General features: G+C 34.5%; 12 protein-coding genes, 2 non-coding genes and 2 pseudogenes across 19 annotated transcripts in view; 4 read left to right on the forward strand and 12 right to left on the reverse strand.

Annotated features, from left to right (window-relative positions):
- The window catches only part of LOC107010842 (uncharacterized protein At4g18257), a 3,770-nt gene extending 2,325 nt beyond the window's left edge, over positions 1-1,445 (forward strand). Inside the window, exons 3-4 of the mRNA XM_015210110.2 lie at positions 1-135; positions 1,128-1,445. The exon at positions 1-135 is cut by the window's left edge and continues 32 nt beyond it. Coding sequence (XP_015065596.1) covers positions 1-125 — 125 coding nt within the window. The 3' untranslated portion in view covers positions 126-135; positions 1,128-1,445. The remainder of the gene's footprint in view (positions 136-1,127) is intronic.
- An 81-nt stretch (positions 1,446-1,526) lies between these two features.
- TRNAR-ACG lies at positions 1,527-1,599 on the reverse strand. Its single transcript has one exon. It is a non-coding gene; the product is annotated as a tRNA-Arg (tRNA).
- A 192-nt stretch (positions 1,600-1,791) lies between these two features.
- LOC107010708 lies at positions 1,792-2,570 on the forward strand. The gene has a single exon (XM_015209995.2). It carries the CDS (start codon positions 1,859-1,861, stop codon positions 2,447-2,449), a length of 591 nt encoding a protein of 196 aa, XP_015065481.1. The 5' UTR covers positions 1,792-1,858; the 3' UTR covers positions 2,450-2,570.
- Positions 2,571-5,110: 2,540 nt separating this feature from the next.
- Positions 5,111-6,516, forward strand: LOC107010628. Of its 2 annotated transcripts, none has more exons than XM_015209906.2 (3): positions 5,111-5,367; positions 5,650-5,705; positions 5,849-6,516. In XM_015209906.2, the coding sequence occupies exons 1-3, from the start codon at positions 5,140-5,142 to the stop codon at positions 6,450-6,452; spliced, it is 888 nt and encodes a 295-aa protein (XP_015065392.1). In that variant the 5' UTR covers positions 5,111-5,139; the 3' UTR covers positions 6,453-6,516. The 2 variants fall into 2 exon arrangements, with proteins under 2 accessions (XP_015065392.1, XP_015065393.1); XM_015209907.2 differs by having other exon boundaries at positions 5,852-6,516.
- A 2,867-nt stretch (positions 6,517-9,383) lies between these two features.
- On the forward strand, positions 9,384-9,457 carry TRNAT-AGU. The gene has a single exon. It is a non-coding gene; the product is annotated as a tRNA-Thr (tRNA).
- Positions 9,458-9,820: 363 nt separating this feature from the next.
- Positions 9,821-13,493, reverse strand: LOC107011380 (pentatricopeptide repeat-containing protein At3g20730). Of its 4 annotated transcripts, none has more exons than XM_015210861.2 (3): positions 11,888-13,493; positions 10,557-11,779; positions 9,821-10,199 (listed from the first exon to the last, which is right to left on the reverse strand). In XM_015210861.2, exons 1-2 carry the CDS (start codon positions 12,891-12,893, stop codon positions 11,049-11,051), a joined length of 1,737 nt encoding a protein of 578 aa, XP_015066347.1. In that variant the 5' UTR covers positions 12,894-13,493; the 3' UTR covers positions 9,821-10,199; positions 10,557-11,048. The 4 variants fall into 4 exon arrangements, with proteins under 4 accessions (XP_015066347.1, XP_027770364.1, XP_015066346.1 ...); XM_027914563.1 differs by having other exon boundaries at positions 10,557-10,661; positions 10,977-13,490; XM_015210860.2 differs by having other exon boundaries at positions 10,977-13,490.
- Positions 13,494-18,585: 5,092 nt separating this feature from the next.
- LOC107010041 (putative disease resistance protein At1g50180) lies at positions 18,586-21,327 on the reverse strand. The gene has a single exon (XM_015209314.1). The coding sequence runs from the start codon at positions 21,325-21,327 to the stop codon at positions 18,586-18,588; it is 2,742 nt and encodes a 913-aa protein (XP_015064800.1).
- Positions 21,328-24,286: 2,959 nt separating this feature from the next.
- Positions 24,287-27,954, reverse strand: LOC107011381 (uncharacterized protein At2g34460, chloroplastic-like). Its single transcript, XM_015210862.2, has 5 exons — positions 27,794-27,954; positions 27,497-27,697; positions 26,207-26,326; positions 24,734-25,006; positions 24,287-24,630 (listed from the first exon to the last, which is right to left on the reverse strand). The coding sequence occupies exons 2-5, from the start codon at positions 27,695-27,697 to the stop codon at positions 24,466-24,468; spliced, it is 759 nt and encodes a 252-aa protein (XP_015066348.1). The 5' UTR covers positions 27,794-27,954; the 3' UTR covers positions 24,287-24,465.
- A 646-nt stretch (positions 27,955-28,600) lies between these two features.
- LOC107008911 (uncharacterized protein At2g34460, chloroplastic-like) lies at positions 28,601-32,029 on the reverse strand. Its single transcript, XM_015208124.2, has 5 exons — positions 31,870-32,029; positions 31,537-31,737; positions 30,857-30,976; positions 29,067-29,339; positions 28,601-28,983 (listed from the first exon to the last, which is right to left on the reverse strand). The coding sequence occupies exons 1-5, from the start codon at positions 31,987-31,989 to the stop codon at positions 28,819-28,821; spliced, it is 879 nt and encodes a 292-aa protein (XP_015063610.1). The 5' UTR covers positions 31,990-32,029; the 3' UTR covers positions 28,601-28,818.
- A 1,469-nt stretch (positions 32,030-33,498) lies between these two features.
- LOC107011445 (DNA replication licensing factor MCM3 homolog 2) lies at positions 33,499-40,103 on the reverse strand. 2 transcript variants are annotated; one of them, XM_015210957.2, is made up of 16 exons: positions 39,876-40,103; positions 39,619-39,737; positions 39,131-39,339; positions 37,284-37,414; positions 36,959-37,197; positions 36,628-36,864; positions 36,265-36,419; positions 35,986-36,194; positions 35,731-35,896; positions 35,449-35,645; positions 35,196-35,255; positions 35,019-35,111; positions 34,558-34,778; positions 34,232-34,288; positions 34,002-34,143; positions 33,499-33,857 (listed from the first exon to the last, which is right to left on the reverse strand). In XM_015210957.2, the coding sequence occupies exons 1-16, from the start codon at positions 39,939-39,941 to the stop codon at positions 33,795-33,797; spliced, it is 2,364 nt and encodes a 787-aa protein (XP_015066443.1). In that variant the 5' UTR covers positions 39,942-40,103; the 3' UTR covers positions 33,499-33,794. The 2 variants fall into 2 exon arrangements, with proteins under 2 accessions (XP_015066443.1, XP_015066441.1); XM_015210955.2 differs by having other exon boundaries at positions 34,232-34,294.
- A 2,004-nt stretch (positions 40,104-42,107) lies between these two features.
- Positions 42,108-42,919, reverse strand: LOC107009155 (annotated as a pseudogene).
- Positions 42,920-43,387: 468 nt separating this feature from the next.
- Positions 43,388-45,661, reverse strand: LOC114076102 (annotated as a pseudogene).
- A 372-nt stretch (positions 45,662-46,033) lies between these two features.
- Positions 46,034-50,207, reverse strand: LOC107011406 (3-oxoacyl-[acyl-carrier-protein] synthase I, chloroplastic). The gene is made up of 7 exons (XM_015210902.1): positions 49,552-50,207; positions 48,598-49,029; positions 48,176-48,349; positions 46,845-46,958; positions 46,653-46,754; positions 46,501-46,567; positions 46,034-46,394 (listed from the first exon to the last, which is right to left on the reverse strand). The coding sequence occupies exons 1-7, from the start codon at positions 50,002-50,004 to the stop codon at positions 46,327-46,329; spliced, it is 1,410 nt and encodes a 469-aa protein (XP_015066388.1). The 5' UTR covers positions 50,005-50,207; the 3' UTR covers positions 46,034-46,326.
- Positions 50,208-53,589: 3,382 nt separating this feature from the next.
- LOC107011704 (uncharacterized protein ycf23-like) lies at positions 53,590-56,052 on the reverse strand. Its single transcript, XM_015211304.2, has 9 exons — positions 55,789-56,052; positions 55,587-55,652; positions 55,315-55,389; positions 54,855-54,917; positions 54,635-54,694; positions 54,398-54,487; positions 54,201-54,308; positions 53,897-54,019; positions 53,590-53,802 (listed from the first exon to the last, which is right to left on the reverse strand). The coding sequence occupies exons 1-9, from the start codon at positions 55,990-55,992 to the stop codon at positions 53,671-53,673; spliced, it is 921 nt and encodes a 306-aa protein (XP_015066790.1). The 5' UTR covers positions 55,993-56,052; the 3' UTR covers positions 53,590-53,670.
- A 4,485-nt stretch (positions 56,053-60,537) lies between these two features.
- On the reverse strand, positions 60,538-63,178 carry LOC107011659 (uncharacterized protein ycf23-like). Its single transcript, XM_015211242.1, has 9 exons — positions 62,888-63,178; positions 62,624-62,689; positions 62,361-62,435; positions 61,817-61,879; positions 61,597-61,656; positions 61,363-61,452; positions 61,167-61,274; positions 60,863-60,985; positions 60,538-60,751 (listed from the first exon to the last, which is right to left on the reverse strand). The coding sequence occupies exons 1-9, from the start codon at positions 63,089-63,091 to the stop codon at positions 60,620-60,622; spliced, it is 921 nt and encodes a 306-aa protein (XP_015066728.1). The 5' UTR covers positions 63,092-63,178; the 3' UTR covers positions 60,538-60,619.
- Positions 63,179-63,729: 551 nt separating this feature from the next.
- Positions 63,730-68,865, reverse strand: part of LOC107011173 (nuclear pore complex protein GP210) — an 8,564-nt gene continuing 3,428 nt past the window's right edge. The window contains exon 3 of the mRNA XM_015210560.2: positions 63,730-68,865. This exon is cut by the window's right edge and continues 859 nt beyond it. Within this exon, the coding sequence (XP_015066046.1) occupies positions 64,320-68,865 (4,546 nt within the window). The 3' untranslated portion in view covers positions 63,730-64,319.

The following is a 68,865-nucleotide window of genomic DNA, read 5'->3' on the forward strand; positions in this document are numbered from 1 at the left end:
AAAAAGCATCAGAACTCAAGCTACGTAGGCAAGAACAAGTTGCAGCACGTCGAGAAAAACTAAAGCAGGCTTATCTCCGCAAGCAGATTGAGAAATTGAAGGCTTCCAAGACAGAGCAGACATAGACCGGAGGAGGTAAACTTCTAAAGTATAAACCTTGTGAAATTGTTACAGCATTCCTTAGACTTCATTGTGATTGGTGACACCGTGGTATTTGGAAGAACTTTGTCATCTTTAGATTATGGACTATTGTGTGCACCAAATTTTCACCCGATTATAAGTTTCAGGTTTATTGTAGTCTCCAAATGACGCTGGTAGATTATTGGTTTTTTACTGATTGGCAAGCATGGGTGTTTTGGGCCTTAATGGCCGCGTATTTGTTATTAATCAAAAAAAATTGAAGTGTTATGCAGTCATATTGGCAACTAACTGAGTTTTTGGTTATTGATTTTTTGTCAATGTTAATGAACTTACATATCTTTGATCATATTTGACAATGTATTTTAATTTTCTTTTCCTATTGCATAGGGGAATATTGTAGAAATCTAACCCACCCCTACCACATGGAAAACTCTCGCTGATACTACTTGTACTAGACTATAAGCCTTGGTGTTTTTGCAATGCATTGAATTCTAGATTGTCGGAATATATGTCAAATATTTTTTAAGGCATGTTTGGGGATGAGTTTTATAAAATGAGCAAATATTTGTTATGATTACCTTTTTGTATTATTCATGTAATCAACTATTGAGGATTTGGAGTAAGGTATTACAGATTCTAGATTAAGCTGTAGAAAGCTGATTGTTTGGTAAGTCATGTTCTACCAAGAATACTCTTTTTGAGAAGGTAAAGTACTCCTGAACTATTTGGAAAAAAATACCAAGGACTTAGCATGAACTCACTGTAATCACACCCTTGTTGCTAGGGATTTGTGTTATGCTGTCTTCTGTGTTATTTAGCTGCTGATATGTGTTTAAAAGATGGAAGAATTCAGCAGCCTTATTCAACTCCCAGTTGTTCGAATTTCATTTAAAGTTGATAATCCATACCCCATTCACCTCCTGCAAAAGACTCTTTCAGTGCTTGTAGCTACAATTACATTTGGACATCTTCAATTTGGCTGACAGGTGTTTTTGATGCTGGAAGTTTGAATCTGCACTTCATTTGAACAAAGCCCTGAAGGATAGCGAATCCAAGCATCAGCTTTGGCAACTTAAAAGACGGGATGCATCTAGCACCTTGAATTTCTGGACTTTCTTAGATGAAACCAAGTCGTTTCAAGTGTTGGTGCTGCTTTATGAAGGAGTAGAGAGCTCAATCGTTTTAGCAAATGCTCCTATGTAAACCCTAATTATGACGAATTCTCTTGTTCACTTTCATGTTTATCATGTAAAAGCGATTACTTTGTATACGTGGTGGAAATGAAAATAGTGAATATCTCAAAATGAAGTTTTTCGTTATCACACAGTTAAGAGGCTAAATTCAACAGATATTACAAAAGAAGGATAAGTAAGTATTAAAAAATACGACTCCACTGGGGATCGAACCCAGAATCTCTGGTTTCGTAGACCAGCGCCTTATCCATTGGGCCATGGAGTCTTTGTTGCTACATTAATTTAACTTTTTGTTATTATAATTGCGACACATTAATTTAATTCCCTTAATTGGAAGAATTACTGTTATTAGTATAAATAAGAGTATCATCTATCTTAATCAAACAACTGATAATTTCAAATTAAAATTCTATTGCAACCGGAAACTTCCAGAAGATGAGTCGGTGTATATATATAAGTTGGACCAAAGAAATTACAGCAGCTAGCATTTCTGCAAAATCACTTCAATTTAACAATTCTCCGAAATGCCTGAATCTCATTTACGCCGGCGGAGGTCACCGCCGGAGGAGCGGCTTAGGGAGATAGAAGTTCTCATATACTCGGCAGAAGGCCTGAAGAACGTGAAGCACTTGACCAGGATGAGAACCTACGCCGAGGTCTACGTGGAGAAAGACGTCCACGTGGCAAAAACCAAAATAGCGGAGCACACCGGCGACGGGACCAATCCAGTCTGGAACCAGATGGTGAAGGTGAAATTCCACGAAAAGCTGCCGGAAAATGACATCATGGCGGCGTTAAACGTGGATATTTACGCTCACGGTCACATTCGAGAGAAACCGGTGGGGAGCGCTCGAGTTTTGCTCTCCGATGTGTTGAAGGATACTAAATCGCCGGAATCGGAGATGCTGGAGAATAATCCGATCCAGTTTATGACAGTGTTAGTTTGGAGACCTTCTGGTAGGCCACAAGGTGTGCTCAACCTGTGGGTCCCACCTACAGGGCGGTTCCTGGTTCCGTTGACTTCGTTGTCGTTTAGCTTGAGGGGAAGAGACGGCGAAGAGGATCAGGTGGTAACGGTGGAAACGCCGGCGGCGGAGAGTAGTAGTGAGGTGTAAGGCTCTTCCAGCTATGCATGGATGCCATTTGGATGTAATGAACTTGTTTGTATTTGTTACTTAAAAATTGTAATTTTGACAAAGCACATAATCCCAAAATTAAAATTGACGATCCATTCAAACTATATATATATATATATAGTTTGATATATTAAGAATAGTTTTAAATTTAACTATACTTATTCATGTATTGGTGATATCGTAATTAATATTATAACACTTGTACCTTCTATAATACTGAATAGAGCATTACCAACTAAATTAAATAAATTTTAAGTAATATTATAATTAATATATCATTATTTAATTTGTTTAGTAAATGCTCTATTCAGTATTATAGATGATATAAGTGATATAATATTAACTACGATATTGCCAATACATAATAAATATAGTTAACTTTAAAACTATTCTTAATATATCAAACTAAATAATGAATATAAAATAATTTTAGAATATTTTTATATAGTCTATGTAAGACGGTAATATTTACAGCTTATTATATATATTCTTCTTTTACCAAAACCGATGAGAAAAACAAATAAGAGAACAAATAAATAATGACGACACTTGGTCATTTGTAATTATATAATTATAAAAGAAAATAATTATATTTTAATTTAGTTTTTATTTTTAGTAATTGGAATCCCTACTGCTCATTTCTTATGTTTTTTTTTTGGGTATAATAATATGCTTATTTCGTTATATTTTTTTTAACATGCTTATAATTTTCTATGCATATTGTAACCCCTACATTTTATAATATAAATGGAAAAATATAAGAATAAAATTTTCTCAAGAGATGTAACATAAAACCCAAAAAAAAAATGTATCATAAACCAATTTCACCCCTTTTTTTGTAGTTGCTAGAGTAGCTTAAATGTCGAGAAGGTAAGTAATATTACTGATATTCTTGTCATTTTTAAATCATCACATATTTTGACCGGAAATATTTCAAGATTAATATTCAAATTCAACCCTCTACTTTTGATTGTTGCTTAAAATTCCACACGGTTAAACTTCAAGTAATTAGAGCTTATGTCAAGTAAGACTAATGATAAATAATACTCCCTCTGTTCATATTTCCTCTTTTAGTTTTCTCTATTTACTTGTCTATTTTGACAAATCAAAAAAGGGTAAATTTCTTTTTCTATTATATCCTCATTTAAACTTCTTGAAAATTTTCAAGTTTTAATTCATCATTTTTGAAATCATAATAAATAAGGGTAAAATTATAATTTCACTATATTAATTATTGCTATCTTAATATGTGTGTCATTTCTAATGTAGACAACTAAATAGGATAGAGGTAGTAATTTACTCTTACTATCCATCTTTACTTATCTACTTTATTGTTGAGATGTTCAATTTATAAAATTAATGAATAAATTATTATTGTGTGTCCATTGTGTCCTTCTATTGAATATTATTCATTATTCAATGTGTAGATGACCATTATTTAATAGGGATTATTTAGTGCTTCTTAATTTTGTCTCAAGTTGGACAATACTCTCCTGTCCCTATTTATTTGTCTATTTTTGAATTGATACATTTAAGAAATTAATAATTGACATAGCGAGTTTATCATTTTATCCCTATTAATTATGAAGTGAATGAATTAAGAGTAATTAGTTGAGGATATAATAAATAAAAAAATTAAGGGTATAATAAAAAATTTGGAGGTATCATTTTATTCTAATAATTTCAAAAAGATATATCAAAGTAATTAATTGAGGATATAATGAATAAATTTTTTTTTCTTTTCTTGATTTATCAAAATAAACAAGCAATTAAGAATAACTAAAAAAAATATAAACAAATAATTAAAAACGGAAGAAGTACTATTATTTAACAGAGTGAGTACAATAACCAAAAAAAAGAAAAATGAAAATATTGATTATAATAAATTATCAGTATTTTTGACCTTTTCCTATTGCAAAAAGAAGGCACGAGTGAACTCCAAAATTGGATAACGGAGAAAAAATGGAAATTTGATGTTTAATTTTGTTCTTCAAACTATACTCGTACCTAATTAGAAAATAAAGTCATATTTGATTATTAACTTAAAATTATTACTTTCCTAAGTTCTTATTTACTTGTCTATATTTAATCTTATAGTTATCTTTATTTACTTATCCGTTTTGATAAATCAAGAAAGAATAATTTATTTTCTATTATACCCTCATTTAAACTTCTTGAAAATTTCTAAATTTTAATTCATCCTTTTTAGAATCATAATTAATAAAAATAAAATTGTAACTTCAGTTTACTAATTATTGTTATCTTAATATATTTGTCATTTCTAAAGTGGACAACTAAATAGGTACGGAGGAAGTATTAAATTTTAATTCATTCTTTTTAGAAACATAATTAATAAGGATAAAATTGTAACTTCAGTTTACTAATTATTATTATCTTAATATATTTGTCATTTCTAAAGTGGACAACTAAATAGGTACGGAGGAAGTATGATACAAAAACATACATTTATATCCAAGAATTTTTAATTTTTAATTTTTGGACCAACACAAAATAAGGGTAGAACTGTCAATATAAAACATATAATGCTGATTGGGCCCTCGTAATTAACAAAGAAAAAAAAAACACACATATAAGACCCATTTGGATCTGTTTCCGTCGTGTCTACCCCTCAAAAAAAAAAAAAAATACACTTCTGAGTTTTTTCAGCCATGAGAATAAGGAAGCATGCCAAAATTTCACCGCTCCACTATGCTTCTTCCATATTTCTCCAACAACACGGTGTCGTTTTACAGCCTCACGTTTGTCAGCTCAATCAGTCTCCATGGGATGTAATCACATTCCCTGCTGAAGATTTACAAAACGATAATATTATTAACCACCACACACTTCATTCTCCTCCTCCTCCGGCACCGGCACCGTCTTCTTCTTCTTACAAGGTTAGTTTAATAAATCTCTTTTTTTTTTCAGATCTATTGAATAACGGTCATTTCGTTTCTTCAATGTCGCTTCGGTTGTGGTTTTTTTTAGGGTTTTTTTTAATCATCGCTAGGGTTAATGAAAACAATCTCAATCTCACCATTTCTGTTGTGTGTTTAGCTTTGTTTATTCAATTTATTTCACTGTTTCGCCCTATTTCCCAACGCACGGCTTGTATTCTTTTGAGAAATAAAGTTTTTTTTTGTTTAATTTATTTCTGATTTGCTTTGCTGCGCGCGCAGTTGGATGGATATGATAGTTACGCTGTAAATGGGACCTTTTATGATTCTGAACTGAGGTAACTTTTACATCAATTTGTTTTTACTAGCTAGCTACCAGTATCTTCAGAAAACGATAATTACAACTCGATTCAAAATTTTGGCGTAATAGTTGGGTGTATTGATTCAAAATTTCATTGAGTTAGCATTGTTTTTTTTCTAGTAGCATCACGTCAATGAAGCTGGAGGTGAGTGATAATGAGAGGAAAGATATTGATAATATCGTCGCTGATGTTCCTGCTGATTCCGGCAATTTGGAGAAAGATGGAAATGATAATATTACAACAATGTGCGTGAAGAATGATGGAAAGGGATGGCAATGCAGTAGAGAATCGAAAATAGGGCATAATTTATGTGAGCACCATTTCGCTCAGAAGCAATACAGTAGTAGCAACAACGAATCAGTTCATTCTACTACTACGGCTACTAGTACTGCTGCTGTGGCTGTGGCTGTTGCGGCAGGTGAGACGACTCAGAGTTCTCGCGGCCGCCCACATCGTTCTAAGAAATCGTCGAGTTCTGAATTTTACTATTATTCGGGTTTTGGTCCTTTATGGGGCAAAAAAAGAGGTTCATCTTCGACTGGGAAGTCTACTCAAGGAGCACAATCTTCATCTTCTCAAATAGATGATGAAGTCTTTGATTATGAGGACGATGAGGAAGACGAGTACGACGATAATGATGATGAAAGAGTTGGAAACAATAAGCTGAAGATCAAAAGAACCCGTAAGCCCATTAAAGCTAGGTCACTCAAATCTTTAATGTAAAATTGTCAACAACAACAATTTCTAGCTATAACATGTTTTGTGATATTATATTATCGTAGATTATTTTTACTTTGTAATAGGGACTTTTTAGGGTATGTTAGATTATTTGGTTTCATGTTTGTAATGTCCTACTCTAGTCTAGTCTAGGTGAGTACATATACTAGCTTTAATTTGCTTCAGTGTACCGTAGCCTTGGCATGTGTGGCAATGTTTATTATTATTTTTATTTATATATAAATGTAGACTCTGTGTTACGCTGAACAAATCTAAATAGGGATAGAACTGTAATTTCCATTGTCATTTTTGAATTGTATTCCAAGTGTACGACGTGCGGCGGTAATATGGTGAGTATGTGAGATCTTCTTCATCACGTGTATCACTGTCTAAAACAATTCAGTAAAATCATATCATAAAAAGGGAAATTTAGAGTTCAATTAATTTAAAATGATACTTTCTTCGTTTTATTTTACGTGACACAATCTTTTTTTTGATCAGTTTAAAAAGAATGTCACATTTTCTTATTATGGTAAGTATTTAAAGGTATAATTATTTTTTGCCCTTATTGATCCCACTTAATTTTAAAGATAGTATCTACCACATTTATGATGAGAGAGAAGACAATTTGATAAACATTTCAAAATCTTAATTTTTTTTTAAAACTCCATGTCCGATCAGATATTGTGGACGAAGAGAGTAATTTTTTTTAAAAAAAACACTAAAAAGAAAAGTGTGTTAAATAAAATGAAACCTGCGATTAATTAATCTTTGTTCCCACCTTATATAACTATTTTTGTTCTATTTTGTGGATCATCCTATCATTTTGAATCCGTCTTAAAAAGAATGTTGGATTACTATAATTAGAAACAATTTATCCACTCCGTTCAACGATAGTCATGCACTATACTATTTTGGGATGTTTAACAATATTTGTACACTTTATGAAATCAATGAATAATTTTATATTTAGTTCTTAATTTATACTTATCTTTTATTATAGTCGTTTCTCTATTACATTTTTTAAAATATTGTATTTATTATATTCGAAAAATGATATAGTAAAATTACCCTTATGTTTATAATTTTTTAAAAGTTGTACAAATTAACAGTGTACAAATTTTGTAGGATAAAGGAAACAACTTTAAAATTTCATAGTGAAATGATTCTCAACCACATAAATATCTAATAATTATTTTATATCATATGTTTCAAAACTTTGTATTAAATTAAAGAATGTCACGTAAAATGAGAATAAGAAAGTACAATGTACACTATTTTTTTCCCGAACAATTCTGATTATTTATTAGTTAAATGTGTGATTTTTTCTTGATTACCATGTAAGGTTTACTGGGAAAAAATAGTAAAGAATCAATAAATCACATATTTAATTACAGTAAATAACTTTACTTGACACACATGAACTGCAAATTAAATGGAGTTCACAAAAATATTTTGTAATTTTCTTTGGTTTAATTACATTGGAATATTGCTAATACTTATGTTAATGTGTAGTTGGATTGGCCTTCTCACTTCGTTGACCAAATAAAAACAAAAATAAAAATGAAATTTCAATTTTAGTAATCAATATTTATCTCAACGAATTGTTTTATATTCAACGGATAAAAATGTAATTAAAATTCTCTAGCAACTTTTACAAAAATTATTTTATAAAACCATGTTTATTATCTAGAATATGTCATCATATTGTAGCAATTAGTGGAACTACGTAGACTAGTTGATAGGTGGCAACTTAACTTTTATCAAAAAATTTATGGTGTGTGTATAAAAAATAATTATTCCACTATAAATATATTAATTTAATTTAAACATCTTCAACAAAGTTATTTAAGAAGAATGAATATGATTAGCAAGAACAATCATTCTCATAAAAAATGACCAACTCACTGTATATGATTTCACCACACCTATTCAATTAAATTTGTTGCGATAAATAAAAATATAACGAATCACCACAAATAAAAAATACTACCTACCCAAATATACAAATTAACACACTAATAGTAAGCCTTTTGTTTTGTGTTTTGAATGTATTGGTTTATTTAAGATCCAATTTCTTTTGATTATTATATATATACTTTTTAAAACATTATTATATTTTTTACTATAAAAGAGACACTACGTAATAGATAAACCTAAGGAATAATTGGTAACTAATATAAATTACGAATTGTCTACGTAGGTATCTTAATTAGAAGTTGGAGCAAAAATGAAGATTACTAAATATTAATAGTATATTTCTTAGTATTATAATTAAAATGTAAAATAAGTGGTGTATTTATTGGTTTGATGTAAATAATGAATGCGTTTTAAAATATAATGTTTAAAAATAAAAGATATATTCATTTATTTCAAATTAAGTATCTTAAACAACATAATTTTTCTAAAATAAATAATAATAAAAAATTATTGATGATACATCGTACATGAAGTTATCGTTCCTACTATATATTTGGTCTCAAATTTTTAACAAACACAAAAGTATCGAAACAAAAGCTAAATAATTAAAGACTTCTACTTACTTCCTATCTTATATACTTTCTATAAAATTATTAAGACCCTCCTCACTAAGAAACGAAACATTAGCTTGAAAATGAAAGGATGTAATGTTAATATGAATTTTTGATTTTAATCTTTTTAAATTAATAAAATGAGCATACTTGATTAATAATTTTATAAGGTAAAATATATTAAAGTTTGAATTGAAATTCAATTGAATCCGTAACTGACACTCTAGCTCCATCCCACTGTTTAACAAGACAAAATTTGAGGGTGGATGTGTGGTATGAGATTGAAAGTTAAATAGCACTATTATTAATCTGTCTAGTGATTTAAATTTTTTCGTAAAACATGTTTTTATTTCTCAAAAATGTCTAATTAATGTTTGGTTAAAAAGTTTAAAATTTATATCGCCTAGCTCTTGTAGCTCAGTTGGTTAGAGCACCCGTTTAGTAAGCGGGAGGTCTTGAGTTCGACTCTCAACAAGAGCATTTTATTTTCTTCTATTCCTTTTTCAACGAATAGTGTGGATATGTTTTTAATTACACAGTTACTATCGTTTTTAATTACACACTTATTATGTTCATGTTTTCTAGTTAGGGATGGCAACGAGGTAGGGTGCATGGTTGATTCTGTGAAGTAGTACATGTTTAAGTTTATGTAGGGCGGGTTCAACCATGATTGATTCTGTGAAGTAGTACATGTTTAAGTTTATGCAGGACGAGTTCAACTATATTCTTAAAAATTCAAAAGACAGTTTAGGATTCATTTGAAAGACATAACTGATTGTATATGAAAACTGCATGCTGAATTTGGTATCTTGTGACATTTATAGTCTATTAGTAATGGACCAATTAACTGATAATTGTACATCTGTTTATATACTTCGAACAAGTACCATTGTTAATCTTTGATCTTTCTTAGCTATGTTCTAAGCATATCAATAATTATTCCCTCCGTTCCAATTTATATGGCACTATGTGACGACACAAAATTTAGAAATAAAGAAAGTTTTTCTAAGTTTATAGTGTGTCCCCAGATTTTTTTTTTGTTCACTTCCATTTCCATCACATGATTAGGTATAATCTTGAAAAATCTCTGAATCAATTGCTAGCTGCCCTTTTCTCCTTTCTTTATACTCTTGATTGCCATGGTTCATCTTTTTGCTTCACATTAAAACCCCTCATTTGAAGCCACTTTCTCCAGCTTTGGTACAATAATAGGTTGGCTTCTCTGTAAAGATGTAATGCTATCAGATTGAAAGATACAAATTGACATGGTTACTTGTTGCACAAAGTTTAAGTACTGAAGAAGTGATATTCTTTTAGAGATATTGGGTTCATTATAGTCAACTGTTTTATGTTTTTTAACTTAATAGCTGAAATAAACAACCAAGTGTGGAGAACATTTCACTCCCAAGAAACATTGCAACTAAGTGCCTTTTACTCCAAATATAAAACAAAAAAATACACATGAAAGAGAAAAAGAAAACAGAGATATCAAAGAAACGGAACAAAATATCAAAGAATAAGAAAATTCACAACCGGGAGATTTTTGTTATTCAGAGGTTCAACTTTATTCAGGGATTACCTCCAGAGTGTTTTGATAGAAACCTGTAGTACATATTACTACATCAGAATCATCACCAATGGCATCGGCTAGTTTAGCAGATCCCTCTGTCAAATCGGCTTTCACCTAAGAAAAATGAGGAACAATATTGTAGAAGATCTATTTTAGCTTTTTTAGGCCTATATTAAAATAGCTAAACTCGGACTGATACAGTGTTCAAGTAGCACCAAGTCCTAAAAATGTTGAGAATGAAATTTAGACTCTAATTTTTTCTTTTTGTAACCGTGATGTCCAGGCTAACTTGCGCACACCTCAGCTAATTCCACAAGGTATCTACCACAATAACATTAGACTTAAAGTAGGCTGAACTTAGAAGTTTTAAGATGTAGCTATATCAAAAACTGAAATTTCATATAGAAAAGGTACAAGGTTTTCATTTACCTCCAAAGCTAAATCACAGATTTGACAGTTAGAGTGAAACATTACAAGGAAGATCTGGATCATTTTCATGTATCAGCCAGTAGGTAGAAGTGCTACCATATCATTGCCAGAATGAAAAAGGCTGTAACCAGGATCTTTTGGTAACCTTCTAGTTTGAACCACATCCCGTTCCTTCCAAGCGCTATCCCATAGGCCAGCTGCAGAATACATACTTGCTAGAACCACATAGCCAACTGCATTTGTAGGTTCGATATTGCACAAATGCCTGGCTGCTACCTTTCCAAGGTCCATATTGCCATATATGCTACATGCCCCAAGAACTGAACCCCAAAGAGAGGCACTAGGTTTTATATTCATCCTGCAAATCAAATCATATGATTCATTCAAACAGCCGCTGCGTGCGAAAATGTCCACTAGGCAAGAGTAATGCTCATCTCTTGGAACAATTTTATATTTTCTAACCATCTCACTAAAACATTCCCATCCTTCAGCAGTCAACCCATTATGGCTACAAGCAAACAGGAGAGACAAGAATGTTATATCATTTGGCTCAAAGCCTTCGCGCTCCATCTTCTTAAAATATGAAACTGCATCGACTCCTCGACCATGCACACCATATGCGGAGATCATTGACGTCCATGATATTACATTTTTCTTCGTCATGTGCTGAAAAACATTGTTGGCATCTTCAATTTCTCCTGTTTTTGCATACATATCAACCAAAGCATTACTCATCGCCACATCAAGAGTGCTTTGATATTTGATCGCAATAGCATGTAGTTGTCTCCCCAAAGACAGTGACGCTGTATTGGCACATATGTTGATCATAGAGCACAAAATTATGCTATCAATTTCCCTATGATTCCGATGTAATTGACAAAACAGTTCTAGGCACTCATTTATATTTTTACCTTCACGTGCGTATCCAGTAATTAGCGCAGTGCAGGAAATCCTATCCTTGTTCTGCATCTTCTTGTATATATAACTTGCATTGGCCAGGTTTCCACATTTCACATAGGCATCAACTAACGCCCCACTAATAATACTATACGACCCATAACCAAGTCGAATGATACATCCATGTATCATACTGATTTTTGCTAGTCCACCACACTTGCCACCTCCTACAGATGCTTTGAGAACACTTCCCAATGTGAAGCAATCGGGAAGTATACCTTGTCTGAACATCCAACGGAAAAGCAGAAATGCATCAATGTTATAGCCTCGAAAAGCATATCCAGAAATCATGACATTCCAACAAACTAAATCCCTCTCTGCCATTAACTCAAAAACACAAAAAGCATCCTCCATTTCGCCGCACTTGGAATTAAAATCAACCAACGCACTCTGTACATATAAATTATCCACAAACCTACTCTTCTGAATGCACCCTTGTATTTGTTTTCCTAAATTTATACATGACACACTAGTGCATGCCCTCAAAACACTTCCATAAGTAAACTGATTTGCCCTCACCCCTTCCCTATGCATAGCAACAAACACATTAAGGGCTTCTTGTGAATCCCCATTCTGAGAGTACCCAGATAAGAGTGCAGTCCATGAAACCACATTCCTTTCAGGCAATTTATCAAACATCTTGCGGGCGGACACCATGTCACTAGACATTGTGTAGAAAATGATCAACTTGGTTCCTAAATGAACATTTGAAGGAAACCCAGTAGTTATAATATGGGAGTGAACCAAACGACCCTGCTTATGAGCCTTCAGGTCAATGCAAAGCTGAATTATATTTGAGTAAAGAGTATAGTCTGCTTCGATAGGGTTGTCAAAAGCAAGCCTTAGGGCTTCCGTAAGCCTTTTGGCATTACAGAGCGATTCAATGGATGATTTCAGGGGAGGGAATTTAGGGATTGGGCTAAGCCAGTTCACTACATTTCTATACGTTCGATTCATCATTCTTTTGCATTTTTCCTTTCTCTTCAGAAAACCCGATATAGCAGATAAACTAAAAATGAAGAAGGAGAAGAGATACAAATAGCCTTCTTTTCAAGTTTTCTGCTACTTATTTCATTAGAGATGAACAGATAAATCTTTCACCAAATTTCAAAAAACAGTTGCTTAACCAATCGAAGAAGTTTGTTGCTTCTGGTAAACTAAGAGCTTCTACAAGCTTCGATCGACTCGGTCCGCAGCTACTAAACCTGTCGCTGCTACGAATCCAGCTGCAGCTGATAAGCCCAATTGCCCAAACAAAACTGAGAACTGACAAAGTGTAAGGGTTTCAACTTTAAGAAAAGATTTTGGTGCCAGCCACCGTAGCAATCGCCGGCGCAGCCATTTCTACCAGAATCCCGAATAGCTCGACACTTGGGCTTAGCTCTCTACCTAATTAAAGTGAGTAATTGTACAATTGTAGTGCCCTCTTTTTCTTTTATTACAAAGATTTTGATCATTCGCCGTCGTCTCTGTCTTTTAATTCCTAGATCTTGAAATCATAAAATTTATATTCAGATTTTTTTCTCCACCTGCTGCTTGATATCCACTTGGATGGCTCATTGGGGTACGATTTCATATTAAGGGGCTTAAACTCAAAATCTCGAATTAAGAATGAATGTATTTATCGGAAAGTTGAAAATTTTGTAAAAGAAAATGACACTTACTCCTTAACTTGAGAAGTCATTTTTTAACCTTTTTTTGTAAAAAAAAAACTATTTGCCATGAAAATGAAGAAGAAGATCAATCCAGAGTCCAAAAATACTCGGAATTAGTGCAAAAATTAGAAGTGGAATTAGATAATGAACCTTGCCATTCTATGGACTAAGAATATACTTATAGAAAGAAAAATGCTTCTTTTAAATGCATGTTTCTAAACTGGCAGTAGTTACATTAGTAGAAAACACTTGCGAAAAAGTTTCAAAAAAAGTGAAGACAGATTGTCATCTGTGCTCACTCCTGCCAGTCGCTTGAACAAATATGCTGCTCTTATACCTGTGCATTTGACCTGATGTTGCTAATGATACTTCCACGCTCCAGTTCTGCCATCCATTCTTCATAATCTTTACTGGGATGTCCAACCGAAATGTTGGGAATGTGTTGGAGTTTGTGCCAATCTGAAACTTGAAGTCTAGCTATAAATGCTTCAGGCATTTCTCGAATTTCCAGCTTCTCAAGGTTACTCAATGATATCAACTCTTCAGGGAGCCTCCTCAACGAGTAGCATTTGAAGATTTGCAGGCATTTGAGTCCTGCCATTGCACCTATCTCTTGTATAGACATTAGTTGATCCATCCTGAAAAACCTGAGTCCACGAAACCCATTCTCTGATATTGTTATACTGTCATCTTGCTGATCATATCGGTCAAAAGCTTTAACTAGTTTTAGAACTGACAAGTTGGTTAACTTCTCCAACACTTGAATTGACTCTGGATGGAGATTGGTGTTCACCAAAGTCAGCTCACAAAGATTAGGTGGAAATAGACAAGGATGAGCTGGTATGGATGCTAAAGTCTCCCTTCAACTTAAGCTTGACAACATGACTCAACTTAGGAAAACCAGCAACCAAAGATACTTGCAAGCTATTGGTTACTTCCAAGCATAAGGATTGAAGGCTCTCAAGCTCTGCAAGTGAATTACATAATTAATCTATGTCTAGGTTATCGGCTTTTTCAATGAGTAAACCAACTTTTTGGAGATGAGTCATTCTTGTCAGGTTTTCATGGTGCACCCAGAGATGAACAGGTATGCTGCCTAGAGCTTGGAGATAGTTAGGTAGTTCAATCTTCAATAGGCTGGAGGAATATATGTAACCAAGTAGATGCCGTAAATTCTCTAACTTCCACAAGACATTAGGAACTTCCACAGAATAACACTCAGACATGGGCATATCTATTGTTTCCAAGTTTTGCAAACAACTTATAGAATGGGGAAGCTTCTTAACGTATGTCTTCCATCCTATGCCTAAGTACTTCAAGGAACATAGTTTCCCAATACTATCTGAGATCACATTTAAACCAGGAGAGTCTATGTATAGCACTTTGAGAAGTTTGAAACTACTTGTACAAATACACTTTAGGTTAACTAGTTTAGCAGATGAATCAAAGCATAGAAGGGATCTTATATACGATTTTGAATTTCCCAAATATTCGTACCTCTCGAGTGGAGTATAAAGGACACGGTGCCAAGATTCAGAGAGGGATATAGATGGATTATCTACCTCGAGAAACATTTCTTCCTTGGCCTGCATTATATAAAAGTCTCGTAGGAGATCATAGAGCCGGCAACTTTTGACTCTGTCATCTGCTCTAACTTGGATTACTTATGACATATTTCTGCCAATGAGATCATCTAGATAATCCTCCACAATGTCCTCTAACTTTTGTTCTCCATTTTGATGAATAAGACCATGGGCAATCCATATGTGCACGAGTTGCCTCACAGGGATGTCTTTGCCTTTTTGGAGAAGGCCTAAGTAGAGAAAGCAAGATTTTAAATGGGGAGGTAAGTCTTTATAATTCAATGCCAAAATTGCTGATACACCATAACTTTGACTTCCAACGAGGTGTAAATCGAGGTTTCGTTGTACTCTCTTACCAGCCAAGAGGCCTCCAATGACAGTGATTGCCAGTGGCAAACCGTCACATTTTTCCAGAATCTCTTTCCTCACGCCCACCAAGTCATGTGGAAACTCTCTATCCTCGGCATTTGCTATCTTGAGAAAGAGTTCCCAGCTCTCCTCTTTACTCAAATACTTTATGTTCATAAAGTGTAGTGTGAGCATCTGCATGCAAGGCAACCTCCTTACTGCGGCTGGTAAGTAGCAATCTACTTGACTTATTGTTGTCAGGAAATGACCTAACAATGAGATCCCATGCTTCTGTGGTCCAGATGTCATCAAGAACAATGAGATAGCATGTATCTTTCAAACGCCTCTGGAGCATTCCATCCAAACCATCGGCTGACAATTTGTCCATCGTTTCCACTATCTTCACTTTATCTTCTTCTGGATTTGCCAGTTGTAAAATGAGTTCCTTGATGATCTTCATGGGCTTATAATCTTGGGATACATAAAGCCATGCCCGAATGTCAAACTTTTCTCTGATTTGAGTTTGGTTATAAACTTCCTTCGCGAGAGTCATCTTGCCCGACGCCCCCATACCAACAATTGAAGCAACACGAAGCCGTTTGTCCTCCTTCAGAAGGATTGACACGACAGAATTCACATGCTTCTCTAGATCAACAATATCTTTATTGGCAATCAAGGGCGAAGAGCGTCTTCGTTCACACATCTTCTCTCGTGCTTGACCCTTCCCCATCTCTGAGACCTTAAATATGCCTGATGCCATATCTTTCACGACTGTCGGATATTTCAAGTATTCTTGTCTGAATCGATTCAATGTCTTTCCCTACTTTGTAAAGACCGTATAGTTTCTTAGGATAGAAGATACACTTTATGAAGAAACTTTGACGTTTTTGGGACTCAACTTGTTGTATGAATATTTCAATGACATCCTCAGCATGGTAGGCAACTGCTCTGATATCAGATACCCAATTGCGGATTGTTGCGGCCTCATCTTCCTCTTGCTTAATATCTGCATCTTTCAGGTAACACTTCATGCGCACAAGCTCGTTTCGCACTCCTTCAACTCCTTGTTGGACGTTTTTCAGGATAACAATTTTTCTCTGGAAAAGATCTAGAAGCCGCTCTGCAACATAGGAAACTGCTGCTTCAGCCATCTCTGTTTTTTTTTTCTCTCTTTTTTCTTATTTCTTGTTGCTTGTCTGCTTAAATTTCTGAATTAATGTCTTATATAACTATGTCATTCTATGGAATAGATTGCTGCAATGACACTTTACTTGATCATCGTCGGATGATACTTTACTTCATCATGTTTCTTAAAGAAGGATGAAACTTTACTTGATCAGTAACCATAGCATCTTCTTTTTCTCTACTGTTTCTTTGTTTTCGTGTTCTACAGTTCAAACCTTAGAGCTGAACTTGTGTGAGCCCAAATTTTGGATGAAATAGATGAAGTTCAGACATTCAATTGTTTATGTGTCGAGTTTGGGAAAATATTAGAAAAATGAAAGCAACTACAATGGATTACGCAAAGTTCAGTTGTTTTACGACATCACTTGCTACAAACCTCAAGTATAGAATTTATGCCTTGTGGTAATTATATACCAACAAGACTCTTTCTTGAGAAACGCAAACATCCATTGATTCGTCTGTGTTCAACTAATTGTATATGGAGATTGGAGGCCAAGTCTTCCAGTTTTAAGATTAATGTCACCTTTTCAATTTTATGTGTAATGCTTTGCTTTTTATGAAAGTTAAAGTACTTTTTCTAATATATCTTCAGAACCCAAGGACAAGGGTATGCCGAGTAAGTAGATAAAGTGAGCGGAGAATCATGAGGTTGACATCTTCGTATAACAGAAAATTTAATTGTTAAATGATGAAAGATGCATATGCATTGGAAAAAGGAGACAATGAGTACTTTGCAGCATGCAAGGTTTTAGTTGAAGATATTGAGATACAATTAGCATAATAAAAAATCAACAATATGCATAATGCATAGTAAAATTTATCAGCAAATGTGGCAATCCTCCTTCTACGAACTAGCTTTCCAGATTGAGTCAGACCTAAGTGTCATATTTTTACCGTTACCTTTTTTCTACTAACTTAGTGTGGAAAAAGTTTTCGGGTAATCTGAAATGTATGAAAGAGCTTCTGCTGAACCTTAGTGTTTTCTCTTAAGTTTTCCAAATACCAACATGAAGAAGGGGCAAAGAAACAGAAACTTTAGAAAAAGATGGCAGACATTGAAGCAATGACAGCCACTGGAATAGGAACCAAAGAAAAATAACTCCAGCATTCTCCATGGGAGGTCTTCTCTTCTTCTTGAAGTGACTTTCATATAGAAACTTAAATTTAGTTGATTGTCCAACTATCTTATTACAGAAAATAGAAACACTTACACCATATTTGGATGATTGTTACCTATCGTATTGTATCGTTAGTTCGCATACAAAGTCTGTTTTGGTTGTTAGATTTTATTGTATCGTATCATTTAAATCCCCATTGTTAGGTAACAACAAAATGACCCATTTTGTGAAACGACTGAGTTGGTGTGATCGCGTCGTTATCTTAATTTTTTCTTTTCATTTTATCCCTTTACCTAATAATTTTATATATCCTTCACCCTGCCATTTCAAAATCGTTCTACCCTATACCCTACTTTTCTTGTAGATTTATCATTCAAATTATGGATGCATGACATTATGTAACGATGGAGAACTATACAATATGTTCAAATATTATTTTCATTAAAACAAAACAGTATAATATAGTATGATACATCATGAAAGTATAGGTTATAACTATTCAAACAAAATGTTAGAAAAGGGGTAGCAATTGGCTAAAGTAATATATTGGATAATGTTAGTCAATCCAGTCTGTACCAAACCAAAAAAGAAATGAACTTGTTCCAGACTAACATTATACTTATCCTTCTTTAAATTATGCTAAGAAATCAACCAAAATGACATAAACAGGGAAAAAGAAGAATATATATTTGTTGTCTATTAAATTTTTGACAAATAAAAATCAAGATAACGAAAAGAAAAAGAAAAAAAAATATTTTTTGAATTAAAAAACTCCCTCAGGCAAATGTTTTTTTAAAGATTCAAGGAAAATTTTCTTGGCCCTTCTTTCCGTTGTACTTGCAGCCATATTTCTACGCTCCAGTTGTTGGATCCATTCTTCATAATCTGTGCTGGGATGTCCAACCACAATGTTGGGAATGTGTTGGAGTTTGTGCAAATCCGAAACTCGAAGCCTAGCAAAAAATTCTTTAGGCATTCCTCGAATCTCAAGCTTCTTAAGGTTAGACAATGATATCAACTCTCCTGGGAGCCTCGTCAACGAGTAGCATTTGAAGATCTGCAGGCATTCGAGTCCTGCCATTGCACCTTTTCCTAGATTCATCGCTTTCATATACACTAGTTGATCCATCCTGAGGAACTTGAGACCACGAAACCCATTCTCCGATATTCTTATCCTATACTCTTGATACCAATCATAATGATAAAAGGCTTTGACTAGTTTTAGAACTGACAAGTTGGCTAACTTCTCCAATACTCGGATTGAATCTGGATGGAGGTTTGAGTTCACCAAAGTCAGCTGACAAAGCTTAGGTGGAAATACGCAAGAATTAACTGGTATTGATGCTAAGCCTCCCTTCAACTTAAGCTTGACAACATGACTCAACTTAGATAAACCAGCAACCAAAGATATTTTCCTGTTACCCTCTACTTCCAAACACAAGGATTGAAGGCTCTTAAGCTCTGCAAGTGAATTACATACTCGATTCATGTCTAGGTTATCAGCACTTCCAATGAGTAAACCAACTTTTTGGAGATGAGTCATTCTAGTCAGGCTTTCATGGTGCATCCAGTGATGAACAGGTATGCTGCCTAGAGTTTGGAGATTGTTAGGTAGGTCAATCTTCAATAGGCGGGGGTTATTGATGTAACCAAGTATATGCCGTAAATTCTCTAACTTCCATAAAACATTAGGAACTTTCACAGAATAAAACCTAGACATGGGCATATCTATTGTTTCCAAGTTCTGCAAACGACTTATCAAATGGGGAAAATTCTTAATACATGTCTTCCATCCTATGCCTAAGTACTTCAAGGAACATAGTTTCCCAATACTATCTGAGATCACCTTTAAACCAGGAGAGTCTATGTATAGCACTCTGAGAAGTTTGAAACTACTCGTACAAATACAATCAAGGTTAACTAGTTTAGAAGATGAATCAAAGGATAGAAGAGACCTTATATACGATTTTGAATTTCCAAAATATTTGTACCTCTTTACTGGAGAGTAAAGGACACGGTGCCGAGATGCAGAGAGGGATATAGATGGATTATCTACCTCCAGAAACATTTCTTCCCTGGCCTTCATTATACAAAAGTCTCGTAGGAGATCATGGAGCCGGCAACTCTTAACTCTGTCATCTGCTCTAACTAGGATTACTTGAAGCATATTTCTGCCAATTAGCTCATCAAGATAATCCTCCACAATGTCCTCTAATGTTTGTTCTCCCTTTTGATGAATAAGACCATGGGCAATCCATATGTGCATGAGTTGCTTCACAGGGATGTCTTTGCCTTTTTGGAGAAGGCCTAAGTAGAGAAAGCAAGATTTCAAATGGGGAGGTAAGTCCTGATAACTCAACGCCAAAATTGTTGATACGCCATAAGTTTGAGTTTTGACAAGGTATGAACTGAGGCCTCGCTGTACTCTCTGCCACTCACTTCTTTGCTTCTTCTTCCCAGCCAAGAGACCACCTATGACAGTGATCGCCAGTGGCAACCCATCACATTTTTCCAGAATCTCTTTTCCCACGTCCACCAAGTCCTGTGGACACTCTCTATCCTCAGCAAATACTTTCTTGAGAAAGAGTTCCCAGCTCTCCTCTTTGCTCAATACTTTATGTTCATAAAGTGTAGTATGAGCATCTGCATGCAAGGCAACCTCCTTACTGCGGCTGGTAAGTAGCAATCTACTTGACTTACCGTTGTCAGGAAATGACCTAACAATGAGATCCCATGCTTCTGTGGTCCAGATGTCATCAAGAACAATGAGATAGCATGTATCTTTCAAACACCTCTGGAGCATTTCCTCCAAACCAGCCTCTGACAATTTGTCCATCGTATCGACTATCTTCACTTTATCTTCTTCTGGACTTGCCAGTTGTAAAATGAGTTCCTTGATGATCTTCATGGGCTTATAATCTTGGGATACATAAAGCCATGCCCGAATGTCAAACTTTTCTCTGATTTGAGTTTGGTTATAAACTTCCTTCGCGAGAGTCGTCTTGCCGACGCCCCCCATACCAACAATTGAAGCAACACGAAGCCGTTTGTCCTCCTTCAGAAGGATTGACACGACAGAGTTCACATGCTTCTCTAGACCAACAACATCCTTGTTGGCAACCAAGGGCGAGGAGCGTCTTAGTTCACGCAGCTTCTTATGTGTTGTGCTTGACCCTTCCCCATCTCCGAGACCTTGAATATTCCTGATGCCGTATCTTTCACGACGGTTGGATATTTCAAGAATTCTGGTCTGAATCGATTCAATCTCCTTCCCTACTTTGTAAAGACAGTATAGTTTCTTAGGATATAAGACACACTTGATGAAGAAACACTGTAGTGTTTGGGACTCAACTTGGTGGATGAATATTTCAATGACATCCTCAGCGTGGTAGGCAACTGCTCTGATTTCAGATACCCAATTGCGGATTGTTGCGGCCTCATCTTCCTCTTGCTTCATATCTGCATCTTTCAGGAAACACTTCATACTGACAAGCTCATTTTGCATTCCTTCAACTCCTTGTTGGACGTTTTTCAGGAAAACAATTTTTTTCTGGAGAAGATCTATAAGCCGCTCTGCAACATAGGAACTGCTGCTTCAGCCATCTCTATTTCTCTTTTTTTCTTAGTTCTTGTTGCTTGTCTCCTAATATTTCTGAAATAATGTCTTATATAACTATGTGATTCTAGGGATAGATTGCTGCAATGATACTTTACTTGATTATCTTCACTAAAAAGGATGATAATTTACTTGATCAGTAATCATTGCATCTTCTTTCTCTCTACTTTTATCAGCTGGTTTCTTTGTTTTTTGCGTAACTAAATTTCAGGCATTCAATGGTTTATGTGTCAAGTTGGGAGAAAATATTAGAAAACTGAAAGCAACTACGTTGGATTACTCAAAGTTTCAATTGTTTTAAGAAATCATTTGCTACAAACCTGAAGTATAGAATTTATGCCTTGTGGTAATTATATACCAACAAGACTCTTTCTTGAGGAACTCAAACATCCATTGATTCGACTATGTTTAACTAATTGTATATGAAGGCCAAGTCTTCCTATTGAAGATTAATATTACCTTTTTTCAATTTTATATGTGTAATGCTTTTACTTTTTATGAAAATCAAAGTACTACTTCTAATATATCCACAGAACCTGAGGACAAGGGTGTGGTAAGTGAATGAAGTTAGTGATGAATCATGAAGTCGGTATATCACATAACAGAAAATTAAATTGCTAAATGATAGTACAGAACTAGTAGTATAAAACTATAGATAACAGTAAAAAAACATCATGTTCTCTCAGAATGAAATTAAATTCTTATTAGATATCAAGATCCCAACAAATAATCCCAAGATTACAATTATGGAAAAGAAACAAGAATTTAAGAAGGGGCAAAAAAATAGAAACTTTAGAAAAAGACGGCAGCCATTGAAGCAATGACAGCCATTAGAAGAGGAACAAACAATGCAACTCCAGCACTCTCCATAGAAGGTGAAGGTGCTGGTGCTTCTGCAGCTAAAACTCCAACATTTCCAAAAGCTAAAAGAACCATTAAGCAAATGGTGAAAACCATAACAAACTTCTTGGAACACTCCATTTTTTCTTCAACAACTTGAACAAAAATGAGAAAAACAAACAATGAGGACTGGTGACTTTGTGAATAATGTATTTTAAAAAAGTTAACAAGAGGAGTGGCTTTTATAGGGGAAAAAAATTTAGTTGCATTTCCAACTATCTTATTACAGAAAATTTTATATATTTTAAAGGGGCAATGTTAGTTAATCCAGTCTGTAACCAAAAAAAAGAATTGCAGAACTATTATTTTCCAGGCTAGTTTTTACTTGCTCTAAGAGAAATGAAGCTCCTACATGTGCAGTGCTACTATAAATAATTGGTGACAGATTTTATTTGATTATTTTGGATTGAGTTATCTTAATTAATTACATAATTTATCAACAAAAAAAAAACATTTGTATAAGTTGTCAGCTTGTGTATGTAATCATTGAGAATGGTTTGTTAAGCAACCAGCACATGTTAAAGCATCAATTAGCTTATTATCATTTTGCATTATTAGGTGGATTGGGTGTTTTAATCTATGTTTTTCTATCCTTAATCCTTTGTTTGTATAATTAAAAAGTTTTCTGATGTATCTTCTTACATCACCTTTACTTTCCAATCCTTTTTTTTAATCAACATTAATGTAATTCAATATTTACTATATACTATTAACTCATACATGTTCGATACTAATTTTTCATTTTTTTGAAATGTGTGTAATTCTTCCTTGTTTTTCGATTCAAGCTTCATGAATTTTGTCTCGTCCTGAATTTAAGAATACTTATCGCAAAAGATATCACGTATTACTAGTCCACAATTGTTTACCATGTAATCTGACTCAAACACCTGTGGCATATGGTGGCTCTTGACATCACCGAAAGGATGAGCTATGTTAAAATAATTTATTTTTTTGTGAATAGGACCACTAACGCAGGAATTAAGAGAAATTATTTTGATAAGTTGATGAACTGATAAATCTCTAAACAATTTAAGTGATCAGCACATGGCATTGAAGCTTTAATTAGCTTAACCAATAAAAAACTAACAAACTTACTATCTAATAACAAGTGGGGAACATCTAGTTTGTTTAGTCCAGGCTGTATCTATAAAGCTAATATTACTAGTTAAATTATTTTGACAACCCATCACTCTCAAAAATATTTTGTTCTTAATATTCTCGAATAATATAGCTTGAGAATTATTGCTTTTTCCCATAAACTTTTTCCTATAAAAGCCATGTTGTATTGTCCTTTCAATACACACTTAAAGACAGTCAGTTTAATCATTCTAGTATTCCATTTCTCAGAGTTCTCTTTTTCTTCTCTGTATTTTACTGAAAAGAAAAAAATGGAGGGTATTAAGAAGTTGGCTGTTTTCACCATTTACATAATGATGCTTGTCGCTTTCGGAAATGTTGGAGGAGCAATGGCTGCTGGAGAAGAATCACCTGCCCCTGCACCTTCAATGGAGAGTGCTGCTATTACTTTGTTTATTCCTGTTTTCATGGCTGCCTTTGCTTCTCTGGCTGCTTTCTTCTTCTAATCAATTTTTGTAATTTGTTACTTTCTACTTTGTTGGGATTTCATCATCTTATAAGACAAATTTTATTTTTGATATGTGGATGTTTTGGTGATTCACTATTGTATTTCCTTTTCAAACCTGTGTTCATATGTTTTACTTGAGCTAAGGGTCTTTTGGAAACAGTCTCTACCCTCCCAAGGTAGGGTGAAGTGTGCGTAAACATTACCCTCTCCAGACCCCACTTATGGAATTACACCGAGTATTTGGTGATCGTCATGAAAAAATAAATTAAGAAATGACATTCACAGCGATTAAACAAGACGCTAATACTATAACTCAAAATTCCTGGCAAGCCAAATAGCAAGCAAACATTAATATGTGCACTGTTGGAAAAAGGAAATTCTGGAAATAATACTAGTTGTAATTCTTTTGATTAGTGTTGTGAACTTGGTGCAAGAACCAAGTTCAGATCACAACAGTATCATCATTTACACGAGAAATGTTGAGTATCGTATGTATCAAAGTAACAATTTAGTGGATGGAATAGAAGTTGCATGCTTACAAGTCACTGTTGTTCTATTGAACCAAAGAGTTCCTCGAATGAACGTTTAGGGGCATCGGTACTAGCCACTATCTCCACGACTTTGTAATGAGATTCTGGATGGAGCAATGCCTCGACTGCAACTTCAGCTACCTGATCTCTAGATATTGAGCCTCGAAAAAGAGTATCCTAAATTGAGGGAAGAGAGAATGTGCAACATTAGATGCAAAGAAGGACTTCTGGAATATTATTGAAATGGAACACTACAGGGGTAAGCTATACATAATGTTACCTCTGGTTGCATGACTATATTTCCTTGTGGAGGATCGTTTTTTAGCCCACCAGGCCGAATTATTGTGTAGTTGATGCCAGATTTACGAATGTATCTCTCAGCTTGAAGCTTTGCTACCAATACGAGTCCCATAACATTAAGGATAATATAGACTGGATTGAACAACTGACCCATTGCAGCCCCATTGACAAGAATTGAACTTATAAGGATGAACCTATCAATACCAAGTTTTTGGCATGCATCCACAAGGTTCACTGTGCCAAAATTATCAACCTGAAAAAATAGAACAATGATAGGATACATTTCCTCATTTTAACCTAGTTAATCAGAGAAGTGAAAGCTGAATGCTCCAGAGTTGGTATCGTTTGGACCATTTCTTTTTAATAGAATTGCCCAGCACCATATTTGTTTCTACAACTGACGCTTATAGATCCCAAGTGAAAGCTAAAGAGGGTTGAGTCTAAGAGCTGATACAGTAATCTCTGCTTCAACTTAACTCCAGAGAGGAAGTTCCAAAGGTTGGTTTGTCAAATGCACCAACTTTTAGCAACTGGAACGGACTACTTACTTTTACAATAACTCGATCTCACACCCACAGTAGTTAACATATGGGGAAGGAATACATTAAGTTTCATGGTGTTCATATCTTGGTTGTCCGGGGAGTTTTTCTAAAATCTGCAGACAAGTAAACAAAGAAATAGAAAAGGAAAACAATAAATGGAAAGTAGGGAGATAGAAGGAGGCTTTCGAAATTTCACTCCACGTGCAAATATTCTTTTTTTCTTTCACCAAACGAAATGAAGAAGATAAATCTCTTGATGCCAGAAAACGTTCACTCCACGTGCTAATATTCTTTTTTTCTTTCACCAAACGAAATGAAGATGATAAATCTCTTGATGCCAGAAGACTGTTACGCATAACAGTAAAAATTGAGATTAAAGCTTTTCGAGTTTGAATTACTCTCAACTACCTTGCGCTTGGCTAAAAGATGTCAAGAGGAGGTGTAATGAAGTAAAATTAAAGGAACAAACAAACAAAACAATAAGTACTACCATCACCATAACAACTATTAGTCTATTATCTTCAAGATGATACTTGAATGCCAATTCAGTAACTAGAACGTTCTTTTAAGCGGAAAAAATTGAACTTCAATTCCTATAACGTTGGTCACTCCTTTTACATTTTCCTGTCCTGGGTATCGAGAAGCATTTTAAGATGATGAGGACTCTCCAAAAGACCATGGATTCCATATTGAATACACCAACGTGTTCTTGCAGTTGTAAACCAACAAGCAAAGTGTGATAAACAAGCTAATAAGACTAAACTTTAAGTACTGAAAAGACGTTGCATTGCATAAAATGAGACGGAAACTCCCATCAAGCCTATCACAAAATATCTCACTTTGCTGATCATCAAGATCAGGCGTGAAGGATCTGGTAAATACTACTATTTTGTGGATTGAAGTTGACTAACCTTCCAAGGTGTCAACAAGTTCCACGAAGGCTGGAAACCTGTAGCACATATTACCGCATCGGAATCATCACCAATGGCATCGGCTAGTTTAGCTGATCCCTCTGTCACATCGGCTTTCACCTGAGAACAATCAGAACAATATGGAATTCCCACCGGGAGTATTCATAAACAAGTTGGTCCTTTCCAGAGAAGGTATATGTTTCCTTCACTATCTATTTTTCCCATTTGCAGAAGAATGTATTCAGCTTTTTCTAGCCTATATCAAATAGCTAAACTTGGAGCATTGCAGTGTTCAGTCTTATCCATGTTGAAAATGAAATTTCGACTTATTGTAGGCTAAAGTTAGAAGGTTAAAGATATTGCTATATTCAAAAACTGAAATATCTGATAATAAAGTTAGAAAGTTTTCATTTCATCTACAAAACTAACTACAGATTTGACAGCTTGAGTAAAAATGACAAGGCAAGACATGTAGCACGCATAGGCGGGTAAGAATGTATATCTAAAAACACAAAGTTTGAAGTTTTCTAATTTGGAAAGCGAGACTCTCTGAGTCATAAATAGTTACTTGTTCCTAGATTCTCTAAAATGTTTTGAGAAAGCTGTCCTACTAATGAAACGAAAGTTCCAAACAAAAATCTTACGGGGGCAAAATAACAAAAATTTGTGACCTAAACTTGCAAGTTGTAATATTTATTTGGTTGGACTGAATATACCAAAGTCTCATGCACTTAAAACTCTACGACGCCGAAGTACAGCACCCTACTTATAGCTTCTTATGAAAAACTTAAGAAGAGCTTCCGGCTCGTAATCAAAACCAAAAATTGGATTATCTGAGCTCCAAGTTTTTCAGCTTCCATATGTCACAAATTAAGCAGATTTTACTGTAAAACAGGTAATATTTCAAATTACAACTCCATTCTCATTAATAAATTGGAATTTCACTTTACAATAGCTAAGTTGTGCGGACTCTTCATTCTCGTCCAAAAATACACTACTTTTGGAGAAGCAGACATTCAGTTGTTGACATTTTTGAGGAGTTCAAGCAACACAATTCATCATTATTGCTCAAACTCAAGCTTTATGTAACAAAGTCAAATTTCTCAATTAATAGTAATATTAAGAACTTATTACTGTTTCGTTTATCCATAATTAGTAAAGTTAATTCAACAACCACATTATTAAATTGACAACTTGATTCTGAAAGCCCTAAAACCCCTCAGCTTTGCTATTAACCAATTTATAGCAAACAAGAATTCCCAAATTAAAGAAAATCAAAGGAGTACTCACAATTTGAAGAAAAGGGTTTGCTTCGGGTAAAACAGATTTAGCCTTGTCAACATCACGAACCCCAGCTTTAACAGCAAAACCCTTAGCCAAAAGCTGCTCAACAATCCTCTTCCCTGTGTTCCCAGTTGCACCAGCAACAAATATTTTCTTCTTCTGACCAATACCTGCTTCTTTTTCCTCCTTGATTTCACTTCCTTCCATCTGTAATCAAAAACGACAAGTTAAAAGCACAATTATACATTACCCATAAAGAAGACTCTTGAAAATTTGAAGTGAAAACTTGTTGCAGAGACGTACGTTGTTGGTTTAAGATGAAAAAATGTGATTTTTAGTGTGGACAGAGAATGTATGGAGGTTTGAGCAAAAGGGTTCTGAGCAAGAAAAACCAGTGGTCTTGCTTTCATAACTTGCTGTTAGCATAATCCATAATTAATTTCAGTTAATTAACCGCCAAAAAATGTTCTCGAAAGTCCTTTTCTTTTTCGGTAATTATCTCTATCTATTAAAATTCGATTCATCTGAATTTACGATATATCTAAGTACGAGTATTATTTGAAATTACTAAAGAAAATGTTTGATTACTGTAATACTATAGACTTTTTTGACTCCATGAATAATGTTTGATTCTTATATAATGAACTTTTGAAAGAAAAAAAAGAACTTTGAGTTTAAACAAAAGAAAACAACAAAAAAATATCATGAAATAAAAAAGTACTGTATTATTGACTGCTAGATTGACTAAAAGGACCTGGAAAAGAAAAATAAAAGGCGAAGATCGAAGCCTACTAATAAGATAATCAACCAACTCAGCTACTAAGATTCTTCGTTATTATTGTTATAGTTATATTTTTCACCTTTTTAGCATAATATTTTCTGCCTTCCTTTTACAACATGAGATTTTACTAAAAAAAAATGTAAAAAAAAATAAATCGCCTCAAGATGGCACAGAAAAACAAAAAAGAGCAAAATCAATGTAAGATAACGAAATGTCAAATTTCTACCAATTTCGCTTTCTATCACTCCATGAAAGTAAGACTAACAACGATTATAAGTCGTTCAGTTTATCTTGATTTCCGATTGATGAACAAAAAAGAAGGAAAATGGAACAAATGAATTTTGGACTTACATCTGGCTACGTATCCTTTAGACCCTTAGCCCGCATAAAACGGGGGTCAATAAGCTCTCTTTTAATCATTCACTTCCATTGTTACAAGATTGCAGAGAAGGATGTTGCGATATAAATTTGTTGCATTGTGATCTTTAAGTAACTATATTTATAAATCATGTGCTTAAACATAGACATAAAACATCATCTTGACAAGCTACTGCTGTTTTATAGAACCAAATAATTCCTTGAATGAACGTTTAGGGGCATCAGTACGAGCTACTATCTCCACGACTTTGTAATGAGATTCTGGATGAAGTAGTGCCTCAACTGCTACTTCAGCTACCTGATCTCTAGATATCGAGCCTTCGTAAAGGGTATCCTACATTTTAAAGGAAAAGCAAGGAGAATATTAGGAAAAATCACACATACACATAATTAAACGAGTAAGCTGCATATTGCTACCTCTTGTTCCATTACGATGTTTCCTTGAGGTGGATCGTTTTTTAGCCCACCAGGCCTTATTATTGTGTAATTGATGCCAGATCTTCGAATATATTGCTCTGCTTGAAGCTTTGCTATCAATGTCAGTCCAAGAACATTGAGAAATACATATGCTGGATTGAACAACTGTCCCATTGCAGCTCCATTGACCAGAATGGAACTAACAAGGAGGAATCTTTTAACACCAAGTGTTCGGCATGCTTCAACAAGGTTTACTGTGCCAAAGTTATCAACCTGTTCAAGAATGGTACAGTAGAGATTAAACAATAGTAGTGGAAGGACAATGCTTCATAATTCATCAAAACCCCAACAAAATAATAATTAGGGAAGTGAGCCAACAACTCGAAGATCTGATAATTGCTTCATAATTTACTTAAGTAGAATAACCAAGAGAAGGTTGTGAGTTTGATGATCTGGAAGGCAAGACATCAACAGAGGCCTTTTGGCCATAATAAATGTCTAGAAGGAACATAAACAAATCTAAGGTGAAAGCAAGCCAAGGAAATAAGATGATATACGTTAGCACCCTATACATTTTAGAACATTTCCAGTCTTGCTCTCAAGTTTTTGCTTGAAAACATTCGAGAAGCATTCTCAACTTTTTGATTGTATTAAGCATTCAACCCCTAAGCAAACATCAGAACCGATATGATGTTTGCTTCATCTGTGGAACGGACAGATAAGTATACAAAATAACTTTTTCTCGAAGCTCCCACAGGTTACTTATGTCATTCTATTAAAATTTATGGCATTAGCTTATTTGGTGTGCCTCTGGAGATCCTCAATCACATATGATCTCTAATCCAGTTGAGAGCTAGGAAAGGAAATCAAGAATCGTGCTTTACTTAACAGGCAAGGAATTCTTTCATAAACCTGAAACACGACTAACGGTTCAACAATAATTGATTTTCTGACAGTAGATCCATTCTGAATTCAACCTAGTAGGCCTTCACCTGCTTAACCAAGCCATTCTTGATTCCTGTTTTCCAGGCATTATTATGAATCTAAGATCTTAACGTTTAAATTGGCGTACTAAACTGTTCAAATTTGAAATTAGCTTAAATGGCAGACCTAGGGTGGATTAATAGTAGCACAAAAAGCTGGGGAAAAAGAGAAAAAAAGAAGAAACAATTGAACCAACAACCCCATCAGAGAAACAATTGATAATAACAGCCTGCTCCCCTGGATTCTGACAAAAGAATGAAAAGTCTCCATAAACAGAAAAAAAAAAGTATTAGTAACATGAAACTATTCAGTCTTCCATTAACTTTTCTGCAGTGTAGACAAATTGTCAATGGAATGAAGTTTCTTTAACTTAAAAGATCCTATCTACAATATGAGGAGTTAGCGGCAATATCTTGTGGTATCATACTCATAAAAGTCTCCATTGTGAATCTTAAAAGAACAAAAAAGACTTTATTTTTCCAATGCCAAGAATGTGTGCATGGGTAGCAACGGTGGAAAGGGTGTCATCATGTAAAGAGGCTTCTGTAACTGAAATTAGTCATGGACTCTTGACAAACTTAATCAACACTTCTTTCTTTTGTTTTCATCTTATTAATTATTATATTTTGGCTTTTTTTTTCTTTTTCCTTTGAGCGGATTTGCATCCTGCAATTCATGTTATTATAAAGATCATCCAAATGAGTCTATCAGTATTTCATAAAGAGAAAACATAACCATAAAATTTCAGAAATGATAAGTAAACTGCTAGGTTAATCGTAAAACAGGATGGCAAGGTAGCAACTAACCTTCCATGGAGCCAAAAAATCCAGTGAACGCCGAAATCCTGTAGCACATATTACTGCATCTGAATCATTCCCAATGACATCAGCTAGTCTTGCTGATCCCTCTGTGACATCCGCTTTCACCTGAAAATAACATATTAGAATTGATTTCATCATTCCAAGTGAAATAACTCAAAGGTTAACAAAATAGAAGTGAACATTATACTTCATAGTTAGCTCTTCACTTGCATTCAAAAGCAGCTTTTCCCAGATTTTTTTAATACATTTGCTATGCCTTTTGTTTGAAAAATAAAATCCAATTACCTTTTATACGAAATGATCATACTTTAAAGGTTTTGACATAATCTCCAATTTTAATCCTTTTCTATCTAAAATACAATAAGTATCACCTGAATACACCAGCCAAAACAAACTCTTTAAGTTGATGGAGGAGTGTGAGCAAGATCAAGCAGACTAAACAAGCTACATATTTCTTCAAATTGAAAGATAAAAAAAAAAAAAAAGACAGAATTGGACAGACAGCCCAATATAAGTAGGTGAAATTTAAAGGAATTTCCTCTATTAACAAAACTTTCTTTTAGCTTAACATCCAACCCTCAAAGTAGCATACTTTGCTGCATCATCAACTACTGATAAAGCAATTAACTTCTACTTTTAATTTCTAAAAAGTTTAACAAACCCACAATTTGAAGATCAGGGTTCTGACCCGGTAAGGTAGATTTAGCCTTATCAACATCAAGAACCCCAGCCTTAACAGCAAAACCCTTTGCCAGAAGCTGCTCAACAATCCTCTTCCCAGTGTTCCCAGTCGCACCAGCAACAAATATTTTCTTCTTTTCACTGATACCCACTTCCTCTTTTCCTTCAATTTCACTTTCTTCTATCTGTAATCAAACAAAATACAAAACCAAAATGACTTACCCCACAAACAGCAGAAGCATATTTTCTTGAAATATTACGTAATCTTGAAAATTGAAAGGAAAAAATGTGATCTTTTTGTTATAAAAGAGACTTACATTTGCTGCTCTGAGCCGAAAAGAGTGAACTTTATTGACAAAAAGAGAAACAGAGGGCCGTTTAGAGGTGATAGAAAAGGCCGACGTTGTAAGGAAGAAGAGACCAGTGGCAGTAGCCATGATTTTTCTTACTCGAGCCCCTGCCAATTAAAATAAATTTTTAGTCATTATATTTCTCCAACTTGTTTGGTCGAAAAATTTTATTTTGCATGAGTCACAAGTATTATGTGGCAAACAATATTTGTGAGAGGTCCTCTCATATTTTGCCAAGTCGATTATAAGTTTCACTTTGGAAAAATAGAATAAAACATTTCTCTTTCTTTCAAATATTCAAAAAAAACCTTATCTTTTTAAATTTTATACTCCTTTCTCTATTTTAATTGACTTGTTAAGTATTTTTTAATTTAATTTTTTTTATTTATCATCTTTAACAAATTAAGAAAGAAGATTTTTTTTCTCATATTAATTAACATTGAGTTTATGTCTTTGAAAAATATGGTGAGTAAATATGTTTAGAACTCTATCAAAAATTAATAGGTGTAACATATTAAACTCAATATATCAATCATTAATTTTTAATAGATGTGTCAAGTCAAAATCTGACAACTAAAAAAAAGGGTAGAGGAGGTGTTTTTTATTTTTTCCTTTCAAATATGCCTTTGAATTATTTTAATTTTTTTTTTAAAAAAGGAAAAAATTGGAGGTAGGGAAAGGGAGTTTGTAATATGGAGAGTCGAAGATGAATACAGGTAACCAATCAACTGCACTAAAAACTTACTATAACTCTTACTAAGTATTTTCATTCGTTAAAAGCTTGAATTTAATATTTTAAGGTCTATTTGTGATTTGATTTAAAACAAATATTTTATTAATAGAAATTAAATTAATTTTTTCAAATATTGAAATTAAATCAATAAGTCAATTTTCATTCCTTTGTTTTTTTGTCATGTCTTTCATTTATTCGATTTTTGTCCCCCTTCTTAAAAAAAATTATATGATAATAAAAGAAATTGATCAAACTGTATACAACATCCTCCAAAAAATGTATGCATTGTCTAAAGAAATCTAATGAATTCTTTCAAATATTTTTCTTTATATAAAAAGTTAAAGATTTAATTGTAATTATAATGAATTCTTTCAAATTACAACGAGACACTTGCTATATGTTATTATAGAAAATTTTAAAATAAATAAAAGTGAATTTATGTAATGAAGTAACAAAATTTTAAGATTGTTTTAGTATCACTAACTTTGATTTCTTCAGTTTCATCCAATAAATTAAATTAAATTTAATTTTTTTCAATACATTACTTTATTTTTTCTTAAATATAAATGATATAGAGTTAAAATAAATATACTAGATATTTGTGAGCAAGTCCCAAAATTCCTTTAACTTAAAATTACATTAAAAGTTTTTAAGAAAATGCATTAGACTGAAAACATTACAAATGAATAAGAAAAAGTGAGGAGATGAACTGTAAATTGTCATTGAAGGGACCCACGTACACAAATGTCAGCTGAGAAGCCCCTCATATAACTGACACTACTACTTGTGCCTCTTCACAAAATAAAATTTCTCATTTCTCCTAACATTTCTTGTTTGCTCTTATAAGTGGAGTTCAGCCTAACTCAGCAAATAACGTGAATTGCAACTTTTCAATTGAAAGAGACAATCATCATAAATTGTATATTACATAATGCATTTACCATTCAGTTTTTCCCTAAAACAGAAAAAGTAAGATTCATATGCTTCATCAGATCCTGAATATCAAAGTGGGGATAAATAGATGAATACCATAATACTATCAGAAACATAAAGAGAAGCTATGGTTCAATAACAAATGGTGTATCCCCCATATAGTTAGGCCTGGACAATCCATCAGAAAGGAGACAACTGCACTTGCGAGCGCTCCAATTGGACCGATTTACATGAAGTAAACTACATTGGTATCACTGTGTACCCACAATTGGCCTTTCTCTTCCATCATCTGCATATTAGAGCACCACTTTCTCTGTTAGCTGTTTATACATTCAAAAACTATTGTATCCAACTGATACACATTCAGTGTTGAGAATTAAGAGGTAATATACACATACATTTGGAACTAGGGACAATCAAAGGACTTGCATACCTTTAATAATTTCTCTATCTCCGCCTTTGAGTAAGGTACAGTCGCCCCATTGTTGACAACATTCTCCACATCAGCAACTGGAATTTGTTCCACGTGTTGTAAGTTCCTGTGCCTACCAAGTGCTGCACTGAATGCTTGCAATCTGCAAGTTCAGCGATGTTAGATTCCATAATTGACAACCCCAGAGTAAAAGTAAATGCATTCAATGATCATTAGTTAATTACACAGACCTCTCAGGAGATGTGCTGATTTCAGCTGCTGGAGTATCATCAGTTTCCATCGCTTCACTACCACTTTCGAAAAGAACACTTTAGAAACATAAACATTACAAGGAAACATCATAATAGATAAAACAAACAAACACCATATAGATAGATCATCAAAGTAAATAAATGTGAGGACGTTGCAATCTACTTCTGTTTACTTGATGAAAGAACCTAAAAGTTATCAGAAAACCACTTACCAAAAAACGTACCTGCAGAAAAACAAGATATCCCCAAGACTAGAAAATATTGATGATAGCTGGACTATGTATATTTTATAGTTAGGAACTCACCCTACTCCCCCGGCTTCATGATCAGCTGATTCATCACCTGCATCATGCTCAGCTCTGCGTTTACGAGCTGAAGCATTGTTACCTCCATCATGGTCAGTACTGCGCTTCTTCCCCAATTCCTTTGCTCTCTCTTGCTCACGTTCCTCCATCTCAGTCAGTTCTTGATGATATATGGCAAAATGTAGAACTTGAAGAGCAGCTTCTACATCAGACTTCAAAACCTGCCAGAAAAGAAATGGAAACAAATTTTGAGCAAAATAGATCCATACAGAGCAGATAATCACGGAAAGAATGAAACCAGAAAACTCAATTTTGGTTAGTTACCAAATTCATTGATTGAAGTCAAGAACTGGTCAATTTATGTTGATGATGGTTTTTATATTCAGTGAACCTCTAATCCTAAGCATATATAGGGAACTTCAATCTTCCTATATAAGACTTGTAATCAAATAAGTCCTCACCTGTCTTCTCAACTTCAGCTTGGCATGGGCAGTTGAGAGCCGAATAATTGTTTCCAAAGTTCTGGCAGTAATTGGAAGTGTTCCTCCTCCAGTCTAATGGAAATTAAGACAAATCAATTACATCACATAAAGAACATAACAAGCTAGTTATCTGGATATCAGACATAAAATACCAACCTTTGCATTCGAACTGGCACTTCTAAGCTCGGCATAAGCAGTAGCTATGTTATCAGATGCCTACATATGATTATCATTATAAATATCAGCATGAGAGCAGTACATTGATCAAGGGGAGCTAAGATATGACAAAGGTTAATTACAGCTAATTCTTAAGGAGTATTTCAAAATTCAAATTTACAAGGCATAAAGAAATTAATCCTGCATGAAAATGCAATGATGCTATGCAACTGCAAAAGTTACACTTAATTACCTCATCAGTCAGCTCAGGATGGATCCTGTTTTTTGCGTAATGAATGTAAGTCTTGAGAAACTGGATGGTCAATGTATCCTTCTTGCTCCGAGTTGAATTTCTACCATGTAGCATCCGATTATACTTAACATAGACGGGCATTTCATCCTTGTCATTTTGCTCTTCATATCTTGAATCATTATCTAGTGTTGAGCTACCTAAAAGGTAAAATAGATTCACTTCATTCATACAAACTAGGAAAAGGCAATGCATGAAGATTTTCAAACATAACTGCCAACCTACCTCCATCTATTGGAGAACGATACCGATGCATGCGCAAAACATGCTCAGAAATTTGACGATCAACCCCAGGATCCATTTGATCCAGAACAATAAACAACAAATCAAAACGAGAGAGCAGTGAGTCTGGAAGTCCAATGTTCTTCGTTGGAGTTAATGATCGGTCGTACTGTCAAAAAAAGATGGTACAGAAAAGTTAAATGATACATATCTCAAGGCTATTACGCATTTAGATGGACCTGTTTTTGAAAAACTTACAGAACCATATATGGGATTTGCAGCTGCAACTACACTGCATCGAGCATTCAAGGATGCATGAATTCCTGCTTTAGCAATGGTTACAGTCTGCTGTTCCATAACCTCATGTATAGCAACTCGATCTTGGTCATTCATTTTATCAAACTCATCAATGCAAACAACACCTCTGTCAGCAAGTACCATGGCACCAGCTTCTAGCCTTCTTTCTCCTATTTCCAAGTACATATTTGTCAGTTTACTTTACATGCAACGTAGATTCTGCTTTTGAAAAAAAATTACCTGTTTCTTGATCAGAAGTAACTGCAGCTGTCAAACCAACTCCAGAAGAACCACGACCAGTAGTTGATATTGCTAACGGAGCAATATTCATAATTGCTCTCAGCAGCTGAGACTTGGCAACAGATGGATCACCAACCATCATCATGTTTATATCACTAAATACAGTAAAAATGGTTGTTGTGAGACCTCAAGAATCAATCTCATATAGAGGAGTTACAGTACATAAAAAATTATGATAGCCTTCTGAATGAACTGGAGAAAAAAAAACTGCGTTCACATGGTCAAGCAGTAATGTCTGCATTGGTGCTAAGTGCTAAGGACAGCAAAATGTAGCCTGACCGAAGGTAAAATAGTTTATCTTACCCTCTTAAGTGAGTCCCATTTTTCAAGTTCTTTTCAATTCCACCAAGCATGAGCAGAACAACTGCTTTCTTTATCCACAAATGCCCATAAATAGATGGTGCCAGTGAATTAGCAAGAAGATCAAAAGCATCATCTTTAACAGAAATATTCTTGATGTCTTTCAGGACTTTCTCTGTGTAGTTTGGTGCATTTGCTGACTTGTTCAGGAGAGACACATTGTTACCTATGAGGATTGTTCTGCACAACAAAATCGATGGACAGGATTACACACAGAAAACAAAATTTAAATATTCTGAGGGAGATAAAGCAGTATGTTACTTTAAACACACACCTGAATACACCATTCATGCTTCCTTGGCTTTTACTAGGAAGAGCTTTGTATACCCCAACAACTGCTACACGGTCTCCAGGCTTGCATGAATCAACAAGATCATCCTCTACGACTATATCCACTGTTCTAGGAAGTTGACCAGGAGCAGAATTTTCAGGCACCTCTTGCATTGATAAAGTTTGATGATCTTTGTATGTGCATAAACCGTACTCAGTAACTAGCAAATTGCCATTATCATCCTGCAACATAATCACTCTTGTGAAATTCTGTTTAGCTAAACAAATAGAGAAGGCCAAAACTGAAACCTATATCAGTTCATCATTACCCGTGTCGGGTACACAGAACCAGTTGGCAGACCAACATTCGATGTGATATCTCTGTATTCACGGGCCGTAAATTTCTCAGTTGTCGGACAAAAGTGGACGCTCTTTACAACCTTTGGCCTCACAAGAGAACCTATAGATATTGAAGTAGCAACTTTCATTAATAAATTTTATTAAAAGAGTCAATTACTAAGTGGAATCCAAGCTAGGGCTCAATATAAAACAAGAAAATGATTTATAACTCAAAGTGGCAGCAAGCTAAGGACTAAATATAAAACAAGAAGATGATTCATGACTCAAAAACTTCAGCTGATGACAGATGAAATCTGCCCTAGCATCAACTTATCTCATGTTTTTCTTTGACTAGAGAATGAAATTTAGACACATATTTCAGTAATAAACAACAAGAAATAACAAAGAATATGTGTTTTATATTATCAAATACTTCAGATTGCAAACATGAGCAGGAAAAATCAAGTACAAAATAGATTTTAATAATGAAACAAACAACAGAAGACAGCATAGTCAAACTAATGATGTTTGGCATATTTTATCATCTTATTGCTGATATCAATTCTCTGTATTTATTGCCCTTTGATATGCTTTAGAATTTGAATATGCCCAACTATGCTTAATCATATTATTTGGTGATGTAGGAAGCTAAAGGATAAAATTGGTTTAGTTTTGGAAAACAAATATGCACAACTGGATGAAGTTCCAATTCTTGTGCTATACTTGGCAATGGCACGAGTAAATGCATATCAGGAAGAAGGAAGCTTGCAAATTATTGACCATACAGTGCATTTAGAAGAAAAGGCACAAGTATACAGTGCAGAAGTAACAAGGATCACTCTCCAGTTGCACAATTGCACCAATATGGAACCAATCTAATAAGCACAAGTCCAGTACTTTATGCTACACTTGTGCTAACAGTACTTAAGCTAAACTTGTGCTAACAGCTTAGTATCCATGACATGCAATCTTTTCCCAATTCCACACCAGCAAACTGCACACTGGTTATTGAAACTACCAATCATCTCAAATGCTAACGTGATGCACTCGAGGAACATAATAACCACCAATAAAAATGGATATAATTGGTAATCTCATGTCCAATCCAGCTATTTAGAAATCAATAATTCTTCTTAGTTAATCAGTTGAACCATATAATACTAGTACTACAGTCCTAGAAAGTCCAGTTTTCATCATCCCTTTACTAGCAACTGGTACTGATATAGACATGGCCCACTACAAACAAGAAACTACTATATCATCATTACTTTATTCACTGGACATATACACGTCTTCCCCTGTGAAATGGACATGAATATATTTCAGAGGTCATTTCAAATGAAAAATTGCTGCTAACATACAGCTGTCAAACACATATCAGTTGTATCATATCACCCAAACCTTTGCGGCACGTGTAAAACAACTAATCCACCAAGTAAATAGTTCCCCATTTTCATTGGGTTTACCATTATAAAAGCAATAAACAACTACCCACCAGATAAATAGTTCCCCATTTTCATTGCTTTTACCATTATAAAAGCATTTTTAATAAAAGAAATATTCATCAAAGTTTTCACCATAGACCCCAAATGAGCTATACTCACAGTACAAAAATGACTCAGAAATGTATTAGGCCTTCCTACTGACTCATTAACTTTGGAGTGAATCTAAGACGCATCAATTAAAATAAATTTAGTGGCCTTACTTTGTTGGCTAAATTATCGATAATGGAGTAAATATGATTAATTTAAGATTTATATAATACACTGGCATGATACCACAGTCAAAGTAGATATGAGCTAGAAATGAGCGCTATAAGCAAATTCAAAAGACGTACACTTGGTAACAATGCCTTCAACGCAAACCATGGAACCAATGAAACGGGACAACAGCTCTCTTGGGGTTACTCTCCTCGAAACAAAAGGACCAGTAAACCCAACCAAGACTTGCTCGCCTTCTTTGAGGTACTTGGGATTATGGGTCCGGATCATATCGGTTAAAGCATCAACCAATGGTTGCATATACTCACTAGGATTCTGAAGAAGCCTACACAATTCAAGAAAAGAAGAAATTTATAAACTGGACCACCAATATCAACAACCCCAGGTAAACTTCAATACTTGGAAAATATCAAAAAACTTGTCTTTTTCAACATTTTCCCCATCAAATTTGCACCTGAAAGCAAATAAACTAGAAAAACCACACCAACAAGCCTAGGGTAGTACTTCAATTTCAAAAACACAAACCCAAAACCACTCTTGATTTTTTCCTCGAATTATACAAGCCAAAAATGACGTCACTAAAATTAATGAAAAAGATTAAAACCTGCGAGCCAAATCAGAGCCTTCTCTGTCATTGTAGAAATCAGCGAGGTCCATAATGACACGACGCCTATTGTTGTTGATCATAGATTCAAATTCCTTCTTCAGCTCCGTGTCCAGTTCCTACAAAAGTAAAAATTGAATCAAAAAAAGCAAAAAACAAACGAATAAATAAATACAACTCAGACTCCATAAAATTAACCAAATTAATCAAGTATAAAACATGCGAAGAAAGAAAAAAAAAAAGGAGAAAACACTTACAGTTTGTTCGAAGAACTTGAGGAAAGTTCGCTTATGCGTAGCCCTAACCTCGTCGCTTAGATCCATGGCTGACTGAGAAAGTGTGAATCTCTGTGTGAGAGAGAGAGAGAAATGGAGGAGAGAGTGATGAATGATGAAGGTCAAGATTGGGGATTTTCCCTCTATTTTTGGAGTTAGGGTTCGGATTTTGGCGGGAAATGAAGGGTTGAGGTTGGCGGGAAGGATAGCCTTTTGTTTAACTCCATCTTCTTCCCTTTTTTAAAAAAAAAAAAAAAAAAACTTTTAACAGTTCCAAGAGTATTTTCGTAATTTAGTGATGTCACGTCTTAAATGATGAAAAGACGGATGTATGTTATATCAGTTAGCATCGAGAGAGGAGATAAAAATTCAATTGGATAATAGTAGATATTTAAGTAACGGTGAAATTTTAAAGGAAAATTATGCGGATAGGTAAATTTATATTATTTAATTACTCATTATAGCTATAGTTTATGATAATTATCACTTAACTAACATTATACATTAATTACATGGGGTGACTTCGAATTTGTATAATTAGTCATGTTTGTATTTGTATAATTCGCTAGTATATACAAATAAATATGTATAATATACAATTTTTTAGCCTATATACATATACAATTCACCTCTTTCCCACTCTCTGCCTTCTCTCGCTTGTCTCTCACCTTCTCAATCTCGATCGCCTCTCTCCTCCCTCTCTCAATCTCGCTCACCTCTCTCCCCCGCTCTTCCAATCTCGCTTGTCATTTATACAAATGTATATATGTATAATATACAATTATATACATATAAATTCACCTCTCTCCCACTCTCTGCCCTCTCTCGCTCGCCTCTCTCCTCCCTCTCTCTATCTCGCTAGCCTCTCTCCCACTCTTGCTCGCATGTCATATATACAATTTCATATGTATAATATACAATTATCTAAACAATTTACATATACAATTCACCTTTCTCCACTCTTTTTCCCCTCTCTCTCGCCTCTCTCCTCTCTCCTCTCTCTCCTAGTCTCACTCGCCTCTCTCCTCCATATAACATGTAGCTACAAATTATAATTATCAAAATTATAGCTATGGAGGGTAATTAATTATTTTTAAGTGGCTATATGTGAAAGTTTCCCACATTTTAATATATAGCTAGATTTTTTTATTTTTTTTGACAAATTCAAAGTGAAATCTATATTAAAGAAAATCTATTTAGGAATTAAACATTTTCTTTAAGTATTTTAAGAATCAAACAAGTTTGATTCATAGTAGCTTTATACATTTCTTGGTAATATATATTTTAATTCAAAAATAAGAAAGTGGGGCTTATTCAATGATTTGAATGTTTGTCAAATACAATAAAACATCATTAAATTAATATAGATGGACCATAAATATTACTGTATTGTTTTATAGATGTATTATTTAATCGATAGATTAATATTTATTATTTTAAAGAGTGTTTTGACACAGTAAAAGTAAAATTCATTCGGATATAAATTCTCAGAGATTTTAAATAAACCTACTTGTGAAAACATCATTCATTAATTTGGTGTCATGATTAATGATCTCGGTTACCACATAAACTTGATGTTAATAACTTGTTGGATGGGTGAAAATGATACATGTTCAAAAGGTTCATGGCTTAGAAGAAATTGTGGATGTCATTGAAAAAAATAATATTGATGATAAAATTAAAAATGATACAATACCTTTGGAACCAGACACTAGTTATCTGTAAGAAAACACTTATCGAATTTAGAATTTTCACAATTTTATATTGCAGTTTGAAAAGATAATACCAAAACTTTTAGATGCAATTAAAAAAATTTAAAGATAAGTGTCAACCAGATTTAAATTTTAACCAAAAACAAGACAAAATAGAACTCAAACGCAGCATATACGATGTACCTAATCAACTTGCTTTGCACGTATATATGTGACATTTTTGTAAAGATTTTAAAGAGACTTAATTACCTACTTTGATCTACAAATTGAAGTTTAAGCTTTTAACATCTTTAATGTGGTTTTTTAACTATCATATAGTGGAAAGTGTTCGTTAGGAGTTTATTTTCTTTTCGAAAAAGAAAATTTTAGTGTTTCATTCGTGCGTGAGTTCAGAAAATGAAAATTCAGGACTAAACATTCACTGGAATATAACAAAAATTCACGTTGGAATAAATTGGAACGGAGAGAATATTTTGGTTTTCCCTTATAGGCTACACAATAATTGAAATATAAGAAAAATCCATTATATTGTCTAGTTAACTCACAATTACAACTTTACAAGGCCATCAAACAATCATTTTCTTTGAGAACGTTTAATGATATTCATTTTCCGGGAACAAAGTTTGTGGCGAAAGCTCAGGCATTGTTGTTTACGGGGTCTGCAAGGTTCTCCAATGGACCCTTTCCGGTAACAATGGCTTGAACAAAGAATCCAAACATAGAGAACATAGCAAGTCTACCGTTCTTAATCTCCTTTACCTTGAGCTCAGCAAATGCCTCTGGGTCTTCAGCAAGGCCTAATGGGTCGAAGCTGCCACCGGGGTAGAGTGGGTCGACAACCTCACCAAGAGGTCCACCAGCAATACGGTATCCCTCAACGGCTCCCATCAACACAACTTGGCAAGCCCAAATGGCCAAGATGCTCTGTGCATGGACCACACAGCCTCACCAAACTTGACACCATTACGGGCCAAGAGCTCAGGGAAGACACTTCCAAGAGCACCAAGCATAGCCCATCTGCAGTGGATCACCTCAAGTTCACGGTTCTTGGCAAAGGATTCAGGGTCTGCTGAAAGTCCAGCAGTATCCCACCCGTAGTCACCAGGGAATTCACCGGTCAAGTAGCTTGGGGACTCACCAGAGAATGGGCCCAAGTACTTAACACGGTCAGGACCATACCATGGACTGCTCGATGGGGCAGACTTGGCGACAGCCTTCCTCATAGTGATCCTTCCATTTCCAGAGATTTCTGAGGCAGAGGGTGAGAGTTTCACTGCCTGTCCAGCAAAAGAAGAGGAAGAAAGATCCCATGTGTAGCAATTAATGCAATCTGGCAAATATCCAATCCATCAATTTTCCAAGATGTTTATAAGGAACCCATTCAATATTGTCCTCCTTATGTGTGGCTGTAAGGATTAAACTCTACCCTGTGATTTGTTGAGCTTACAATACTGATATCGCTTATCATTATCCATTTGAAATTTCTCCAGATTTTATCTTTAAGCACTATAGCTCATTTAATCTAGAACTATAATATAGCCTTTCACTAAACATGTTACATGAACAAGTCGTACACCCTCAGGAAATATACAGTAGATTCACATATACCCAGAACTTCATATGATTTACATTTGGTTATCCAAAAGAAAAAATCAATTAGAATCCCAATACATTAAATCAAGAACCACTAACCAAATACTAAACACCATGTACCAAAATTTCTATCACTGAACTACTGATCAGAACAATTTTAATAATAAAAAGAATTCAGATACAGAGAAATCAGTCAAGAGAACAAGACACTTTGGAAAGGTATTTTAAGTAAAGGTTTATCACCATAACAAGTAAATGTATCTGTGAAGACATGCTAAGCCTTATAACGTTCACATGACCACTTGAGGGCTTAAGCAACCAAATCAGTAAGACATTTCAGAGAGGTTCTGCAACATCAACAGAAAAGTCACATTCAATTCAAAATAGTACTAAACACAGATATAGCTACAGAAGTTAGCTTTACATGCGACTCTTCTATGTCCAAATGAGCCAATCATGGCGAATAACTGAAATATAAACAGAGTATTGTGAGATGGGTCCGAGATAATCACCCTCCAAGCTCACAACTGCTTGGAATTCCTTCTCCGCCTCCACATACCTTGCTCCAACCACGACGATTCGCACCACAGTGTCTTTCTCAATTCTTGACATCTTCTCATTCATAAAGATTGGATTTTCTCCGGGCACATACTTATAATCCGCCATCTTCTGATGAGAGAGGTACACCTTGTCTGTGGGGCCACATCTCAAAAAGACACCATGCTTCAAGATCTTGTCAACAACCCCATCCAAGATCTCTCCACAGAATATCTTGAAGGTAACACAGTTGAATTCCACAGGAAAAAGCACATCAATTCACCAGTGTGTTCTCTAACTTTCCCTTCCCCAATCCTCTCCAATGTAGTTAGAGCCATAAAGTAACCAAGATATTTTGAGGCCTTCTTGGCAGCAAAGTCATCCATGAGGCGAATAACAATTTCCTTCTGAAGCATTAAGCCCTCAACATCAAGGTTCTCCGCAGGGATTATCACATTCCACGACAGCTGAGATTTCAAAAACATTTTAAAGGACATGTCACAAATCAAAACACAGTGGGTTTTATCAAGGGAAATATGAGGCCTTGCAAAGACACCATGCAGTCGTAGCAATTCTAATATGGAAGTTCAAGAAAAGTTTCGAATTTCATATGCCACCACCACAAGAAATACAGTGCACATCTACTGAAATTTATAAATCAGGAGAAGATTTCTAATCCCCACAAACACTGTTAAGGTGCAAAAGGTACTGGGTGTGGAACTACAAGAGACAGAATGGTACAAGGATTTGGACGTAGTGTTCTTAATTAGCAGGATCAGTCATCTTCCCTCGTATAAGTTGCAGATATTGACTTGAAACCTCACAGGCAAACATAGGAGACTACACGAGTTCACTCCTCTAAGATAAAACTTTATCAGCTCATACGAGAATACAGCAATCAGGCTGTTGCAACATCGTCATTAATAAGATAATACAACACCCCACCTCAGAAGAAAAAAACTCTAATAAGAGCATTTACACCGACTTGAAGCTCTCTCAACTCTGCTAAACCGACCATTGGAGGTAGAATGGTGAAATAGAGTTCCCACCGACAAAGAAAGAATTTTTCAAATTATCAAATGCTTTTAGAAGCCAACTGCAGGTAAGTGTCTATACCCAACATGAGTTGGTAACAACAACAACATACCCTTTGTAATCCCACAAGTGGGGTTTGAGAAGGGTAGTGTGCACCTAGAGAAGCTATTTCCGATAGACCTCGGCTCAAGTAAAAACATAACACCCAGCACAAATTGGTAACTTAATAAAAGAGGGGGGTAAAACCCTTTTAGAACCAGTCAAATTATACTTACAAATTACATTGTTAAGTAGATAAAACTTAAATTCGTAATGAATAATACACATATTCATCCTCCCCCTAGGTTTTGGGCAACATGTGAAAAGCAACCTACCAAATGCCCCATATGTCAATCAGCTTCCTTTACGAGCATTTTCCGAGAGTTAATAATGCAAAATGCATATGCATTCCACGGAGACAATTGCAGTTATATAAGAGTAAACTAGTTTGGGCAACATATGAAAATCAACCTACCAAATGCCCCATATTTCAATCAGCTTCCTTTACTAGAGATAATAATGCAAAATGCATAGGCATGTCACAGAGGCAATTACAGTTATATAAGATTAAACTTAGATAAGAAAAAGGAAACACCGAATGACCTAAGACAATACGATTAGGAAAACTTTCAATGACTAGGCTAAAATCTGCAGCGTTTCTGAAACAAAGTGACCAAAAGCTAAATTGGGACTTCACTTTTGCTTTTAAGCTTCTAAAGAGTGCGGAACAGTGAGAGAGGAAACTAAAATTTATGTTACCGTAGACACAGCATTGCATGATCGGAAAGTAACAACGGAAACAATTCGAGAAAAATCTGAACATAGAAAAAGAAAAAAAAAACATAGGAAAAAGGACCGGCTATAGCGGAGGCACTGTAGTGTGACTAACCTTTAGTGTACAACCCGGCGACGGCGACGGAGAAGGTAAGGTACGGGAAGCTTAGGAAATTGTGTTAACTCAACAGTGTAACTTGGTGATACGTTTTTAGTCCACAAAGTTGTGTTGTTTTCAATTTCAACCCTTTCTTTTCATTGAGACAAGTCTTAATTTAGTAGCGACGAGTATAGTTGTGAATATGGCTGTTTATACAGCTTACAGGTTAACTAGAAATTTTTTTCGAAAACAGTTTTTCTACCCACGCGAAGTAAGCGTATGTTGTTTAACAAATGTTCTCGAACCAATTGTCGACTCAAATGGAAAATTAAACAGGTGCCATCAGAGAGTTGTTAATCTCAAAAGATCATATCATCTTTCAAATCTCTTGCATAATTCAAAACTGATGGCATTGTTGTTTAACCAAACTATGAAGGTCCAAGCTAATTTAAGGAATGAGAAGTGAAAATGTTCATTGCTATAAAACTACAAGCTAAAGATTATTAGTACATAAAAAGAATTGACAATTGTTCCTCTCTCGCTGCGCCCAGCAAGTTTCCCACAAGGAGATGAAACAGCCAATGTGTATCACATTAATCCCCTATATTACTCCAGAAGATTGCTCTACCTAAACTGAGCTGAATTAAGGCTTGAATGCAGAAAAGGCAACGACAGAGTTGTGACCACCAAAACCAAAGGAATTGGAGATAGCTGCATATGTAAGAAATTGATGTTATGTTGGAAGTTTTTCAATTATTCATGAGAATGTTTATTTTTGAAAATATAATATGGTGCTATAATTTTAAGTGTATCTTACCAACATTCACTTCATGCTGCTGTTTTTTGTTTGGAACAGTATCAAACTCCACTGAAGGCTCAGGATTCTGCAATATTCATTACAATTAGAGATTTGTAAATGAAGAATGAGCATAGCAATTGACATTTGTTTGAAAATATAGGACAACTCACGAATTGGTTAATTGAAGGATGCACCCAGCCGGTTGTAATAGCTTTAATTGTTGCAATAGCTTCCAGACCACCAGCAGCACCGAGGCAATGCCCTATCATAGACTGGAACAATATGGGGAAACACTTAATGACGAACATACACTGATGAATTCGAATAAATGAAGAGATGCATTACAATGTAGACATAATTACCTTGGTTGCATTCATTTTGATTCCTGTCGTGGTCTTGAAAACCTTCTTAACAGCATTTATTTCGGCTAGATCACCAACAATGGTAGAAGTTGCATGAGCATTAATGTAGTTAACCTACAAAGGAAAAAGAGAAGATCAATTCAGTAATCAAATTCAACTTCAACTTTTAGCAAAATCTAGCCAATACATTTCTGTACCTCTTACCAAAGACTATACCACATTATCAAAAGCTGAATGTTTCGAGTACCCACCAAAACTAGGTTCTAAAGTTCTGGATGATCAAAATAAAGAGACAGTTTCACTTTCAGCTGTTTCGTCATCATCAACAACAAAGAAGGTCGATCCCAACTAGTGGCTACCAGCCATATGAATTCTCCATATGTCATTCTGCTTGAACATCTTAAATAGGATTACTGAAAGGACAATTCTAGGGTTCTATTGAAATGTGAATGTGACTATTAATTCATCAACAGATATCATGCTGATTCTAGACAATTGCTGTAGCTTAGGGCATAGTGGTTCAAAGTAAAGTCTGTGTTACTTCTTTCGACGCAACAAGGTGAGAAGGTTGGTATTGTTAAAATCAGATCTGAGAAGAAGACACTAAAGCTCCAGTGAGGGGGCTTAGCATCTAGGATGAATTGTACAAGCATTTTAGGTGCATTTTTATTAATGGTGAAAGAATCCAATTTTTTCTGATCACCAGCAGTTTTAACATGTGTCTTTGATGATTAAAATTGAATAGTAACCTTTCGTTTACTCTCAATAAGGGGATGTCTTTATCTAGTAAAGAGAGAGGGAGTAATCTTTACTTGGAATCTGAAATTAGAATAAAGCTAACATGGAAGGTAGCATTTTTTTCTCAAAGAGGCAATGGGACATGGATGAGAGAGTCTATGGGCATAAAATTGACATGGAAAAGACTATAATGTCACAAGTATTTTTTTTTAACTATTAAGGAATGAAGGTTCACTCGTTGCACAATATCTTCCGTTCAGCCTAAAACAAAACACACACAGAAATGTCCTACAAGGCTACAACAAGGCCAATGTGAAAAGAAATCTATTTCATGTCAATAGTTAAGTATATTCACTGTAACCTTTCCCCATTTCCCCAATTAAAGAAGAATTCTGAGAAGCAAAAGTATGAGATATGACGGATCTTGGGTGTGGTAGCCCCAAGATAACATTTTGATAAGTTTCCAATTTTTTAACGGAAAACATCTAGAGTGATTTGCTATTTCCAGTATTTCTTTTACCCCGCTCTTTGACTATTGAGTAGAGTGTAGACAATGAGTATAACCTCAACTGCTTGGAGAGGGAAGTAAATACCTCTTCTGGTGACACTCCAGCATCTTCAAGGCTGCTAAGAATACATGAAGAAACTCCAAGACCATCAGCTCGGGGATCAGTCATGTGATAAGCATCACAATTAACTGCACCACCCAAATACTCTGCAATTATTGGCGCTCCTCGTTTCATTGCATGCTCCAAACTTTCCATCACCTGCCAAGAATGTCATTCAATTTTCATAATAACTTTCCAAATGGTGAATAGATTGTATTAAAGTGACAGAAATCTCTAGTGCTTAATCTAATTATGCAGTCTACGTGCAATGAAAGAAAGACCAGCAATTCATGGATAGCAGTTTATTGCATATTTAGTTGCTTCGGGATTGGACCACACATAACTTGCTCAAAGTAGCTTAAATGTACTTCCTATGACCAAAATATGATAATCGCTAGGAAGCTTACCAAGATTCCAGCCCCCTCTCCCATAACAAATCCATCTCTTTCTTTGTCCCACGGCCTGGAAGCAGTTTGTGGATCATCATTTCTTTGAGACAAAGCTCTGCATGCCACAAAACCTCCTAAACCAATAGGTATCATGGCAGCTTCAGTTCCACCAGCAAGCATCAAATCCGCTTCACCTCTACGGATGTGATTTGCGGCAGCATAAAAACAGTAATTGGAGGTAGCACAAGCAGTTGAGATTGAGTAGTTTGGTCCCATAAAACCAAGATCAATACCAAGCAAAGCAGAACCCATGTTTGTTATGGCATATGGTATAAAAAATGGAGTAATTTTCCTGTGACCCTTTTCAATTAGGTTTTGGACACCATCTGAGAAAACTGTAAGACCACCCATTCCTGTTCCTACAAGAACACCTGCTCTCTCCTTATCAATCTGCAGGAAGAACATAAATTAACAACCTAGAGTCATGTACTGAAGAAAAAAAAAACAAATCCAGATAAACAATGAAGGCTGAACAAGTAGCTATGCTAATTATTCACATCAAAGCTTTTCAAAAGCACTAATGACAAATTTGTTTTCCGGGGAACAGTAGTTTTGATTGTTTCTGGTATTACAAAATGCACTGGCAACTGGCAAGATTCAGATTTTTACACAATTATGGTCTCTAAGACATCATGAAAGCCCAATTCCAGCATTTTGGTGATAATAGAAATGAAATACAAGCAATAAATGGCATAAACCAGCTAAATACCAAAATAAACACAATCAGCTAGCAATTTTCTCCAAATTCTCCACATCTCCAAATAAAATAAAAGAAATGACCAAATCAACACCAGCCAAAAGCACATCATGCAAGCCCCATTACAGCAAATTCATCATACCTCAAAAAAAACCCGAAAATCTTGACAGATATAACCAAATTGAAATACCAAAAGAACGAAAAAAAAGCCGAACCTTTTCTAATCTATCACCACCAAGATCTGCATTTTCCAAAGCTTTCTTGCCAGCAACAATGGCATACCTTAAACAATCATCAAGCCTCCTATCATTCTTCCCATCAATATACCCTTCAGATTTAAACCCACGAATTTGTCCCCCAAATCTCGTAGGAAACTTAGAAGCATCAAAACGATCAATAAGCGAAATCCCACTTTCACCAGCCAAAAGTCTGTCATAGTAAGTATCGACATCATTCCCAAACACAGAAACAAGACCCGTCCCAGTTATAACAACCCTTTTCTTTGGGTCTTTCTCTCTTTTGGGAGCAGAAACAGTAGATGCAGAAGCTGTTATAGTTAAAGGCACTCTTTTAGCACCCAATGACCTCACATTGGTGAACTGGGGGATGTTTTTTCGAAGAGGATCGAGTGGAGATGGACGAAATGATAGAGATTGGATTGCTTCCATTGTTAACTGAAATGGGTTTTCAGATTTGAGGTGGCGGAGCAAGAAGAAGAAGAAGCAAAAAGCAAAAAGCTTTTCGATGTAAACGATGCGAGTGTATTACTATTTTTAGAGAGAGAAAGGGAGTGTGTGTTTTGTGCTTGTACAGAAAGAGAGAAACCAAGTCACAACCAAAATGTGTATAACTAATTTAAATAGACAATGTTTTTATCTTTTACGAGCTTTCGCAATTTGGTTAAAAATCGATTTAAATTATTGAACCAACAAATTAAAATATTTTGTTTTTCCATTAATTTTCTTTATTTTGATATGTAATTGTGTTATTAGTTCTGGATAGAAGCTTGTCTAATTTGTGTACTTATTTGTATTAATTTTTTTTAAAACTTTTACACTTTGTTTGGACGGTTATTATGTATTATTTCATAATATATTGTATTATATCATACTATATTGTTTTAATTAATATAATATTTGAATAGATTGTATTGTTACATTAATAATAAACCTATTCAGAGAATAAGGTGTGGGGTATAGCCACTATGAAAAAGATAGGGTAAAAGATAATTTATATATTTAAATAGTAAGTAAAAATAAAATGAGAAGAAGATATTAAGGTAACGACACGATGACACTAAATTGGTTGTTATATAAAATGGATCTTTTCATCGTTACCTAATTAATTTAAACGATATGATGCAATAAAATTTAAGTAACAATCAAAACAAATACGATATTAAAACTAACATTACAATACAAAATGTAACAACCATTCAAACAAAGGTGTTATAAGTTTTAATTTTTGGTTTATTTTGAACTCTAAATCATTTGTAATTTTTTTAAGTAGATTGAAATTATCATGAAATTTACGAAATTTAATTATATTTATTCTGTAGTAAAAAGGACAATTTCACGAATCATTAGTTTAGTAGTATTAGCTTTATATAAAACTAGTAAAATTTCTTGCCTTGTGCGAAAATTCATATCATAAAATTTATACAATAATACTTAAAATTTATCGATCATTAAAACTAAAACACTACATTAACTTACATATAAAATTACAGAGTAACAAACATTAATAATATAAAAAAATGATAATTATAATATTTTATTATTTATCCTTCAATCAATCATTTTTAATTTAATTTAGTAATTTGTGCTTTTTACTTCTAGAAAATATTACTATGTGATACTTTTTGAAATATCATATACTGAATGCATTCACAAATCACAATGGAACCCTTCCTTTCTAATTATGAGTTAGTTTTAATGAAATGATGTTACAATTGCCTAATATTGTTTGCTTAAGGTCAAAAAACAGCAATAGAAAAATGAATAAATGACTTTATATTTATATGTGATTAAAAATTAAATAATCAAAGCAAAATCAACCACAAACAAACTAAGAAAATGTTTATTATATTTACCTTTTTGATTTTAATACTAATAACTAAGAACCAATGATTGTAAACATCCTACTCACAATGAAAATGAAGAAGTTATTATACGTCACTAATTAGGGAATTTATTATTAGAAAAAAGAAATTAAATTCAAGTATGAAATAATTTTATTACAAAATAATACTATTTATGTAATGTAATTAACTATGGTATTAGTGTTGTTTAAATTGGGTTAAATTTGTCTAAATCATATTTATCTTTTGTCACGAATATACGATAGTATTAATTGTTAGTTGTTACCATCAATATAACGTGCATACAATGACCTTTGCGGACACGTGGATATACTAATTAATTTTGATCAAAATACATGTATTAAATACCTTTATTATCATAATCATAATATTTATTTGTACGAACGTAAATTATACAATAAAATCATAATATATTATATTGTTATTATTTTCATCAATTTAAGAATAAATATGTCCTCGAAATGTCAAAGTTTCTGACTTGCAATAACATAAATATTCACATGTCAAGTCATGAATATACAGCCATGATACATCGTTGTCATCTTAGTTAACCTAAAATCAAAATAAACCATTAGAAATTATTCATCAAAAATTGAGTATAATTATATGTGTGATAGCATAATGGATACCTTTCATCTCTTTATTTTTTACTTTTCTTTTTTCTTCTACTTATTTTTTTTTTTTTAATTTTTACTACATTTAGAGGCATGGTCAAATCATATCTAAGATTTTAATAGACCAATTGAAGATGTTGGTGCACCCAATTTAGGTATCCTCATTGAAATGTCATAACTACATAATAAAGTCTGAAATGGATAGCAAACCTAACTTTCTCCCCATATATATATACCTGAATTTTGATAAATAAGGAACTTTACTTTTCTTACAATTAATACGTCGATGAACATATTAAGTATAGATAATTAAAATAAATTTACATGAAAGTCAAAAAAACTTTACCAACATATAGATGGTACAAACATAATATAAAATTTAAGGCAATCTTTTTATTTTTATAACCCAATAAATTTCTATTGCTGATCGATATGATGATCCAGCTAGGGTTGTCACAAATATATTGAGTGATTCTTTAAGTTTTATTTTAAACACCTTTTTTTTTAAAGAAAAGCATTAACCAGAGAGTAATTTTGTTTAAATTATCCTTATTTATTGATCTTCCCTATTTAATAAGTCTCTCTCTTGTTCCATAATATCTATTCATATTTATGACTAAGAGTAAAGATGGAAACAAACAAACTAATTATGTTTTAATTTTTTAAAATGACAAGTATTGTGAAATTTTATATTTATACTAGGTTTATAAGTTGAATATTCTTGAACTCGATTACTTCACAATGGAGAAAACACAGAATAAGTTTTGCTAGTTATTATCACAATATTCAAGTTTAATTACATCCTTTTTACCTCAAATATTATGGTGAAATATAGTCAACATTTGAAAGCTGGTATTTTAAATAAATATTACTATCAGTATTAATACAATATAGAGAAATTTAAAGTTAGCAATTAACATTTTATGCAGAGGCGGAGCTAGAATGATAGATTAATATAGAGCTAAACTTATTTTATGAATAAATAAGAGCAATAGTTATGAATTAAATTTGCATCCATAACATAAACTTCTTCAGAAATTTTTCTAACCAAACACCCATATGTTAATACCTAATCAAAACCAAATCAGCAAACTCTTTTATACTCAATAAAGTCTTAAAAGAGTTTATCTAATTAAAGTGTTTAATTAGTTGGCTTTTTGGATTCATATTCTTTCATATGTATGTTTGGGAACAAAATAATATTGTAGTTACTCATTTATGATAGGCATAAATATGTCCCTTTTTTGTTTGCTTCATTTTACATTTATGCTCATCAATTTTGAGTGTGCACGTGTAGACACTAAAAAGTTGAACAAATAGACACACGCGACCTATATGGCATTCGACATGGCAATCCTACATAGCGTCCTATATGTATTATTCCACGTAGGACTCATGTTTCTACTTGATCAACTTTATATAAGTTTAAGTGCCTATTTGTACACATTCAAAGTTGGAAGGCATAAATGTTAGACGAGACCAAGTTCAATAACATATTTATTTATTATGGATTTATACTAACTAATGTAAAAATGATACTGCAGGAAAATAGAAAAACTTTATTAGTTTCATAACAATTCCTAATTGCTTCTGGTCTTGAGCTACTACATTAGACTGGATTACAGTATCAAATTACTCCCTTCAAATAAATTCTGCTTCTTGGTTGACAATCCTAATGAATGAGCTATGGATTTGACTTCCGCGATCATTGCCACCTGATCGTTGAGCTTGTTGATGGCTGAGCCAACACCCTGAGTTCAACATTCACACGAGTTTCAATGATTTGGTTGAGATGCCTAAAATTTGCTATGTTGTAAGATGAAGATAGTGTAAGTAAGGCATTACCACGCCAGCAGCTCCAGCTACGATTGCCATCGGTGCTGTGACTGCACTCAATCCAGATGAACACATGACGGGGATATTGACAGCCCTTGAAATCGAATAAGCAGCTCCTAGTGTTGGTGTTGCCTATGTAAATGAACAATATCAAAATGAAGTTAATACAACAAATCATCGATAACCATGAGGATTGAAATGACTTCAAGAAGATAGCAGAACTTGATTGTTCCTTTTTCACTTTCAATTATCATACTATCAACAGATAGCTTAATCCTTATTAGTAGTATATACTACAAATGTGTTGAGTTACCTTCTCGATTAATCCAAGAACACCAGCCTTTGATGGAGTAGAGCATTTTCCTCCTTCTGTTTGGATGATGTCAACACCTTCCAGTTCTAATTGCTCGGCCAGCATGACCTGTCAATATGAGACGGAGATTAATTTAAAAAAGAGTGACTTTTCTTCCATTTGAACTTAGCATGTCATAGGAAAGTGCTTTTTCAAACCTGATCAGGTAGGCTTAGCGTGTGAGGCACAGTGACTGATATTATCACTGATGGAAGTAACTTCTTTGTCTCCTTCGTTAGGTTCAGAATCTGAAAAGCATTATCAGCACTGTGAGAAGTAATGGACATCATAGACAAAGATTCATAACCAAAATCAAACTCCTATAATTGTTGCTAGTTCTCAAATCTTTTGATCTATTTGACATTATGAAACTCTGGAGAAGTCATCTTACATACCTGCTCAGGAGAGAACACCAATCCCTTCTCATAGAACGAGTCATAGTTTCCGATCTCAACCTGCACCAGATAACTTTACTTTATGATGAGCTACGAAAAGGAACTTGCTCCCCTCAATGAAACAGAACTTGAGGTTATGCAATCATGGTGCTTAACTATTTCATGTTCCTGCTTATGGTGTTTATGAACGGAATGGAAAAATGATAAGAATAAGTCGTACCATTAAGGCTCCTGCTTCCACAGCAGCTGGAAATGCTGAAGGATCCACAGAAGAAACACAAACCTGCATGCATGTGACACCAGATTTAAGCTAATCTATGCAACTAAAAGAGATACTGGTTGAGGACATAAATGCCTAAAATGGTGAGATTTTTGAACTGACAAGCTCAAAGCACTCCTTGCAAGGAAGATGTAAATTATCATCCTCGGATAGCATATGATTTGTGGAAGTAGAAAGGACCAACAAATATACATGATTCAACCAGAATGTTCAGTAATAACAGAGAAACTGAAAATTGCAATCAGCGGCTGGAGTAGAAGATAAAGTTTAAGGCACATTTGGCATGAATAGTTTCACTTTAAAATGGTAGATCAGTTGATTATGTTACAGCTCATCCAAGATATTCTTGCATAATGCAGGCTAAAGTAAAATCGAACAAATATAGACAGAAAGGATTTACCGGAAGGGAAGTCAGGCTTATAGCAAGCTTCACCAGCTCAGGGTCACAAGCTATATCTACATGTGTTGCTCCTCCCTATAAGCAGATCAAAGAGTCAGGCTTAGTACATTTACTGAAATTTCAAAAACTCCACTACACAGAATCCTAACAATTACAATTCCTACTTAGCCCTTGATAAGAACATACAGTCATAAAGCCTATTTTTTTCTTTTGAAAAATGCGAAATTGTAAATCATTGTGAAAGAACACAGAGGCCGTGGATAAGACTAAACCTTATCTGCAGCAGTAACAACAGAAGCCACATTCTCTTTGTCCAGATTCTGCAATCCTGCGATAATCTGAAGCAGAACAATGAATCATTAGTAATTTTAACTTGTTCTCTTTTCCTACCTGAACTTCAACGTGTTAGGAGAAAGGGAACAACTGATAGATGGACTATGAAACTCGCAAAAAAAGTGATAATTAAAATGATACCTTTAGTGCTTTTTTCTCATGAAACTCTTTCAAAACAGCATCTTTGGAATGTGAAAGCAGAGCCCTTGTGGTACATTTTCTTCTAGCAAATGAAACACGTTTTGGAAGAACAGAATCACCTAGTAGAAGGGGATTCTGATTTGGTTTCAGAAATACTTGTAATTGGTTTTTGGGAGAAACTGGTGTATACAATGAGATGCTCATCTTCTTTTTCTTCTTCTTGTCTAATGGAGTGAGGGGATAAGAAAGTTATCAGCTTTGAACAAGCTATGGATATTTTATACAAGGGATAAAACCAAATGAGAATACAACAAAAAGTGTATCAAGATATTTTCGTATACTAAGGCCTCATTTGTTTGTACTTAATGAAGGTCTGAATCTTAATCATTCAGATTTAGCCTATTAAATACGTTTGGTTTTTATGTTTGAATCTGAATCATCCAGATTCAGCTCATTAAGTTCATTTATTTTATTTTTTTGAAAAACCTCTTAAGAGGTCTGAAGAGGTCTGAACGAATCAGATTTGGAGGAGACTCTTAACAACATTCAGACTCACTTAATAAGTTATCAAATAATAACATCGCTTCTCTACTTTAAGCGTGTTTTTTATCTCATAACTAAAAATTTTCTTTCTCTCTTTTCTCAATCAAACACCACTTTTTTACTCTTGAATTGGATAGTTTTCATAAATCATTTCAAGTTTTTTTATATTAATAATTTTCTTGTATTGACAGTGTCAAGAACGCTGTTTGTGTATTGGTGTTTATCAAGGTTTTTGAATGAAAAAGATTGTACTCCAAATCATGATTTTTAAAAAACTTTTTGTTATCAAAAGTGATATATTTTGTTGAAATGAAATTTTTATAATATTTTATTTATTTAATGTGCACATTCAGATATTGAAAATAAATAGCATTAATTATTTAGTGTTCAAATTTAGAGACCACATCTTAATATACAAATGTGTATTCAAAAATCAAAACACCTGAATCTTAATGCAAATCTTAATATTCAGATTCAGATCTCTTAATCTTAATGGAAACAAATGAGGCCTAAATCATAGATAACAACTAAGTAAATATTTAATTGCACTCCATATTTATATTTATACTAGTTCTCGAACACGTGCAACACACATGTATTTCGTACCATTTTAAACTACACGAACACACAGTGAATTATGAACCTGTGTGCTCCAAACATAGTCCATGTCCACATTTCAAAGTTCAAATATGCAAAGGCATTCACAGATCAACTTATATCTGAATTTGAGTTTTATTGCAACAGAATTTTTTCATAAATAGATATTACACTAAAAAAAGTGCATATGTTGCTAGCTTAGCAATAATACAAAAAGTGTTGGTCAATATTTATAGCTAAATCAATTATATTGGAATAGATTTACCTGAAGTAGACTCTTTTTGGAGGAGAAATCTAACCAAAGAAGGCAAATGAATATAATTGGACAAACCCACCTTATGATACACTTTATAGAGTATTTAACGATGTGAAAAGATTGATTAGAATAAATATCATTGAGAAGATTAAACTATGTACAACCAATAATAACAAAGAAATTTTATATATTAAAATATGAATGAAGAATGTAAAAATAAGTTACAATTGGAAGATGAAAGAAGAAAATTTAATGATTGAAATAAATTTTAGAGTTCCTACACACAAGAATTGTAAGAATAGTAAATAAAAGTTTTTCTTGGAAAAAAAGTTAAATTTATATAGAACAAAATTATGGAAACATGAAAAGACACATGAAAGATTGAAAAGTCAAATACTATTAAAATAAATATAAAAGTTGTTAAAATGATAAAAGTTGATTAATTTAATAATAATAATAATAATAATAATAATAATATATAATAAAAAAATAATAATAATAATAAATAATAATAACAATAATAATAATAAAATATGAAAAGAATAATAAAAATAATAAATAATAAAATAAATAATAATAATAATAATAATATATAAAAAAATTAATAATAATAAACAATAACAATAATAATAATATATAATAATAACAAGTAATAATAATAATAATAATAATATAATAATAATAATATAAAATAATATATAATATATAATAATAATAATAAAGAATAATAAAATAAATAATAATAAAAGATTAATAATAATAATAAGGAGTAATAATAATAATAAATTATAATAATAATAAAAATAAAACTAAAAGAAATAAGGGCAAAAAGGTAAAATATTTGGTCAACTTAAAAGAGCTTTTTAGCTAAAAAAAAAAAAAAGAAAAAAAAGCACCCCTTTCCCAGCTTTTAATTTTGACTAAAATAATTTTTTTTAAACTTAAAATAAGTTTTTTTTAACTTAAAATAAATCACTTTGAGAATTGTCAAACACTTAAATAAGTCGAAAACCAATTTCTAAGTCAGTTTGATCAGCTTTTAAGCTAGTCCAAACAGACTCTCTCTTGTACCATAATATCTCTTCATATTTATGATTAAGAGTAAAGATAGAAACAAACAAACTAATTATGTTTCAATTTTCTAAAATGACAAGTATTGTGAAATTTTATATTTATAATAAGGTTTATAAGTTGAATATTCTTGAACTCGATTACTTCACAATGGAGAAAACACAGAATAAGTTTTGCTAGTTATTATCACAATATTCAAGTTTAATTACATCCTTTTTACCTCAAATATTATGGTGAAACAGAGTCAATATTTGAACGCTGGCATTTTAAATAAATATTATTATCAGTAATAATAAAATATGGAGAAATTTAAAGTTAGTAATTAACATTATGTGTAGATGTGAAGCTAGAATGATAGATTAATATATGGTCAAACTTATTTTATGGATAAATAAGAGCAATAATTATGAAATAAATTTACATCCACTATTATTAAGTACATGTTGGATATCACATAAACCTCTTCAGAAAATTTTCTAACCAAACACCTATATGTTAATACCTAATCAAAACCAAATCACCAAACTCTTTTATACTCAATAAAGTCTTAAAAGAGTTTATCTAATTAAAGTGTTTAATTAGTTGGCTTTTGGATTCATATTCTTTCATATGTATGTTTAGGAACAAAATGGTATTGTAGTTACTCATTTATGATAGGCTTATTATGTCCTTTCTTACTTAGCTTCATTTTATATTTATGCCTATCAATTTTGAGTGTGCACGTGTAGCAACTTAAATGTTGAACAAATAGACATACGCGACCTATGTGACATTCGACGTGGCAATTTGAGTCCTACAAAGCGTCCTACACGTGTTATTTCACGTAGGACTCATGTTTCTACTTGATCAACTTTACACAAGTTTAAGTGTTTATTAGTACATATTCAAAGTTCGAAGACATAAATGTCAGATGAGACCAAGTTAAATGACATATTTATGTATTATGAATTTATAATAACTAATGTAAAAATGATACTGCAGGAAAAAATAGAAAAACTTTATTATTTTCATAATAAGTCCTAACTGCTTCAGGTCTTAAGCTACTACATTAGACTGGATTACAGTATCAAATTGCTCCCTTCAAATAAATTCTGCTTCTTGGTTGACAATCCTAATGAATGAGCTATGGATTTGACTTCCGCGATCATTGCCACCTGATCGTTGAGCTTGTTGATGGCTGAGCCAACACCCTGAATTCAACATTCACACAAGTTTCAATAATTTGGTTGAGATGCCTCAAATATTTTGCTATATAAGAAGAATGTTCCCTAAGATTAAAGATGGTGTAAGTAAGGCATTACCACGCCAGCAGCTCCAGCTACGATTGCCATTGGTGCTGTGACTGCACTCAATCCAGATGAACACATGACGGGGATATTGACAGCCCTTGAAATCGAATAGGCAGCTGCTAGTGTTGGTGTTGCCTGTGTAAATGAACAATATCAAAATGAAGTTAATACAACAAATCATCGATAACCATGAGGATTGAAATGACTTCAAGAAGATAGCAGAACTTGATTGTTCCTTTTTCACTTTCAATTAGCATGCTATCAACAGATAGCTTAATCCTTATTACTAGTATAGACTACAAATGTGTTGAGTTACCTTCTCGATTAATCCAAGAACACCAGCCTTTGATGGAGTAGAGCATTTTCCTCCTTCTGTTTGGATGATGTCAACACCTTCCAGTTCTAATTGCTCGGCCAGCTTGACCTGTCAATATGATATGAAGATCAACAAAAAAAAAGTGACTTTTCTTCCATTTGAACTTAGCATGTCATAGGAAAGTGCTTTTTCAAACCTGATCAGNAATCAAAACCAAATCACCAAACTCTTTTATACTCAATAAAGTCTTAAAAGAGTTTATCTAATTAAAGTGTTTAATTAGTTGGCTTTTGGATTCATATTCTTTCATATGTATGTTTAGGAACAAAATGGTATTGTAGTTACTCATTTATGATAGGCTTATTATGTCCTTTCTTACTTAGCTTCATTTTATATTTATGCCTATCAATTTTGAGTGTGCACGTGTAGCAACTTAAATGTTGAACAAATAGACATACGCGACCTATGTGACATTCGACGTGGCAATTTGAGTCCTACAAAGCGTCCTACACGTGTTATTTCACGTAGGACTCATGTTTCTACTTGATCAACTTTACACAAGTTTAAGTGTTTATTAGTACATATTCAAAGTTCGAAGACATAAATGTCAGATGAGACCAAGTTAAATGACATATTTATGTATTATGAATTTATAATAACTAATGTAAAAATGATACTGCAGGAAAAAATAGAAAAACTTTATTATTTTCATAATAAGTCCTAACTGCTTCAGGTCTTAAGCTACTACATTAGACTGGATTACAGTATCAAATTGCTCCCTTCAAATAAATTCTGCTTCTTGGTTGACAATCCTAATGAATGAGCTATGGATTTGACTTCCGCGATCATTGCCACCTGATCGTTGAGCTTGTTGATGGCTGAGCCAACACCCTGAATTCAACATTCACACAAGTTTCAATAATTTGGTTGAGATGCCTCAAATATTTTGCTATATAAGAAGAATGTTCCCTAAGATTAAAGATGGTGTAAGTAAGGCATTACCACGCCAGCAGCTCCAGCTACGATTGCCATTGGTGCTGTGACTGCACTCAATCCAGATGAACACATGACGGGGATATTGACAGCCCTTGAAATCGAATAGGCAGCTGCTAGTGTTGGTGTTGCCTGTGTAAATGAACAATATCAAAATGAAGTTAATACAACAAATCATCGATAACCATGAGGATTGAAATGACTTCAAGAAGATAGCAGAACTTGATTGTTCCTTTTTCACTTTCAATTAGCATGCTATCAACAGATAGCTTAATCCTTATTACTAGTATAGACTACAAATGTGTTGAGTTACCTTCTCGATTAATCCAAGAACACCAGCCTTTGATGGAGTAGAGCATTTTCCTCCTTCTGTTTGGATGATGTCAACACCTTCCAGTTCTAATTGCTCGGCCAGCTTGACCTGTCAATATGATATGAAGATCAACAAAAAAAAAGTGACTTTTCTTCCATTTGAACTTAGCATGTCATAGGAAAGTGCTTTTTCAAACCTGATCAGGTAGGCTTAGCGTGTGAGGCACAGTGACTGATATTATCACTGATGGAAGTAACTTCTTTGTCTCCTTCGTTAGGTTCAGAATCTGAAAAGCATTATCAGCACTGTGAGAAGTAATGGACATCATAGACAAAGATTCATAACCAAAATCAAACTCCTATAATTGTTGCTAGTTCTCAAATCTTTTGATCAATTTGACATTATGAGACTGAAAAGTCATCTTACATACCTGCTCAGGAGAGAACACCAATCCCTTCTCATAGAACGAGTCATAGTTTCCGATCTCAACCTGCACCAGATAACTTTACTTTATGATGAACTACGAAAAGGAACTTACTCCTCTCAATGAAACAGAACTTTATGTTATGCAATCATGGTGCTTAACTATTTCATAGTCTTGCTTATGGTGTTTATGAACGGAATGGAAAAATGATAAGAATAAGTCGTACCATTAAGGCTCCTGCTTCCACAGCAGCTGGAAATGCTGAAGGATCCACAGAAGAAACACAAACCTGCATGCATGTGACACCAGATTTAAGCTAATCTATGCAACTAAAAGAGATACTGGTTGAGGACATAAATGCCTAAAATGGTGAGATTTTTGAACTGACAAGCTCAAAGCACTCCTTGCAAGGAAGATGTAAATTATCATCCTCGGATAGCATATGATTTGTGGAAGTAGAAAGGACCAACAAATATACATGATTCAACCAGAATGTTCAGTAATAACAGAGAAATTGAAAATTGCAATCAGCGGCTGAAGTAGAAGTTAAAGTTTAAGGCACATTTGTCATGAATATTTTCACAAAAAGAACCGGATTTAGACCTGAGAAGTTGTCCCATCATTTAAATTTTGCCTAAGGACAAATCCACGACGAAGGTTGAAATAGTAGATCAGTTGATTATGTTACAGCTCATCCATAGATCAGTTCAAATCTTGCATAATGTGGGCTAAAGGAAAAAACTGAACAAATTTAGACAGACAGGATTTACCGGAAGGGAAGTCAGGCTTATAGCAAGCTTCACCAGCTCAGGGTCACAAGCTATATCTACATGTGTTGCTCCTCCCTATAAGCAGATCAAAGAGCCAGGCTTAGTACATTTACTGAAATTTCAATAACTCCACAACACAGAATCCTAACAATTACAATTCCTACTTAGCCCTTGATAAGAACATACAGTCATAAAGCCTATTTTTTTTTCTTTTGAAAAATGCGAAATTGTAAATCATTGTGAAAGAACACATAAGACTAAACCTTATCTGCAGCAGTAACAACAGAAGCCACGTTCTCTTTGTCCAGATTCTGCAATCCTGCGATAATCTGAAGCAGAACAATGAATCATTAGTAATTTTAACATGATTTTCCTTTGTCCATGTTTATCTTATACACTTGTTTTCTTTTCCTACCTGAACTTCACCATCTATGTATTAAAACGCGTGTGTTAGTCAGATAGGAAAAAGGGAACAACTGGTAGATGGACTATGAAACTCGCTTAAAAAGTGATAGTGAACATGATACCTTTAGTGCTTTTTTCTCATGAAACTCTTTCAAGACAGCATCTTTGGAATATGAAAGCAGAGCCCTTGTGGTACATTTTCTTCTAGCAAATGAAACGCGTTTTGGAAGAACAGAATCACCTAGTAGAAGGGGATTCTGATTTGGTTTCAAAAATACTTGTAATTGGTTTTTGGGAGAAACTGGTGTATACAGTGAGATGCTCATCTTCTTTTTCTTCTTCTTGTCTATGGAGTGAGGGGATAAGAAAGCTATCAGCTTTAAACAAGCTGTGGATATTTTATACAAGGGATAAAACCAAATGAGAAAACAACAAAAAATGCACCAAGATATTTTTGTATGCTAAATAATGGATAACAGGAACTCCATATTTAGTCGCACTCAATATTTATATGTGTCATATACTTAATACTTTTATCCTCTTAACTCATAAATCACTTGACTATGGCAAAGTTACATGATTTGCTGTATAATATACATTGTGATTTGTGAGTAAGTATAAGTGGTTCTGATTGTAGTCTAATAGAGCTACGAGTACTGCCCTTTTAAGATTTTTTGAAGTTACTTGATTCCTCGTGTAAATTTGGCTTCATATATACTATGCTGCCCTTTAAAGGTAAAAACTTTCATTAATTAAGTGAATTCCAGTATTGCTTAAAAGTTTTCTACAATCTTCATAAAAACAAATGAAATTACAAAATTTGGGTCAGGCACAATTTCACCCAAGGTAATTCGCAGTTCCTCACTACTACAAAGTCTACTATTGTGGTAGAGTGGTAAATACTGTTCCATCCTCGCTTCACAAATTCGAACTTAGTCGAACTCCAATGCAGAGACAGGAAAGATAAAAAAAAGTTTACACTACTACGGAATTTTGCAACTGTACATACATTTAGGTTAAAATAAAGCTCGCATAATTTGTTGTAGTTTTACAGTACTGTTTTACTTCCTCCCAATTACAAAAGTATCTATAAAAAGAAATAGATGGTGTAGAAACCCTCGAGCCTAATAGTCATAGACTCATAGTGCTATAATCAAAATAATTAGACAGTGCAGCTATTTAAAAATTGTCTTCACATTCAAACCTGATTTTACCAAATATGATGAGCACAATCTCAACTGCTTCATCAGAGAGATGTTTTCTAGTTTGTGCATAGGCAAGTTGTACTGTAGAAAGTGCTGTTGTATTGCCTTTTCCAGCAGAAAGCAGGACATAAGAATTTTTTGGCAGATGAGGCTGCTTCTCTAGAAAGTATCCAATGACACACAGCTTGCAATACTCTACACAAAATTACACCAACAAAACTACAACACTATCATTGTAAAAGTTTGCAGCCAGATTCAAGACCTTTGGCAATTACCTGAGAAACCATTTGGCATATCTGGCAAAGGCAAAAGGGGGAGTAGGGAAGGGGAGAATTGGCCCTCCAATATGCTAGTAAGTGTTCTGAGGGTTAGCCCTCCTCCTAAAGTCTTGTCTGTAGTATGGAGTTTCATCAATTGTCCTCCTAACATAATCCAAGAAAGGTTGAGGTGTCCGAGGTGAATGTTCGCTTACAGCAGGACTGCTTCGCTCAGGAGTTACAGGTGCAGCTACACTTGGTGTGCCAGGAGGAGCAGATGGTCGGGATCTCACAGGTTGATCCAAGTAAGAAATGAATACAGTGGCTGTGACTATAAGCAAGATGAAACAAGCAGCTGCAGTAGCCCATAGATTAAGGTTAACAATTGTTGCTCTTCTCTCTTCAGGTTCATAGTTAACATTAACTTCCACGATCTGACCAGTTGCTGGGAGTGTAAAAATCAGTTTGTCTTTAAACTTCTCTGCTCTGCGAATTTTGATCTCATACTGTGCACGGCTTCTTCCTTGAGAATCTTCTCCATGTATGGGTCTGACAGCTAGTCGTTCCCGATCATGCCAGTAGATACTCACATCTGTGTTTCCTACAACAGTGAGGACACTCCTGTTAAATTGTGGGGTTAGATTTAACTGCAATGAATCTCCTTCCGTTCCCGGAATGATGAAACCTCCAACAAAAAGTGCTGATGCAGATCCTGAGATATTCTGCTCTCCGATCAGTGATGCCTTAATAGTAACAGCTAAATCCTGTTTAATGCCTCCTGACTTTGGAGTGGCAAGTACCAAACTTTCAGGAGAGTAAGGGAAGAAAAGGCAATATGAATTACCCGTATCAAGATCAACCCACGGCTTCACATAACCAACATAAGGTGGATCAACCAGGCAATCAAACAAGAAAATTGCCCTGTTTTTAGCAGATTTATACTTGTGGCGATAAGCATCATTGAGTTTTACAAGAAAGCTATATCCATTTGCAGGAAGCGGCACATTTGTCAGGATTTCTCTTGGAGCATCAACAGACATCATCTCTGGCTGTGACACCGTAACTGTAGTTTGCAGTTTCATATTCGAACACTCAAAGATAATTTGTACAGAACCTTCCCCTATTGCCTTGGCATGTCCAGATAGCTGGTCCACAGATACAATGCTTGCATTACTAGTAAACCACTGACCAGATACTTGATCACTTAGACCTTCTATGCTGAAGTTAAGACCACTTCCTAGGTGAAGAGTTGGATTCTGAGGATGCAAATGAGCACCAACAAGAATCACCACATAATCAGATTTCTTTGGTTCATTGGCAAAACCTACTCGTACAAGAGCTCTACCATAACTGATTGCTTTGAGATGGACATATCCAGTGCCAACTGCATCCTTGACAGAGATGACATCATGGTAGTTAGTTTCAACTCCAAACGGAATAACATCATGAGCCTCAAGGAAAGGATTTCCAAGCACATCATAATATTTGATTGGAACATCAATTTCAGCACCAATTGCTAATGTGTGAACCAGCAACTTTTCAGCAGTGAAACGTATTTGAGTCACTTCAGCAACCTTCACACAAGAGGCCACCTCAACTCTTCCATCTGACCTATCTTTTGCTTGAATACATGCAAGATTGCCACTCTCTTTTGTTCTTATTCTGCTCCCATCAATGAGTATAGGATCATCTTCCTCCAATTCGGCCTTTCTTCTACAGTCTCCTAATATAGAATAAGTAACCTTACCTATACTTGGATCCCCTTTACTGAAAGTTCTAGAAGCTGAAGGCAAAAGAGCAGACGTGGTATAATGTGGAGGGAGAATCCAAGTAATTGGTGATCCCAGAGCAAGTGGAAGCTCAGACACTACTGACAAGGAAATAGATGCAGTATATGATCTTGACTCTGAAAAAGATTTGTAAGCAACAAAATCACAGGAGAAAGAAACTGTAACATCCGTCTGCCCTGCAGATCTTCCATGCAATACTTGAATAAAACCAAGGTCATTGTCACCCACATATCCTGTCAGTCCATTGCCTTTCTCCCTGGACATGTGCATTCCATGATTTCCAACGTGTAAGCTGTCTGCTGCTTGGAAACTCAACACCTCATCATCATTTATAATCCACTGATAATTTCTGCAAAGTTCATAAAATGAAAATAAATTCCCCTCGGACAGGGAGGGAATTATTGGTATTTGATGGCCAACAGCTAGCTGCTCGCTTTGAACATTTAACATTGCTGAAGAAGGAACACCTACTTTAACTTCACCATATGCCTGACAAATAAAGATATCTCCATTCCTGTACATCTTGGCAACTATGGTGGTGTTTCCAGGTGATGTTGCAGAAACTAGTCCTGTGGCTGTGTGGACCTTCGCGACCTCATTATCCATACTGACAAACTCAATGTATGCACTAGTTTTAGGGCCTCCGCTCACAGTAAGCATGTAAGAAGCCCCTGGTACAAGGAAAATATCACTAGGATCGATTCTAGGTGGTGCATAGACTTCTACCTTAATTGGCTGGCTCAGTATCTCATGTCCAGTATGCTGTCTAGCACTGACATACAGTGTGGTAATCCCAAGGCGCGTTGCCCGTATTCTGAAGTTAGGCACATTCACATATCCATCATCACAGCAGGAAAAATCATCTTCATTGACGAGTTCAATTATATGATCCTCAATGTGAACACGAATATTCATGTAAACATACTGTGAAGGATCAAAAGTATTTCCATCACTTACTCCAGCAAGAAAATCAATGGATAGTGAACTCCCTTCCATAATACTCAATTCTTCTCCAGATGTAATCTTAATCCATTCCATATCTGCAACTTGAACCACAGAGAAAGCAGAAACAGGTGGAGCAAGCCCCACATCTCGAACAGTCACAAGTGCAGTTCCCAAACTTTTAGGAGCCAGTAATAGTTGTACACACTGTAAACCGGGAGCAGGCTGAATTATATCCACAACTTGAGTATCATTTACTGCAGCATCAATGAAGCAACTTCCTCCAGTAATTGACAGGTTCAATTTTGCATCATGATTGAGATACAACAAGCTAAATTCCGGATAGACCCTTAGGGATGAAACAAGTTGCAAACGTATAGCATCTGTAAGATCATGTTCAGAGCCTGGAAAATGTTTAAGAGTGTGACGATGGCTAACAGAATCAACTGATCCAGTAACTGTTGCTCGTACAACACAGAGTCCAGTTGCATTTGTCAAGACCAAGTACTTTTCCCAAGTCGATAGCATTGCTAAATTGTGGATATCATCCCAAAATGCCAGATCATCACAATCTTTAAGCTCCCACTTCAAAGGAAGAGAAGATGAATTTCCAAAAGCTATTCCAGTCTCGCTAATTCCAACAGCTGATAGTCTAACTGTCCGCCCATTTGCTATTGTGACTGGGGAAGTACGAATCATTCCACTGCCACGGTCAGCCTGAGCTGCAGACTGGATCACTTCAACAGAATTAACAGTTTCATCAGCTATTAATGCTATAGATGATGGGAAACCACATGTGAGTGACAACTGCACTTCAGATACAGCAGGCAGAGGATGCCCCTCTCCAATTAAATTCCCACGTATGAAATGAAGCCTAAAGATTCCAAAATCTTGACACTTGATTCTGTATGTGCTCCCATAGCTGGTAAATTCTTGATTAACTATAGCCCCATCTTGAACCCTAAGATTGTGTTCATCCAAACTTTCCACGGATTCAACATATTCAACTCCCTGATCCCATCGAGTAGGTCCACCACGAAGCATCACTTCAAAAGATGTGCCAGGGGTAAGATATAGATGCTCCATATTTTCTATGCGATTATCAGCTTCAGCCTGTACCAAATTGAACCAATAACCACCAAACTGATTTCCATCACTTGCAGGGTGCAAAATGAGAGGTACGAATGCTGCAATACGTGAGGTTGCTTGCAGTACAACAGAACCGCTGGTAGAGTGATCATACTGTTGAAATTCTTTTGACAATGTTGCATGTAGCATCGTCTGACCGGAATTAGCAGCATAGACATAGGTCCATGCACATGCAGGGACATATTTCTCAGAACCAATTGGAAGACTTTCTTGCTTTTCAAGACTGAAGGTCTCAACAGCATCCACAACAATGAAAGCGTCATTTCCAGTTTTCCACTTGATGGACGGGGTAAAAGCATCACATTTGTAGAATAAGTCACCATCCACTGTTTTCAATGTCACAGCAGCTCGAAGATATGAACCTACAGGAGTCTCCACCGGCAAATTAGGCAGTACTATCATTGAAGAAGGCAAACTCACTTCAACAGCTATCGCATCATAATTTAGAGAATCAAAAATCGAGACTGCCTTTATAGTAACTTTTCCAGGCCTTTTTGCCTGAATAATTCCAAAAGTAGATACCGACACAATAGCCATGTCCGAAGAGAACCATTTGTAGTCACCAGACACCATTGCACAGCCCCCAGTAACCTTTAGCTCCAACTCCTGATAAACACCAGATGCCCAAGGAAGAGTAATACTGCCGGAGGCACCCTCCATGCCGAACTTCACCTGGTCACAAACCATAACTTCTTGAACAACCTTGAGAACTTCCTTTGTTTCTTCATGCCCAGTGCTATATGTAAGAGTAGCTGTC

Source organism: Solanum pennellii, chromosome 2 (genome assembly GCF_001406875.1).
Source record: "Solanum pennellii chromosome 2, SPENNV200".
In the NCBI taxonomy this organism is placed as follows: Eukaryota; Viridiplantae; Streptophyta; class Magnoliopsida; order Solanales; family Solanaceae; genus Solanum; species Solanum pennellii.

Coding starts and splice junctions, on each gene's coding strand:
- LOC107010708 (XM_015209995.2), top strand. CDS start 1,859: ATGCCTGAATCTCATTTACGCCGGCGGAGGTCACCGCCGGAGGAGCGG.
- LOC107010628 (XM_015209906.2), top strand. CDS start 5,140: ATGAGAATAAGGAAGCATGCCAAAATTTCACCGCTCCACTATGCTTCT. Junction 5,368..5,649: donor CGTCTTCTTCTTCTTACAAG/GTTAGTTTAATA, acceptor CTGCGCGCGCAG/TTGGATGGATATGATAGTTA. Junction 5,706..5,848: donor TTTTATGATTCTGAACTGAG/GTAACTTTTACA, acceptor TTTTTTTTCTAG/TAGCATCACGTCAATGAAGC.
- LOC107011380 (XM_015210860.2), bottom strand. CDS start 12,893: ATGATGAATCGAACGTATAGAAATGTAGTGAACTGGCTTAGCCCAATC.
- LOC107010041 (XM_015209314.1), bottom strand. CDS start 21,327: ATGCAAAATGAGCTTGTCAGTATGAAGTGTTTCCTGAAAGATGCAGAT.
- LOC107011381 (XM_015210862.2), bottom strand. CDS start 27,697: ATGGAAGGAAGTGAAATCAAGGAGGAAAAAGAAGCAGGTATTGGTCAG. Junction 26,327..27,496: donor CAAACCCTTTTCTTCAAATT/GTGAGTACTCCT, acceptor GATTGTTCTCAG/GTGAAAGCCGATGTGACAGA. Junction 24,631..24,733: donor ATATAGTCATGCAACCAGAG/GTAACATTATGT, acceptor CCCTCAATTTAG/GATACTCTTTTTCGAGGCTC.
- LOC107008911 (XM_015208124.2), bottom strand. CDS start 31,989: ATGGCTACTGCCACTGGTCTCTTCTTCCTTACAACGTCGGCCTTTTCT. Junction 31,738..31,869: donor TTCGGCTCAGAGCAGCAAAT/GTAAGTCTCTTT, acceptor GTTTGATTACAG/ATAGAAGAAAGTGAAATTGA. Junction 28,984..29,066: donor ACATCGTAATGGAACAAGAG/GTAGCAATATGC, acceptor TTTAAAATGTAG/GATACCCTTTACGAAGGCTC.
- LOC107011445 (XM_015210955.2), bottom strand. CDS start 39,941: ATGGATCTAAGCGACGAGGTTAGGGCTACGCATAAGCGAACTTTCCTC. Junction 39,340..39,618: donor GGCTCTGATTTGGCTCGCAG/GTTTTAATCTTT, acceptor TGAATTGTGTAG/GCTTCTTCAGAATCCTAGTG. Junction 35,112..35,195: donor GTGCCAGTTCGAATGCAAAG/GTTGGTATTTTA, acceptor AATTTCCATTAG/ACTGGAGGAGGAACACTTCC.
- LOC107011406 (XM_015210902.1), bottom strand. CDS start 50,004: ATGGAAGCAATCCAATCTCTATCATTTCGTCCATCTCCACTCGATCCT. Junction 48,350..48,597: donor GAGAGGGGGCTGGAATCTTG/GTAAGCTTCCTA, acceptor CATTCTTGGCAG/GTGATGGAAAGTTTGGAGCA. Junction 46,959..48,175: donor CTGGAGTGTCACCAGAAGAG/GTATTTACTTCC, acceptor TTTCCTTTGTAG/GTTAACTACATTAATGCTCA.
- LOC107011704 (XM_015211304.2), bottom strand. CDS start 55,992: ATGAGCATCTCATTGTATACACCAGTTTCTCCCAAAAACCAATTACAA. Junction 55,653..55,788: donor ATGAGAAAAAAGCACTAAAG/GTATCATTTTAA, acceptor GTTCTGCTTCAG/ATTATCGCAGGATTGCAGAA. Junction 53,803..53,896: donor TAGCTGGAGCTGCTGGCGTG/GTAATGCCTTAC, acceptor TGTTGAACTCAG/GGTGTTGGCTCAGCCATCAA.
- LOC107011659 (XM_015211242.1), bottom strand. CDS start 63,091: ATGAGCATCTCACTGTATACACCAGTTTCTCCCAAAAACCAATTACAA. Junction 61,880..62,360: donor TAAGCCTGACTTCCCTTCCG/GTAAATCCTGTC, acceptor ACATGCATGCAG/GTTTGTGTTTCTTCTGTGGA. Junction 61,453..61,596: donor TGGTGTTCTCTCCTGAGCAG/GTATGTAAGATG, acceptor AATGCTTTTCAG/ATTCTGAACCTAACGAAGGA.